The sequence below is a fragment of the Lathyrus oleraceus genome, chromosome 3, assembly GCF_024323335.1.
Source record: "Lathyrus oleraceus cultivar Zhongwan6 chromosome 3, CAAS_Psat_ZW6_1.0, whole genome shotgun sequence".
In the NCBI taxonomy this organism is placed as follows: Eukaryota; Viridiplantae; Streptophyta; class Magnoliopsida; order Fabales; family Fabaceae; genus Lathyrus; species Lathyrus oleraceus.
The window spans coordinates 386,528,222-386,600,310 of record NC_066581.1 but is presented as its reverse complement, the minus strand read 5'-3'; the positions used below and the strand labels follow the sequence as shown (position 1 = coordinate 386,600,310).

The 72,089-nt window shown below is 38.2% G+C and overlaps 1 protein-coding gene and 1 long non-coding RNA gene across 2 annotated transcripts; both read left to right on the top strand.

Annotated features, from left to right (window-relative positions):
- The first annotated feature begins 32,169 nt into the window (after positions 1-32,169).
- LOC127127861 (uncharacterized) lies at positions 32,170-32,888 on the top strand. Its single transcript, XR_007805490.1, has 3 exons — positions 32,170-32,422; positions 32,504-32,555; positions 32,647-32,888. It is a non-coding gene; the product is annotated as an uncharacterized LOC127127861 (long non-coding RNA).
- Positions 32,889-34,354: 1,466 nt separating this feature from the next.
- Positions 34,355-36,830, top strand: LOC127127860 (ribosome biogenesis protein BRX1 homolog 2). Its single transcript, XM_051057136.1, has 7 exons — positions 34,355-34,474; positions 34,951-35,029; positions 35,205-35,329; positions 35,693-35,794; positions 36,000-36,068; positions 36,155-36,253; positions 36,359-36,830. Exons 2-7 carry the CDS (start codon positions 34,981-34,983, stop codon positions 36,488-36,490), a joined length of 576 nt encoding a protein of 191 aa, XP_050913093.1. The 5' UTR covers positions 34,355-34,474; positions 34,951-34,980; the 3' UTR covers positions 36,491-36,830.
- Positions 36,831-72,089: the final 35,259 nt, after the last annotated feature.

The following is a 72,089-nucleotide window of genomic DNA, read 5'->3' as shown; positions in this document are numbered from 1 at the left end:
GAAAAATTGACATGAGTATGGATGAGATTAGGCCACACCTTTTGCATATGATTTTTTTTGTGTGGTATGTTTCATGAGCATAGTCTATTATACTATGTGTCTAACATGCATTAACACCAAAATTCTATTGCCCGACCTCAAATAGTTGTGACTTCTACATAAGTCCAATTACGATTGCTTAAAATAACGCTAAATTTGTGACATAAAAGGCATAAGCATTCTAGTTAGTGAGATTGTAAGTCTCCCCTCTTTCATGGTATTGTGTGGAAACTTGGCCTTCTTTCCTTCCTTTGGAAGATGTTTTGGCTTAAGGATTCATGCTTGTGATAAGTGGGTTGAGTGTTCTCCAAAGAATGTCTTGAAAAGCAAAAGCAAAAGCAAAACAAAACTAACTTCTAACCTATTAACTACTAACTTTTAATTTCAAGCTTTTACTTTAATGAAATTTACTTTTAGCACTTTATTTCATTTGTGATTGTTCATATCATTCTAATTATTTATGTTAATGTAATTTTCACTTTGTTCATTTGGACCATATGGTGTGATATATTTTGTTTGTGTATACTTTGCTTGTTTGTGTGGTCTTTGACCATTAATGTACATAATAATAATAAAAACCCTAAAAAACTTTTGAGTGGACTGTTGGGTTGATCTTGGACAAATGGACTTAGAACTTAGGCAACCTTCCTATGCTAATGGACTTGGTCAATGCCAACTTGTTGAAGAACCAAGTGCTTGCAATTTGAACTTCATCTCATACATCTTTGAAGACCTCTCTAGGATTCATCTGCAACATGATCATTGTGAAGCTGTTATGTTGGACCTGTGACTTGTGGAATTCATTTGTTGCATGGGCTATTTTGAAGAAGATCATGGAAAGGATAAGCTTGGATGAGGCCATATTTATTTGATGCCTTGCTCTTCAGGATAATTTAATTGTGCATTTGTGTATTGCTTGATTCTAAAAGTCCAAGGGAATTCTGGGTTTCTATTGACATTCTTGTCTATTGGATTGCTACCTATTTGGTCAGATCTTTTCAACTCTAAACTTTTAATTTTGTGCATAGGATATTCTCTTCATCTTCTCCCAATTTCTTTAATTTCAAAATCTCTCCCTCCATTTTCAAAATCTTCTTTGTGTGAACTACTTTTGTTCTAAACTTTGACCACTTTTGCAAAAAGATAGAAACTTTGGCCTTATGCCATTGCATTTTCAAACTCCTTTTCTTAAATCAAACTTGTAAATAAACTTAACTATATTTGACTTAAACTTTCAAAAAGCCAAAAAAAACGAACTCATTCAAACCATTTTAGGCCTTTGTGCCTTTCAAACTTAATTTTTGTTAAAAGTAATGCATCCACTTTGAAATTTGTATCACGAACTACGAGGTTTTGATCCCTCATTTTTATGTTGGTACGTAGGTGTAAGACCCCAATTTTGTCCCTAAGATCCCTCATGGCATTATAACATTGCATTTACAAAGCCTCAAGGATCATAAGCATCTTGGTTCCCCTTGCCTTTGGGTGGGACCTCTTGTGAGTGGTTTGAGATCACCAAGTATGCTTGAATTGTATATTATTGCTTTTCTCATCTTTATTGACTAACCAAAAGCACAAAAATACGTCACTAACATCTTTTGTTTGTAGCTTGAGCAATCACAAGGTCTAAAAGCTCCTAGGAGGTCATTGGTGCAAAGATATGGCCAAGAGAAGATAAAGGCAAGCATGGAAATGGTTCCAAAAGCTCTCATCCATCAAATATGCCTCCCAAGTATCTCAATTCATCATTTTGATCAAAGCAAGTCAAAGGGTTTGAGGTTTGTCTCCCAAGGAAACCCTAATTCATCTGTGTATCAAGTGTGCCTTGCCCATGAAGCAATCTCAGCCCATGATCAAATACAATCAATGGAAGTTCTTTAATTCATCATTTCATGCATATTTGAACCTATTTGAGTGTCCTAAATTTTTATGTTTTGGTCAAATGGAGATGATCCCAAAAGAAAAAATATTCTTAAGGACAATATGAACAACTTTAATGTTCATCAAAAATTTATTTGAAGCTTGGAAGGTCATCTCCCATTCCAAGACATTAGAGGTCATTTTGACTGAAACCCTAATTTTGGGCCAACTTCCCAAGAACATAACTCATTAATTTTTTATGATTTTGAGGTGGGATCAAATGAATTGGAAAGCTTATTGTGTCTAATTCAAATGTTATGTTGAACAAAATTTCAAAATCTCAAAATAAATACATGTGATAATGCAAAACATTATAGGTCACTTTGGACCAAATACATTGAAAGGCAAAAAAGTCCAACTTCAAGTGCCCATAAATTCTTCATCAAAAATCCAAATGATGCAAAATTTAAGTCCATCTTGATTGAATTGAAAATATATATAACTTTGATGTTGGAGGTTTTTCCATTTAAGGCTTGCATCATCAAAACAGAAGGACTTGAACATTGGCCAAATTTGGAAACTCCACTTATGCATGTTTTGCACCTTATGCTTCCAACTCAAAATTCACTAATTTCCAAGGCCCAATTGAAATTTTGTTCAACATAACAGTTGTTACTTACGTCAAGACCTTTCCAACCATTACTCACATGATTATGTTTGGATTTTCTAATTGGCATTTTCGAAGAGGTGAAGTTTTAGGTTCATTTATGCATAACATGTTGAAACTCATTACACAAGCCAATTCAATCACATGTACACGTCCATTTCATCTTGCTTGCATCTGAGCACTCATTTGCCATGGCATTTGGGCCTCCCATGCGCCTGTACAGGCCCATGCATGGAGGCCCTCTCACTTCATGCACACGTATTCTACATGCCTTGCATCACTTTGTGCTATAAATAGAGCTACTCAGGTTCATTCTAAACCAACCTAAGGGCGCCTGAAATGCTGCAAGAGTGAATTCCCAACCATACCAAAGGAGCTAAATCCATTTTCTTCAAAAAATTCAGATCTGAAATTCAATTGAATTTGGTTGAATCTTCAGATCTAAAGCTCCTAAACCTTCATCATTTGATCCATAGAAGTTCTGTTTTGCAAAAGGAACCAAGGAAAGGGACTCAAAGCTTCACTATCCAAAGGTTTTGGTCAACTGTTTTTTGCTTCGATTCTCCTATTTCTTTGATCTATTGAACTGGATATTGTGTTGTCTGAAGTCCTCTCTATAGAGGCATCATTGATGTGTGTTTAATTTTTGAAATCGAGCAAGTTCATGATGAACACCATCAAGCTTCCATCTCTGATTTCTCCATTTATAGGAATCTAGAGTGGAAATGAGTGGTACAGGAGTGATGTACATCACTTCCTCTTTCGAACGGTGCCTAGATCGTCCATTTTAATGAGCTTTTGCATCTCTGCATTTTTTGAGTCTCGCCGGAGCTCACCGGAGAAGACGGTGGCACTGGCCACCGTCCCTTTGCCAGATTCAATCTGGATCGTTGGATGCAATTCCCAGATCTAATCTCCACCTTCCAAAGTTATGACTTATTTTAAATCAGTGTGTGGTTGCTTTGACTAAGGCCTACCATGAGCGCGCGCATGTGGAGCGTCTGATCAGCCACGTCAATTAATGAGGCTTGATCAGACGCTTGTGGTTTTTTCTGATTTTCATAATTTCCATTTTATTCCTTTTATTCCATTAAACTTCAAAAAATCATAACTCTTTCATTTTAATTCCAAAAAATATAGGACCAATTGCATTTTTCTCCATTTAAATTCTAGTTTCTAAAAATGATTTTTAATATTTTTTATTTTGTCATTTGATATTTTTTGTGAATTTTCTCTTTTCTGGTTATTTTTAATTCATTTTAAATAGTTTTTGATATTCAAAAAATACAAAAATATTTTCCTTACCTATTTGAATGATGATGAATCTATGAAAAATATTCTCATCAATTTATTAATTGATTTGAGATTTATTTGAGATTTTAGTTCAATTAGGTTATTTGTATTCATTTTTAATTGATTAAAAATAGTTTTTGACTTTTAAAAATGCTGAATTTTTTTGTCAAACTTTGTTTGACCTTGTTGAACTTGGGATAAATCACTTGGACTTTCAAAGGTTGATTTGAAGTGATTTTGAAGTTTGACCTTTCTTTAATATTTTAATTCAAGTTTATTTTGAATATTAAAAAATGCCAAAAATATTTTGTTCATTTCTTGACCTCCAATCTTCATCTCACTTCTGTTTTTGATTGGTTGACCATGATCCTCAATATCATTGGTCAACACTTGTTGATTGGTACATTCTTTTTCATTTAAGGCACTTTATTCTTTCCATTTTCCTTTTCCATTGTTCATCTCCTTCTTCTTCTTCTTTTTCCTTTTTGATCAATGAGTTGAAGGTTGATAAGTTAGCATTGATTAAGGAGGCTTAATCTTCCTTGATTCAAACCTAATTCATCTTGATCAATTGATCAAATGAATGGCTTTGCATTAAGGATAGGTTGCTTCCTAAATCATGCAAAGGACTTAAACCAATACAAGATCAATTCTCTTCTTCTTTTTGGCATGGCAAGTTGTTGGAACTTGGTTCACTAATAAAGACTTCTAACTTGTGTTTGTTGCCTACATTATTATTGACTGGCCTCAGATAGTTGTGACTTCTACATAAGTCCAATTACGATTGCTTAACATAGCGCTAAATTTGCCTTATGGCACACTAACTACTAACACTAATCATTAACCATTAACATTTACTTTTTGCACTTTACATTTATGCAATTTACTATTCTTCTACATATTATTTCATTTGCTTTTTCCTTTTGCTCACTTGAGCACATGTTTATGTTAATGCAATTTGCCTTTTGCTCACTTGAGCACATATAATTGTGTATATATCATTTGTGCTTGTGTTTTGTTTTGATTGTTGTTGACCACAATACAAAGAATTGGACAAATGGACTTAGACTTTAGGACTTTCCCTATGCAAATTTGGAGTCAAAGAGCAACTAGGCATTGGGCCTTTAGAGTGCTATAAAAGTCAAAGAGCAACTAGGCATTGGGCCTTTAGAATGCTTAATATTGAAGATGGCTTTGAAAGGACCAACTTCTAAACTCTTCTTGTCCATTCCTTGTTTGTTTTGTTAGAATCTTTTGATGTGTGTGTTCTTGTGCTAGGGATTCCAACTTGATCCAAATTGAGGAACCATTGCCATGAGCTTCTAAGAGAGAGGGACCCATAATGCATTAAGGAGCTTTCCAAGGGTTCATTTGATTGTTGATTGCTTGAGTTTATGCTTATGTGATTGCTTATTCCAAAGGATGGGAGCTACTTGGATCATCAATATGATCTCAAGAGAGGAACTCCATTGTGGTCTTATTCTTTATCCCTCACCTCTTGTATGTTTAGGACTTTAGACATTCTTCTTCTTCTCTCCACTCTAACCCAAGCCAAAACTTTTGGTGCAAACATTTAACAATTATTTTCAAACATTAGAAACCTAAGCCTTATGCTTTTGATTTTCAAACTTTCTTTTCTTAATACTTATTTTGAATTGAACTCCTAAGTCAACTTTGACCATTTTGTACATACTTTTCATTGGTAAATACAACCCATTCAAATGTCTTTTTGTGGTTTCAATGGCCACTTCCTTAACCAAAAATTTCATAACCTTTAGCTATTAGGTTTGAGTTATCCTTGAGGTAGATGTAATGCTCACCTATATCCTTAGTGATGGACAATGAGTCTTCTATGCTTATTATAGGGTTAACCCCTCACTAGCATGTTGAAGCTATCCTCACATGGTGGATTTGTGGTTTTAGGTTGAGTTTTCTCCCTTGGATAACAAAAGACCTTAAGGCTTTTGGACCAATCAAATCACCAACTCATTTTGAGATTTTTACCCCGAACTACGAGGTTTTGATCCTAATCTTTTTTAAAGATGGTACGTAGGCAATGGGTTTATCCATCCAAACACAAAATGTAAATAACTTGTACATTCTCTTCTCATCTCTTCAATCATGTTTGCACAAATAAATTTTCACAAAAATACCAACCTTACAACAAATGTGAAAAGGGCTCCCTAGGAGTACCTAGGATGTTTTGGGTGCCTAACACCTTCCCATTGCATAACCAACCCCCTTACCCAGATCTCTGATATTTTTACTAGTTTTTTATTCGATAAAACTCTTAGGTTTTTATTCGCTTTCTAACCATTCCTTTGGATAAATAGAAGTGCGGTGGCGACTCGACTTGTATGGTTTACCTTGGATTTAGTCAATATCTCTAATGGTAACGAATACCCCACTACAGAAAAGTGGCGACTCTGCTGGGGAATCGTAGATTGACCTAGTGGGTTTTGCCTACTTTTCATATTGTGTTGTATTGTGTTGTATATTGTTTTGTGACATATTTTTGTGCAATTTGGGATTACTGTATTGTATGTAATGATTGATTTGCTTGAATATTAATTCCTTGTATGCTTGGTGATCTTTGTGAGATGAGTTCTATACCCGAACTCGAGTGCACTTAGGATAGGAGAATGGCATAGTCTTGTTTACTTGTGTGGAGTTATTCCTTAACAAGTTGACTTGCAAGTCCATTCACTTGGTGGAGGTCATGTTGGGATCAATAATGTCACACAAGTAGTTGTGTTTAGATATTACTCTTTCCAATATAGACCTTAGAAGCCAATGACCTTAATTTACCAAGCCCATCTTGGCCTATTTTTAGGATGTAGTGCGAAAGTCGTTCAAGTGTAAGATTTGATACGATTGTTACGCGATACTACACTCATAAGAGTCTCTCTTGAGAATATTTTTGGAATACGAGTAGTCGTTTCTCCGATAATATCCGAAAGATGGGATGATGACTATGGGAACCTCTTGTAGAACATGTTTGGCAGGTTAAACCCTAGTACACTCCTTTTGGGTGGTTCTTAACCAAGACTCCATGCTCGTGACTTGCAACAAACCCTTGATTCATGGTTGATCCGTTCATGTATCCTTAATATCAATGGAACTTGGGTGTTGATAAGGTGTAAACCATAATCCACCAAAATGGATGATTGATGTTAAGGATGATATGATCCATCCCATGACCTTTGTTTGGTGTGCTTTGCTTGATCCTTGAGTGTGTTTGTTGCATTCATGCATTCATGCACACATTTGCATCCATATCATCAACATAATGAAGAAAATTTTCAAGGAACTTAAGAAGTCTATTTGCAAATTTTCAGACATGGAAAGACAAAGAAGGAATACAAAGAAGTACAGCTTCAGACAACCAGATTTGAAAGAACTAAGGAATTTGACATCCTATGTACTAGATCCTTTGGGTTTCAAGGCTCGTTTTGGGAAGCTTCTTCCTCTTCTGACTACTCAGGTGGATGAAGGGTTGATGAGTGTGTTGGTGCAGTTTTATGATCCCTTGTACCATTGCTTCACATTTCTGGATTTTTAGCTTTTGCCCACGCTTGAGGAGTATGCCTACCTTGCGGGTATACCTATTCTAGACCAGTTGCCGTTCAGTGGCTTAGAGAGTATTCCTACTTCTCGAGAGGTAGCTGATATGTTGCATATAGATGAATCTCTGGTTGGTGCTCATATGACTACCAAAGGTGGAATTCAAGGTCTCCCTTCTGAGTTCCTCGTTGCTCAAGCTACTATGTATGGAAAGGTCATGAGTGAGGATACCTTTGAAGCCATATTTGTACTTCTCATCTATGGGCTAGTGTTGTTCCCCAACATCGACAAGTTTGTGGATGTGAACGCTATTAGGATTTTCTCTACTCTTAATCCCGTTCCGACTCTGTTGGGTGACACTTATTTTTCTTTGCATATGAGGAATGCAAAGGGTGGTGGTGCCATTGTGTGCTGTTTGCCTCTGTTGTATAAGTGGTTTATTTCTCACTTACCACAGACGGTCGCCTTCAAGGAGAACAAGGGATGTCTACGGTGGTCCACGAGACTTATGTCTCTCACTAATGATGATATCTCTTGGTACAATCGTGTGTATGATGGTGTGCAGATTATCGACTCTTGTGGTGAATTCTCCAATGTACCTCTTCTTGGTACGTGTGGTGGGATTAACTACAACCCTGTTTTGGCACGTCGTCAGCTTGGGTTCCCCCTAAAGGATAAACCCAATAACATTCTGTTAGAGGGTGTGTTCTTTCAAGAGGGTAAAGATCCCCAAGGCTTGAAGGGCAGGATGATCCGCGCTTGGCGCAAGATTCATAGGAAAGGAAGGAATGAGTTGGGTCCTAAGAACTGTGTCGCTTTGGAGCCTTACACTGCTTGGGTTAGGAAGAGAGCTTTTGAGTACCTCATGCCTTACGAATATCCGAGACCTACACCTTTGGTTATGGCTGGGCCTTCAACCCTCCCTGACCAAGGAGTAGAGGAGTTTAGAGATGAAGACCGTTCACGTGCTTGGATCCGTGAACGAGAAGAGTTGCTTCAACAGATCAAGGAGAAGGATGCTTTAATTGAGTTCCTCGAGCATCAGGTTATTGACGATCCTAATGACGCATGGACTTCTCTACTTCCTCAGTCTTCTAGGTTCTGGAAGAGGAAGTACGATCGACTCGCCAAGGAGAAGGCAGATATGGAGGCAGCCTATAAGGAAGAGGTTAAGAGGCTTCGCGCATCTTATCTTCCTGTGTCCCGAGCTCTAGATGATTGTTTCTAGGGATCCATAGGATGATCGTTTTCCTTTTCCCTTGTATTTGGTTACCAATGTTGTACTTCTTTGGTGTAAAAATATTTCCCAGATATTATTGATGAGATGTTTCCACAAAAGAATGTAATATTTCCCAAAATTTGCAAATAGGACTCTAAAGTTCCTCTGAAATAAAAACAAATCATATGCACAAGCATTGCATGCATCATGTGCATAAGTAGGTTTTACTCCAGGCTTCTTGTCCTATGGTCTAACTCTGTGTTCTTCATTTATTCCAAAGACAAGCTGACTCACCGGTACTACACCAGAGCCAATTCTTCGAGACTGATGGATCATTTGGAACAAGAGAACCGCGAGCTGAAAGAGGAGGTAGCCAGATTGACTGCCCTGATGGAGTCATTCTTAGCCGCTCAGAGCCAGTCTTCTCTGACACCCTCAACTCCTCCCCAGAGGACGGTCATTTCTGAAATCGTAACTTCTACTGTGCCTGCTGCGATAGCTCACTTTGCACAATCTATGCCATCCGGGTTCCCTTGGGGAATGCCCGCCAACTTCATGCCAGAGGGTTTTGCTCCAACTCTGGCTTCTTTGTCGCCATCTAGCCCGGTCATGTCCGTGCCACCTCCTATTGTGCATACTTTACCAAGGGTTGAAGATACCATCTATTATTCTGAGCCATCTGAGGGCCCAGACGTTTATGAGAAGATGGACGACATGAAAGACCAATTCCTTGAGCTTCGCAAGGAACTGAAGACTTTGAGGGGGAAGGACCTCTTTGGTAAGAGTGCTGCTGAGTTGTGCCTTGTGCCCAACGTGAAGATCCCTATTAAATTCAAAGTGCCTGACTTTGAGAAGTATAAAGGAAACACATGCCCTCTCAGTCATCTTGTGATGTATGCTTGCAAGATGTCGACACAAACTGATAATGATCAACTACTCATCCACTATTTCCAGGACAGTTTGTCCGGTGCCGCTCTCCGGTGGTACATGGGTCTGGAAAGTTCGAACATCCGCTCTTTCAATGATCTTGGGGAGGCCTTCGTCAAGCAATATAAATATAATATGGATATGGCTCCGGATAGGGATCAGTTGAGGGCGATGTTCCAGAAAGAGAAAGAGACCTTCAAAGAATACGCCCAGAGATGGCGCGAATTGGCAGCTCAGATAGTGCCACCCCTTGAGGAGAAAGAGATGACCAAGATCTTCTTGAAGACCTTGAGCTCGTTTTATTATGAAAGGATGATAGCCAGTGCTCCCTCAGACTTCACCGAGATGGTGAATATGGGGATGAGATTGGAAGAAGGGGTTCGTGAAGGACATTTAACTCGAGAGGAAGGCTCTTCAGCAAAGAGATATGGAAGTTTTGCAAAGAAGAAAGAGGGAGAGGCACATGCTGTGTCTTCCCATGTCAAGAGAAGACCCTCTGTGAAGAGGAAGATTTCTCGCCCAGTCAATAATCAGCATCAGGTGGCTCATATAGCACCTGCTTTCAGGGAAGCTCAACATTATCAACAACCGCAAACTCAACAATATCAGCAACAACAACAGCGTCCACAACAGCAGGCCTACCAGCCTCGAAATAACAACAACAATGCCAGCACCAACTATGAGAGGAAGAGGGTCACCTTTGATCCAATTCCGATGACTTATGCTGAACTCTATCCATCTCTGATCGATAGAAAGTTAATCACTCCGCGAGACCCTCCCGCCGTACCTGCTAACCCCCAGTGGTGGTACAAGCCTGAGCTTCATTGTGTGTATCATTCCGGTGCTCCCGGACACGATATGGAGAATTGTTATCCCTTGAAGACCAAGGTGCAAGACCTTGTGAGAAACGGGATTTTGTTTTTCGAGGACGTAAGCCCGAATGTGAAGAAGAACCCATTGCCCGAGCATGGGAAATCTATCAATATGGTCCAGGGCTGCCCTGGCAAATACAAAGTTAAATACGTCAGCCATATCCGGCAATCGCTGGTCGAGTTGCATCGCTTGCTGTGTGATTATAGCCATTATGAGCATGACCATGATAGATGCCGAGTATGCTCTGTTAATCAGAGAGGGTGTCGTCAGGTGCACAAAGATGTTCAAGAGATGTTGGACGAATGAGTCATTGAAATCCTTCAAAATAGAAATGTTGATGAAGATGAGTTCGAATTCAACGTAATTTCTCCGGTATTCCGGATACCTGAGCCTGTTGTCATCAAGTATGATGGTAGCAAACAGAAGGTTTCTCCAGCTCTGACTATCAAGCCAGCCGGCCCTGTACCGTACTCCTCCGAGAAGGCGGTTCCTTATCGCTACAATGTTGTAGCAGTGGAAAGTGGGAAAGAGGTGCCCTTGCCCTCTTCGTCTGTTGTAAACATTGTTGACGTCAGTGGTTTGACCCGCAACGGTCGTGTATTTTCAGCTCCATTGAAGCCCCAGGCTGATGCTCGAGGAAGTGTTGACGCTGATTTTGTCGAATGCCCGATGGGGAATGCTGTGAGCACTCTGAATCCGGCACTTGTTGCTAAGCCCGTCTCCATGTTGAAAACTTCTTCTTCTGTTGGCCCGAGTGGCAATACGAAAGAAGATTGTGATGAGATGCTGAGGCTCATCAAAAGGAGCGAGTACAATGTTGTAGACCAGCTTCTACAAATGCCATCCAAAATATCTGTGTTATCACTACTTTTGAATTCATAACCATACTGAGAGGCTCTGCAGAAGGTGTTGGATGTGGCATACGTAGATCACGATGTCACACTAGAACAATTTGATAGCATTGTTGCAAACATCACCGCTTGTAACAATTTGAGCTTTTGTGACTCTGATCTCCCCGAGGAGGGAAGAGACCATAACTTGGCATTACATATATCTATGAGCTGCAAGGACGACGCCATGTCCAATGTGTTGGTAGACACTGGGTCATCATTGAATGTATTGCCAAAGACCACTCTCGTGAAGTTGTCATATCAGGGGCCTCCCATGAGGCATAATGGGGTAGTTGTGAAGGCTTTCGATGGGTCTCGCAAAACTGTGATCGGTGAGGTTGATCTCCCGGTCAAAATCGGACCAAGTAATTTCCAGATTACCTTCCAGGTCATGGGCATTCACCCATCGTATAGCTGTCTCCTAGGCAGACCATGGATTCACGAGGCAGGTGCCGTGACATCCACCCTACACCAGAAATTGAAATTTGTAAAGAATAAGAAGCTGGTGGTGGTAGGGGGAGAAAAGGCTCTCCTGGTTAGTCATTTATCTTCCTTCTCATACATAGATGCTGAGGATGAAGTTGGAACTCCGTTCCAAGCTTTAACTATTGCTGAGCTTGTTGAGAAGAGAACTCCCTCATTTGCTTCCTACAAAGATGCAAAGTTGGCCATTGAGCATGGTGCAACTGCTGGATTGGGGCAAATGATTGAGTTAGAAGACAACAAGTCCCGGGCTGGCATAAACTATTCTTCTGGGGTCTTCAACAAGCAAGGTTTGTTCAAGAGTGGAGGTTTCATCCACACTGGTCAGGATGAAGAGGCTGATGCCATTTTGGAAGAAGACGAAGAGGATGCTGGCAACTTCATCATCCCTGGAGGGATCTGCAATAATTGGGTCGCTGTGAATATTCCAACAGTTATCCATAAGTCAAAGTAATGTTCATTATGTTTGAAAACCCTTCTCCCATGCCAAAAGGAGAAGTGATGACATTGTTGGCGCATAAATACAATGATATTTTCATTCAATAAATTCATGTTAAATGTTTGTTTTTCCAATTATTTTCCCTTTTTGCTTTTTGCATGAACTTGGTGATCACATAAAACCCTAAAAATAGAATAAAATCAATCTTTTCATCTGCATAATGATTTGCTTTGTTTGAATTCTAAAAGCTTTTATATCCAAAATCATTATGCAGGTTGATCAAACCCATTGAACATAATGATCCAACACCATCTCCCAACTTTGAATTCCCTGTATTTGAGGTGGAAGAAGATGATGTTGAAGAGATTCCTGACGAGATTACCCGTCTACTTGAGCATGAAGAGAAGATCATTCAGCCGCATCTTGAGAATCTGGAAATAGTCAACTTGGGGTCTGAAGATTGTGTGCGAGTAGTGAAGATTAGGGCACTCCTGGAAGAATCTGTTAAGAAGGGGTTGATTGAGTTGCTACAAGAACATGTTGACGTCTTCGCTTGGTCATATGAAGACATGCCTGGTCTAGATACCGATATCGTGCAACATTTCCTACCTTTGAAGCCTGAGTGTGTGCCTGTGAAGCAAAAGCTCAGAAGAACTCATCCCGATATGGCAGTAAAGATCAAAGAAGAAGTTCAGAAGCAAATTGATGCGGGGTTTCTGGTGACTTCTACGTATCCTCAGTGGGTGGCCAATATTGTGCCCGTGCCTAAGAAAGATGGAAAAGTCCGAATGTGTGTGGACTATAGAGACTTGAATAAAGCTAGTCCGAAAGATGATTTTCTACTACCACATATTGATATGTTGGTAGATAATACAACTAAATTCAATGTCTTCTCATTTATGGACGGATTTTCCGGATATAATCAGATCAAAATGGCACCCGAGGGTATGGAGAAGACAACATTCATCACACCTTGGGGAACATTCTGTTATCGAGTGATGCCCTTCGGTTTGAAGAACGCTGGAGCCACGTATCAACGAGCTATGACTACCTTGTTTCATGATATGATGCATAAGGAAATTGAGGTATATGTTGATGATATGATCGCTAAGTCAAGGACGGAAGTTGAGCATGTAGAACACCTGTTGAAGCTTTTTCAGCATTTGAGGAAGTACAAGCTTCGTCTGAATCCCAACAAGTGTACATTTGGAGTCCGTTCCGACAAGCTATTGGGCTTCGTCCTTAGTGAAAGAGGTATTGAGGTTGATCCTGCCAAGGTCAAAGCAATACAAGAGATGCCTGCGCCCAAAACTGAGAAGCAAGTCCGAGGTTTTCTTGGCCGCTTGAATTACATTTCCAGATTCATATCCCACATGACTGCCACATGTGTGCCGATATTCGAGCTCCTCCGGAAAGATCAATCCCATGAATGGACCGAGGATTGCTAGAAAGCTTTTGACAGTATTAAAGAGTATTTGTCTGAACCTCCGATCCTGTCTCCGCCGGTGGAAGGGAGACCATTGATTATGTATTTGACAGTTCTTGAAGACTCAATGGGTTGTGTCCTGGGTCAGCAGGACGAATCAGGAAAGAAAGAGTACGCCATCTATTATTTGAGTAAGAAGTTTACTGATTGTGAGTCTCGATACTCAATGCTTGAGAAAACATGATGTGCTTTGACTTGGGCTGCTAAGCGCTTACGTCAGTATATGTTGAATCATACGACTTGGTTGATATCCAGAATGGATCCAATCAAGTATATCTTCGAGAAGCCTGCTTTAACTGGGAGGATTTCCCGTTGGCAGATGTTGTTATCTGAGTATGATATTTAGTATCGAGCTCAGAAGGCTATTAAGGGTAGTATCTTGGCAGACCACCTGGCACATCAGCCGATTGAGGATTATCAGTCAGTTCAGTATGACTTCCCAGACGAGGAGATTCTGTATTTGAAAATGAAAGATTGCGATGAGCCTACGCTCGATGAAGGGCCAGAGCCTGGTTCCAGATGGAGTATGGTATTTGATGGCGCTGTAAATCAATATGGATATGGTATTGGGGAAGTGATTATTACTCCTCAGGGCACACATCTTCCTTTTACAGCAAGGCTAACTTTCAAATGCACGAATAATATGGCTGAGTATGAAGCTTGTATTATGGGATTGGAGGAGTGCATTGATCTTAGGATCAAACACCTCGATGTTTATGGTGATTCGGCCCTCGTTGTTAATCAGATTAAGGGTGAATGGGAAACGAATCAGCCTGGCCTCATACCATATAGGGATTATGCGAGGAGGATTTCAAAATTCTTTACTGAGGTTGACTTCCATCATATTCCTCGAGATGAGAATCGGATGGCAGATGCTCTTGCTACACTTGCTTCAATGGTTGTGGTAAGACTTTGGAATGAAGTTCCCAATATCACTGTGATGCGCTTGGATAGACCAGCTCATGTATTTGCAGTAGAAGAAGTAAAAGATGATAAGCCATGGTACTATGACATCAAGTGTTTCCTTCAAAGCCAGATTTACCCACCTGGGGCATCTGTGAAAGATAAGAAGACTCTGAGGAGATTATCAGGAAGTTTCTACCTCAATGGCGACGTGCTTTATAAGAGAATTTTTGACATGGTGCTGCTCAAATGCGTGGATAGACACGAAACAAACCTGTTGATGACTGAGGTCCATGAGGGTTCATTTGGTGCTCATTCCAATGGACATGCCATGGCTAGAAAGATGTTGAGAGCAGGCTACTATTGGCTGACAATGGAGTCTGACTGCTGTAAATACGTGAAGAGATGCCATAAGTGTCAGATTTATGCGGATAAGATTCATATTCCTCCGACACTTTTGAATGTGATTTCATCACCATGGCCTTTCTCTATGTGGGGAATCGACATGATTGGCATGATAGAGCCGAAAGCGTCCAATGGACACAAATTCATTCTCGTAGTAATTGATTACTTCACTAAATGGGTTGAAGCGGCATCATACGCAAATGTGACCAGGCAGGTGGTTGTGAAGTTTATCAAGAATCAACTCATATGCCGATATGCTGTGCCAGATAAGATCATTACTGATAATGGATCTAACTTGAACAACAAAATGATGAAAGAGCTGTGTAGTGAGTTCAAGATTGCACATCATAATTCCTCTCCTTACAGACCTAAGATGAATGGGGTTGTTGAAGCTGCTAATAAGAATATCAAGAAAATTATCCAGAAGATGGTTGTCACGTATAAAGATTGGCATGAGATGCTGCCATTTGCTTTACATGGATATCGTACATCTGTCCGCACTTCAACAGGGGCAACCCCTTTCTCTCTCATTTATGGCATGGAGGTTGTGCTCCCAGTAGAGGTGGAGATCCCATCAATGAGAGTCTTGATGGAAGCCAAGTTGACTAATGCTGAATGGGTTCAGAGTCGTTATGACCAGTTAAATTTGATTGAAGAGAAGAGATTGACTGCCATGTGCCACGGTCAGTTATATCAGCAAAGGATGAAGAAAGCCTTTGATAAGAAGGTCAAGCCTCGTGTGTTCCGAGAAGGCGACCTTGTGCTCAAGAAAGTCTTGTCTTTCGCGCCTGATTCCAGGGGCAAGTAGACTCCAAACTATGAAGGTCCATATGTTGTTAAGAGAGCCTTTTCAGGCGGTGCTTTGATACTTACAACTATGGATGGGGAGGCTTTCACTCGTCCTGTGAATTCAGATGCAGTCAAGAAATACTTCGCCTAAAAATAAAAACAGAATAGATTGCTAAGTTGAAAACCCGAAAGGGCGACTTAGGCAAAAATGAGCGTCTCGGTGGATTGAAAACCTGAAAGGGCGATCCAGGCAAAAGTTAGAGACATAAAAAATGAATGTATATATCCCGCTAGATTGAGTACCTCACCCTGGGGAAATTTAGGCAAAAATAATAGGGATTTGGCAAGTAACTGCATCCTGACAAGACTTTGTTCTACAACTGCCATCCGTCAAAGATTCTCACTCATTCATCTTCAACCAAAGCTTCAAATACATCGGATTCAGAATTGGTGGAGAAATGGTCATTATGTTCAATGTAGCCCTTTTCCAATATATATCACCAATCTCAAATTTGTAAAGATCTATGGAGTCTTGCCATCTGCAAACTACCATTCCATCAAATAAATTTGAGCCTTTATCCGATTATTTGCATTCTTATTTGTTTCTATTTCAACAAATGTTTTGCATGTTTTAATTGAAAAAAATATCATTGTTTTAATCAAATCGTTCATAATTTGTTTTTAAACAAGGTGAATATTCACAATGACATAGGGATACTGGAAATGCCTGCAGTGCTCTCCCAAGGATGGTAAGATTCTCGACAGGGTAGGGCGTTCGTTCATATTCCTGGCATGCTCATGTCCTCTTCCTCCAGAAGCCTTTTGTGGTTTTTCTCCCAAGCAGAATGTTGGGTAAGATTATTCATCCCTCTTTCCTTCAGTAGAGCAACATTCCTTCCTCCTCAGCAGATGTGATCTCATTATTTGGGACAGTATTTCATGACCCTTGAAAACTTCTGATGTTGGCGGATGTTCCCCACAGCATTCCATCCTCCTCTTGGATAACTTCCCAAGTGGAGCTGCTTCTATATCGGACCTCATCTGTGTAACGACTTTGCCCCAGTTGGAATGATGGATGCTCATTCCCCTGCAGAGATCTCTGTGGTCCTGGCTTTCTCTCTCGAGATGTAGTACCGGATGTTTGTGTAATTATTCCTTGGACCTGCTTGTGTTAGAAATGTCTGTTTGTCAACATTCATCATACATAAAACATGCATATATGCATAATGATAACATTCAGATATTCATGATTGCATTCTTTGCCATATATCTTTGTTTGTTATCCCCTGCTAGTTGGTAATACATTTCCCCAAGCAGATGTCGGTGTCTGATCTCCCCATATAGAGTCAGCCCCTTAAGCAGAAAGTGTTTATCTTTCCTTCCATATTCCCCACCGAGTTATATCCTCGTGGATAATGGTTGTTTCTGTTGCCTCCCAACACATATATTGGGATGGGCTTCCCCATTGAGTTATATCCTCATAGGGACAAGCTTTGTTTCATCGTGCCTATCTAGTTTGATCCTAGATTGGCCTCTTTTGACTGTTCCCTGTACTCCCCTGTGGTATAGATGAATAGTTGCTCAGTAACCAGTAATTATCCATCTTTTCCCCAGTGGAGTCTGTGGTCTTCTACCCTTATACCGGTAGTTGTAAACCCTATTTCATCCCCTTGCAGAGTTAACCTTTTGTTCATCCAAATCGATGACGGTTACTTGTCCGTGGTTTTCTACCCAGTATTCGGTAGACGTAATCCCCTCCTTGACGGTTATCATTATCCAATATTCGGTATTGATAAGTCATTCACCCCCGGTGATATATCTCTTGGATAATTGCTCTGATAAAGCAATTTATCCCCAGCAAGTCATTTCTCATTTACCCTTGTTGATAATGATTGTTTCTCCCCTGGATTGGTCATCATTATATACTTGGTTCTTGGTATCCTGATGACCTCTCGGTTCGGTCGATTTATCCTTTATTAACCCAATAACAGGTTGCGGATAATCTTCCATGCGAGTATGTTATCTACGTTCTGACGGTAATAGATAATATATCTCATGCACTCATTGGACGAAGCCTTTTGTTCTTCCCCAGTCGAATAAGATTCGTATCCCTTTTTATTGGAATCGAATGTCCATCCTATAATCGAGTTTTGCTTTTAGCCCTCTTTTGGATGATGAATGTCTTAGGAATATTCTCCAATTTACGCTTTGGTTGGTCACCTATAATATGCCCAGTAACCGGTATCCCTGGTGTTCCTTCCTCCCTGCTCCCTATTATGACTTTTTGTCCCCTGCGGAGTCAGATTTTCCTGAGCTGAAGTATACCTTTTTAGGTCTTCCTCAGATGATTTCGGATGTTTGATATCTCTCACCCTTATACCGGTCTTAGATATTCATTCTTCCCGAGCATGTTGTATCTCTCACCCTTATACCGGTGTTCAGATCATATGTCTCTTTGAGCTTACTACCCAGTAACCGGTAATACCTCATCCTGTTGCTTCCTCAGAGGAGTTCTTGTTTGGGTTTTTCCCAGTGAGGTCCCTTAGTGGATTCTCCCAGCCTGAGTCCGAATTTTCATCCGGAGTATTCGTTATGGATAATTTTTGATGTATTGGCATATTCCCCAATACATGCATCTTCGAGTCAGCTCGGGTCTTTCCATGGATTTACTCCTTTTTGAATTCTGCTCCCCAAGCTTTGAGTCGTGCCCTGCTCACGCAATGTATCCCCTCTTCTATCCCCCATGAGAGTCCCAGAGTCTCTGTCCCATGGAGTAAACTACTCATATGGATTATCAACTTCTCCTGATTTCTTTTTCTTTCTTTGTGGACACATATCTCAACAGAGTATTACCTTTTGCATACATACATTTGCATCATGAGGTCTCTTAGGGACCAAAATTCGTCTCTCTGTTATTATTTAAGCCCATTCTACCCCGTCGAGACGAAGATTTTAACCTTCACTTCTCCGGCTAGAATGACCTTAAATAGGGGCATCTTTAAGACCCCAATTTTGTCCCTAATATCCCTCATGGCATCATAACATTACATTTGCAAAGCCTCAAGGATCATAAGCATCTTGGTTCCCCTTGCCTTTGGGTGGGACCTCTTGTGAGTGGTTTGAGATCACCAAGCATGCTTGAATTGTATATTATTGCTTTTCTCATCTTTATTCACTAACCAAAAGCACAAAAATACGTCACTAACATCTTTTGTTTGTAGCTTGAGCAATCACAAGGTCTAAAAGCTCATAGGAGGTCATTGGTGCAAAGATATGGCCAAGAGAAGATAAAGGCAAGCATGGAAATGGTTCCCAAAGCTTTCATCCATCAAATATGCCTCCCAAGTATCTCAATTCATCATTTTGATCAAAGCAAGTCAAAGGGTTTGAGGTTTGTCTCCCAAGGAAACCCTAATTCATCTGTGTATCAAGTGTGTCTTGCCCATGAAGCAATCTCAGCCCATGATCAAATACAATCAAGGGAAGTTCTTTAATTCATCATTTCATGCATATTTAAACCTATTTGAGTGTCCTCAATCATCAATTCATCAAGATATGAGTTGTGGACTTGAGAAGTTGATCAGTCAATTCATCTGACTATTTTGAAATGCACTGAGACCTAACTTTTTATGTGTTGGTCAAATGGAGATGATCCCAAAATAAAAAATGTTCTTAAGGACAATATGAACAACTTTCATGTTCATCAAAAATTTATTGGAAGCTTGGAAGGTCATCTCCCATTCCAAGACATTAGAGGTCATTTTGACTGAAACCCTAATTTTGGGTCAACTCCCCAAGAACATAAATCATTCATTTTTTATGATTTTGAGGTGGGATCAAATGAATTGGAAAGCTTATTGTGTCTACTTCAAATGTTATGTTGAACAAAATTTCAAAATCTCAAACGAAATACATGTGATAATGCAAAACATTATAGGTCACTTTGGACCAAATACCTTGAAAGGCAAAAAAGTCCAACTTCAAGTGCCCATAACTTCTTCATCAAAAATCCAAATTATGCACAATTTAAGTCCATCTTGATTGTCTTGAAATTATATACAACTTTGATGTTGGAGGTTTTTCCATTTGAGGCTTGCATCATCAAAACAGAAGGGCTTGAACATTGGCCAAATTTGGAAACTTCACTTATGCATGTTTTGCACCTTATGCTTCCAACTCAAAATTCACTAATTTCCAAGGCCCAATTGAAATGTTGTTCAACATAATAATTGTTCCTTACATCAAGATCTTTCCAACCATTACTCACATGATTATGTTTGGATTTTCTAAGTGGCATTTTCGAAGAGGTGGAGTTTTAGGTTCATTTATGCATAACATGTTGAAACTCATTACACAAGCCAATTCAATCACATGTACACGTCCATTTCATCTTGATTGCATCTGAACACTCATTTGCCATGGCATTTGGGCCTCCCATGCGCCTGTACAGGCCCATGCATGGAGGCCCTCTCACTTCATGCACACGAATTCTACATGCCTTGCATCACTTTGTGCTATAAATAGTGCTACTCAGATTCATTCTAAACCAACCTAAGGGCGCCTGAAATGTTGCAAGAGTGAATTCCCAACCATACCAAAGGAGCTAAATCCATTTTCTTCAAAAAATTCAGATCTGAAATTCAATTGAATTTGGTTGAATCTTCAGATCTAAAGCTCCTAAACCTTCATCATTTGATCCATAGAAGTTCTGTTTTGCAAAAGGAACCAAGGAAAGGGACTCAAAGCTTCACTATCCAAAGGTTTTGGTCAACTGTTTTTTTGCTTTGATTCTCCTATTTCTTTGATCTATTGAACTGGATATTGTGTTGTCTGAAGTCCTCTCTATAGAGGCATCATTGCTGTGTGTTTAATTTTTGAAATCGAGCAAGTTCATGATGAATACCATCAGGCTTCCATCTCTGATTTCTCCATTTATAGGAATCTAGAGTGGAAATGAGTGGTACAGGAGTGATGTACATCACTTCCTCTTTCGAACGGTGCCTAGATCGTCCATTTTAATGAGCATTTGCATCTCTGCATTTTTTGAGTCTCGCCGGAGCTCACCGGAGAAGACGGTGGCGCTGGCCACCGTCCCTTTGCCAGATTCAATCTGGATCGTTGGATGCAATTCCCAGATCTAATCTCCACCTTCCAAAGTTATGACTTATTTTAAATCAGTGTGTGGTTGCTTTGACTAAGGCCTACCATGAGCGCGCGCACGTGGAGCGTCTGATCAGCCATGTCAATTAATGAGGCTTGATCAGACGCTTGTGGTTTTTTCTGATTTTCATAATTTCCATTTTATTCCTTTTATTCCATTAAACTTCAAAAAATCATAACTCTTTCATTTTAATTCAAAAAATATGGGACCAATTGCATTTTCTCCATTTAAATTCTAGTTTCTAAAAATGATTTTTAATATTTTTATTTTGTCATTTGATATTTTTGTGAATTTTCTCTTTTCTGGTTATTTTTAATTCATTTTAAATAGTTTTTGATATTCAAAAAATACAAAAATATTTTCCTAACCTATTTGAATGATGATGAATCTATGAAAAATATTCTCATCAATTTATTAATTGATTTGAGATTTATTTGAGATTTTAGTTCAATTAGGTTATTTTTATTCATTTTTAATTGATTAAAAATAGTTTTGACTTTTAAAAATGCTGAATTTTTTGTCAAACTTTGTTTGACCTTGTTGAACTTGGGATAAATCACTTGGACTTTCAAAGGTTGATTTGAAGTGATTTTGAAGTTTGACCTTTCTTTAATATTTTAATTCAAGTTTATTTGGAATATTAAAAAATGCCAAAAATATTTTGTTCATTTCTTGACCTCCAATCTTCATCTCACTTCTGTTTTTGATTGGTTGACCATGATCCTCAATATCATTGGTCAACACTTGTTGATTGGTACATTCTTTTTCATTTAAGGCACTTTATTCTTTCCATTTTCCTTTTCCATTGTTCATCTCCTTCTTCTTCTTCTTTTCCTTTTTGATCAATGAGTTGAAGGTTGATAAGTTAGCATTGATTAAGGAGGCTTAATCTTCCTTGATTCAAACCTAATTCATCTTGATCAATTGATCAAATGAATGGCTTTGCATTAAGGATAGGTTGCTTCCTAAATCATGCAAAGGACTTAAACCAATACAAGATCAATTCTCTTCTTCTTTTGGCATGGCAAGTTGTTGGAACTTGGTTCACTAATAAAGACTTCTAACTTGTGTTTGTTGCCTACATTATTATTGACTGGCCTCAGATAGTTGTGACTTCTACATAAGTCCAATTACGATTGCTTAACATAGCGCTAAATTTGCCTTATGGCACACTAACTACTAACACTAATCATTAACCATTAACATTTACTTTTTGCACTTTACATTTATGCAATTTACTATTCTTCTACATATTATTTCATTTGCTTTTTCCTTTTGCTCACTTGAGCACATGTTTATGTTAATGCAATTTGCCTTTTGCTCACTTGAGCACATATAATTGTGTATATATCATTTGTGCTTGTGTTTTGTTTTGATTGTTGTTGACCACAATACAAAGAATTGGACAAATGGACTTAGACTTTAGGACTTTCCCTATGCAAATTTGGAGTCAAAGAGCAACTAGGCATTGGGCCTTTAGAGTGCTATAAAAGTCAAAGAGCAACTAGGCATTGGGCCTTTAGAATGCTTAATATTGAAGATGGCTTTGAAAGGACCAACTTCTAAACTCTTCTTGTCCATTCCTTGTTTGTTTTGTTAGAATCTTTTGATGTGTGTGTTCTTGTGCTAGGGATTCCAACTTGATCCAAATTGAGGAACCATTGCCATGAGCTTCTAAGAGAGAGGGACCCATAATGCATTAAGGAGCTTTCCAAGGGTTCATTTGATTGTTGATTGCTTGAGTTTATGCTTATGTGATTGCTTATTCCAAAGGATGGGAGCTACTTGGATCATCAATATGATCTCAAGAGAGGAACTCCATTGTGGTCTTATTCTTTATCCCTCACCTCTTGTATGTTTAGGACTTTAGACATTCTTCTTCTTCTCTCCACTCTAACCCAAGCCAAAACTTTTGGTGCAAACATTTAACAATTATTTTCAAACATTAGAAACCTAAGCCTTATGCTTTTGATTTTCAAACTTTCTTTTCTTAATACTTATTTTGAATTGAACTCCTAAGTCAACTTTGACCATTTTGTACATACTTTTCATTGGTAAATACAACCCATTCAAATGTCTTTTTGTGGTTTCAATGGCCACTTCCTTAACCAAAAATTTCATAACCTTTAGCTATTAGGTTTGAGTTATCCTTGAGGTAGATGTAATGCTCACCTATATCCTTAGTGATGGACAATGAGTCTTCTATGCTTATTATAGGGTTAACCCCTCACTAGCATGTTGAAGCTATCCTCACATGGTGGATTTGTGGTTTTAGGTTGAGTTTTCTCCCTTGGATAACAAAAGACCTTAAGGCTTTTGGACCAATCAAATCACCAACTCATTTTGAGATTTTTACCCCGAACTACGAGGTTTTGATCCTAATCTTTTTTAAAGATGGTACGTAGGCAATGGGTTTATCCATCCAAACACAAAATGTAAATAACTTGTACATTCTCTTCTCATCTCTTCAATCATGTTTGCACAAATAAATTTTCACAAAAATACCAACCTTACAACAAATGTGAAAAGGGCTCCCTAGGAGTACCTAGGATGTTTTGGGTGCCTAACACCTTCCCATTACATAACCAACCCCGTTACCCAGATCTCTGACATTTTTACTAGTTTTTGATTCGATAAAACTCTTAGGTTTTTGTTCGCTTTATAACCATTTGGATAAATAGAAGTGCGGTGGCGACTCGACTTGTATGGTTTACCTTGGATTTAGTCAATATCTCTAATGGTAACGAATACCCCGCTACAGTAGGCACAAGTTCGGAGGTCTTCTCAAACCCAAAAATATAATTAATGAATTCTTTTCTCATACCCCCATTCTACTTGTTTGTGAACATCACTTTGTACAAAAATACATATGCATACAAAAAGGGCTCCCTAAGAGTATTTAGGACACTTTGGGTGCTAACACCTTCCCTCTGTGTAACCAACCCCCTTATCTGTGATCTCTGACTTTTATTAGTTTTTATTTGAAAACTTCTTACTTTTTGGGTTTTGTTCATACTTTTCCCCTTTTCCCTTGGAAATAATAAAAGCGTGGTGGCGACTCTTGTTAATTGATCTCTAGCTTGTCAATAGCTTAATGATCATGAATTTCCCGCTACAGTGTTCTCCAAAGAATGTCTTGAAAAACAAAAAGCAAAACAACACTAACTTCTAACCTACTAAGTACTAACTTTTAATTTCAAGCCTTTACTTTAATGCAATTTACTTTTAGCATTCTATTTCATTTGCCATTGTTCACATCATTCTAATTGTTTATGTTATAGAAATTTTTACTTTGTCCATTTGGACCATATTGTGTGATATATTTTGTTTGTGTATACTTTGCTTGTTTGTATGGTCTTTGACCATTAATGTACATAATAATAACAAAAACCCTAAAAACTTTTGAGTGGACTGTTGGCTTGATCTTGGACAAATGGACTTAGACTCTAGGCAACCTTCCCATGCTACTGGACTTGGCCAATGCCAATTTGTTGAAGAACCAAGTACTTGCAATTTCACATTCATCTGATACATCTTTGAAGACCTCTCTGAGTTCATCTGCAATATGATCATTTTGAAGCTGTTATTTTGAACCTGTGACCTATGGAATTCATCTGTTACATGGGTTATTTTGGAAGAAGATCATGGAATGGATAAGCTTGGATGTGGCCATCTTTATTTGATGCCTTGCTCTTCAGGATAATTTAATTGTGCATTTGTGTATTGCTTGATTCTAAAAGTCCAAGGGAATTCTGGGTTTCTATTGACATTCTTGTCTATTGGATTGCTACCTATTTGGTCAGATCTTTTCAACTCTAAACTTTTAATTTTGTGCATAGGATATTCTCTTCATCTTCTCCCAATTTCTTTAATTTCAAAATCTCTCCCTCCATTTTCAAAATCTTCTTTGTGTGAACTACTTTTGTTCTAAACTTTGACCACTTTTGCAAAAAGATAGAAACTTTGGCCTTATGCCATTGCATTTTCAAACTCCTTTTCTTAAATCAAACTTGTAAATAAACTTAACTATATTTGACTTAAACTTTCAAAAAGCCAAAAAAAATGAACTCATTCAAACCATTTTAGGCCTTTGTGCCTTTCAAACTTAATTTTTGTTAAAAGTAATGCATCCACTTTGAAATTTGTATCACGAACTACGAGGTTTTGATCCCTCATTTTTATGTTGGTACGTAGGCATAAGACCGGAGGTCTTGTCAAACACAAAAATATAATTAATAAATTCTTTTCTCATCCCTCCGTTCTATTTGTTTGTAAACATCACTTTGTACAAAATACATAGGCACGCAAAAAGGGCTCCCTAGGAGTACCTAGGACACTTTGGGTGCTAACACCTTCCCTCTGTGTAACCAACCCCCTTACCTGTGATCTCTGACTTTTATTAGTTTTTATTTGAAAACTTCTTACTTTTTGGGTTTTGTTCGTACTTTTCCCTTTTCCCTTGGAAATAATAAAAATGAGGTGGAGACTCTTGTTATTTGATCTCTAGCTTGTCAATAGCTTGATGATCATGAATTTCCCGCTACAGAAATTAAGTGGCGACTTTGCTGGGGAGTAGTCTCCAGTGGGTTTAGCCTACTTTTTGTGTGAATATATTTGTATATTTGTGATGTTTATATATATATATATATATATAATATATATATATGTGTGTGTGTGTGTGTGTGTGTGTGTGTGTGTGTGTGGTGTGTGTGTGGTGTGTGTGTGTGTGTGTGTGTGTGTGTGTGTGTGATATAATCTGCTTGTTGTGCTTGGTGATCTCTGAGTGGTGAGATAAGTTCTAACCCGAACTTGTGTGCAATTAAGATAGGAGGATGGTATAGTCATGTTCGACTTGTGTGGAGTAGTCCTTAACAAGTTGGCTTGAGATACATCTGCTCAGTGGAGACTCCTTTAGATTTAGAAATATCACACAAGTATTTATGGTTAGGCATTACTATCTCTAATTGGGTCAGAGAAGCCGAGGATCTTAGAACATTTAACCCATCTTGGCCTATTTAGGACGTAGTGCGGAAACTGTTCAAGTGTAGACTTGATCACAGTTGTTATGCGATACTGCACTCAGATGAGTTTCTCTTGAGAATATCATGGGTCGATGAGTCAGTCATCTTAACCTGTGATATCCGATAGATGGAATTAAGACTCTGGGAACTTTTTAGAACATGATCTACAGGTTTTATCCTTAGTTCACTCCTTTGGGATGGTTCTTACCCAGACTCCATGCTCGTGACTTGCAACAAACCCTTGATTCTTGGTTGATCCAATCAAGTCTTGTCAATATCAATGGAACTTCGGTGTTGATAAGGTGTAAACCATAATCCACCAAAATGGATGATTGATCTTGACAATGACTTGATTCATCCCTTGACCTTTGTTTGCCTTGTGTGTGATCCCTTATTTGTGATTGTTGCATTCATGCGCATCATAACATTCATCACATGAAAAATTTCAAGGAACTAAGGTATCATTTGCAAATATTTCCAGACCATGGATTGTGGACGAAGGAACACTAAGAAGTACAGTTTCAGATGTCCCGACTTGAAAGAGTTAAGGAAGTTAGCATCTTTTGTATTAGATCCCTTGGATTTCAAACAACGTCAGGGGAAGCTTCTGTCCATCGTGTCTGCTGATGTGGTTGAAGGACTTTTGAGTGTGCTAGTGCAGTTCTATGATCCTCTCTACCATTGTTTCACTTTCCCAAATTCTCAGCTTGTGCCTACCTTGGAGGAGTATTCTCATCTTTTGGGGATACCTATTTCTAGTAGAGTTCCTTTTAGTGGATTGGAGGAGATTCCCCGATCTAGTATTATTGCTGAAGCTCTTCACTTAAAGAAATCTGAGATAGAGGCTCATTGGGTGAAGAAAGGAGGGTTATTTGGATTTCCATCTGTTTTCCTCATCAAGGAAGCTACTACTTTTGCTCAAGCTGGTAGTGTGGATGCTTTTGAAGCTATCTTTGTATTGCTCATCTATGGGTTAGATTTGTTCCCTAACATTGACAGTTTTGTTGATGTTAACGCCATTAGACTTTTATTGATTGGGAATCCTGTGCCTACTTTGTTGGGTGATATGTATTTCTCTTTGCATCTAAGGAATTCTAAGGGTGGTGGAATGATTGTCTGTTGCATTCCTCTTCTGTACAAGTGGTTTATTTCGCACTTGCCGCAGACGCCTGCTTTTGTGGAGAACAAACAATGTCTAAGGTGGTCTTAGAGACTTATGTCTCTCACTAATGATGATATAGTTTGGTATGATTCGTCCTTAAGTAGTTTGGAGATTATTGATAGTTGTGGTGAATTCTCTAATGTGCCTCTCATTGGTACACAAGGAGGAATTAACAACAACCATGCTTTGGCTCGTCATCAACTTGGGTTTCCCTTGAGAGACAAACCTAATAACACTTTCTTAGAAGGTCTTTTCTATTAAGAGGGTAAAGATCCCCAACATTTGAAGCAGAAGATTGTGCATGCTTGGCATAATGTGCATAGGAAAGGAAGATATGAGCTTGGTTCGCGCAATTGTGTAGCTTTGGAAGCTTACACTCTTTGGGTGAAGAAGAGACCTATGGAGTTGAAGATGCCTTATCCTTGCGAAAGACATATGTCTATGGTTGTGGTTGAGCTATTAACTCTCCCTAACCAAGATGTAGAGCAGTTGGAAGACGCGCTCGTCAAGATGAAGCAAGAGAAGGATATGTGGGAAGAGCATTTCCATGCTTTGAGTAAGAAGCATAAAGAGTTGCAGTTGGAATCTAAGGACAAAGATGAACTTATTGAGCTACTTGAAGACCGAGTGACGAAGAGACAGAGAGAGCCAGAGGTTTCACCTTCTAGCATGCCTCAGCCTTCCGTTGCTTGGAAAAATATTGTTGACCAACTTGTCCTCGAGAAGACTCAGATGAAGGCTTCTTTTGAGACCGAGATTCGTCGCATTCGAAGGAAGTCCGTGCCTTCAGCCAGATCTTCTGACATTGTTGTTAGGGATCCTTAGGATGACTAGTCTCCTTTTCTCTTATATCTTTTTATTTTGGTTTCTGAAATTATACTCAGTGTAATCCTTCCAATTTACATAAATAAAAAGATATTTTTGCAAATGATATTATATATTTGCAAATGATATAGTAAGTTCTTTGAAAATAAAAATAATCAAGCATTGCATTTCATGCATCATTTGCATAAGCAGCTTTTTTCCAGGTGTCTGATTGGTGTTTCTTCTGTACTTTAGCCAAGCTGACTCACCGGTACAATACCCGATCCAATCATTTGAAAATTATGGAGCATTTGGAGCAAGAGAACAGAGAGCTAAAGGACGAGATCGCCCGCCTGACTGCCATTATGGAGTCAGTTCTTGCTGCTCAAAGTCAATCTTCTCCAACACCTGTAACTCCTCACGCGAGGACTATTACTTCAGAGGTGACTACCTCTACCATGCCTGCTGCTACCGCCCACTTCGCGCCGAATATTCCTACTGGATTCCCGTGGGGAATGCCGCCCAACTTTGTGCCCGAAGGCTTTGTGCCTACATTTGCTTTCATGCCGGCATCTAGCCCGGTCATGTCCGTGTCACCTCCCATTGTGCACACTTTGCCTCGTGTAGAGGATACCATCTATCATTCCAAGCCGTCTGAGGGTCCGGATATTTATGAGAAGATGGACGAAATGAAAGATCAGTTTCTTGAGTTGCGCAAGGAATTGAAGACGTTGAGAGGTAAAGATCTATTTGGGAAGAGTGCTGCCGAGTTGTGTTTGGTGCCCAATGTCAAAATCCCGGTGAAGTTCAAAGTGCATGACTTTGAAAAATATAAGGGGAATTCTTGTCCGCTCAGTCATCTTGTGATGTATGGCCGCAAGATGTCAACTCAGACATATAATGATTAATTGCTTATTCACTACTTCCAAGATAGCCTGACTGGTGCTGCACTCCGTTGGTATATGAGGTTGGATAGTGCAAGCATTCACACTTTCAATGACTTGGGAGAGGCTTTTGTGAAGCAATACAAGTATAATGTGGACATGGCGCCGAATAGAGACAAGTTGAGGTCTATGTCTCAGAAAGATAAATAGACATTCAAAGAGTACGCGCAAAGATAAAGGGAGTTGGCTGCCCAGATTACTCCTCCTTTGGAGGAGAAAGAGATGACAAAGATCTTCTTGAAAACCCTGAGTTCATTTTATTATGAACGCTTGATCGCTAGTGACCCCAATGATTTTACCGAAATGGTAAATATGGGGATGAGACTTGAGGAAGGAGTCCGTGAAGGACGTTTGTCAAGAGATGAGGTGTCAACGAGTAAGTGATATGGTAGCAACTTCGGTAAGAAGAAGGATAGTGAAACCAATGCAGTAATCAGTGGGAGGCAGAGAAGGCCTCAGATCAGAAGAAATCCACCACCCCGTCAACATCATCATCATCAAGTGTCATCAGTAATTCCAGTATTTTCTAATCAACAAGCAACACCAAGTCAACAACAACAAAAACAACCGCAATAAAGAACGAGCACCTACAATAACAATAATACCAACAACAATCATCATCAGCAGAACTTTGAGAGGAAGAAGGTCTCTTTTGACCCGATTCCTATGTCATATGCAGAGTTGTATCCCTCGCTAGTTCTAAAGAACTTAATTCAACCGAGGAACCCACCGCAGATCCCAAAACCACTTCCCTGGTGGTATAAACCTGAGCTTCGTTGTGCTTTTCATCAAGGAGCACCCGAACACGATATTGAAAATTGCTATCCATTGAAGTATGAGGTTCAAAAGCTTATGAAGAGTGGTATGGTGTCCTTTGAAGACTGCGCGCCAAATGTAAAAGCAAACCCTTTGCCCGCTCATGGGAACTCTTCAGTAAATATGATGGACGGTTGTCCTGGAGAATTCAAAGTTTTTGACGTCCGGTTTATCCGAAGATATTTGGTGCAGATGCACAAAGATATCTGTTTAGTGAGTGACTGTGAACATGACCATGATGGTTGTGTTGTTTGTAGTGTGAACCCAAGAGGGTGTGATGTGGTGAAAAGAGACATCTAACGTCTGATGGATGAAGGCATGATCCAAATTGTTCAATCTCGTCATGTAGATGACAACGTCAATGTCATAATGCCCGTTTTCAAGCAACAAGAACGGTTGGTAATTCAATATGATAGCAGCAACAATAAGAACTTCAGTCAAAGATCAGTATCGCCGTTGGTAATACGGTTAGCGGGCCCAGTCCCGTATTCATCTGATAAGGCTGTACCGTACCAATACAATGCTACAATGATAGAGAATGGTCAAGAGGTCCCATTACCTACGACTAGTTCAGTAGTGAGCATTGCCGATGTAACGAAGGTGACCCGTAGTGGTCGAGTGTTTGGGCCGGTGGTCCCCGAAAACAAAGAGGAAACGGTTGTTGGTAAGAAGGTAGAGGTACCTAATGTAGAACCAGTTGGCTGTTCAAAGGATAAGTCTGGTGAATCCAGCAACTTGAAAGCCAATGATGATGATGAGGTACTCCGATTGATTAAAAGAAGCGAGTTTAATGTGGTTGAGCAGCTGCTCTAAACTCCCTCAAAAATCTCAGTGTTGTCTCTGCTGATGAATTCCGAAGCCTACAGAGAAGCACTATAGAGAGTTCTTGAACAAGCATATGTAGAGCATGATGTTAATGTAGATCAGTTTGATCACATCGTGGCTAACATCACTTCATGCAATAATTTTAGCTTTTGTGGCGAAGAACTCCCTGAGGAGGGAAGAAATCATAACCTGGCTTTGCATATTTCAATGAACTGTAAGGAAGACGCTTTGTCAAATGTGCTTGTTCACACCGGTTCGTCACTCAATGTGCTTCCGAAGTCAACTTTGTCAAAGCTATCTTACCAAGGAGCACCCATGAGGTACAGTGGTGTAATTGTCAAAGCCTTTGATGGCTCGCGCAAAACGGTAATTGGTGAAGTGGACCTTCCAGTCAAGATAGGTCCGAGTGATTTTCAGGTTACTTTTCAAGTAATGGATATACACCCGACCTACAGTTGCTTATTGGGAAGGCCATGGATACATGAGGCATGGGCTGTTACCTCCACTCTGCACCAGAAGCTCAAATTTGTCAAGAATGGCAAGCTTGTGATTGTTGGAGGAGAGAAAGCGTTGTTGGTCAGCCATTTGTCATCTTTCTCGTATGTTGAATTTGAGGATGAGGTTGGAAATCCGTTCCAAGTCTTATCTATTGTTGCTGAGAAGAGAGTTGGGGCACCTATGTCCTCGTTGAAAGATGCTCAGAAGATTGTTGAAGAAGGTACTGTTGATCAGTGATGGCGCATGGTAGAGGTCTCCGACAAGAAAGGCAAAACTGGTTTGGGGTTCCAGAAAGGCTCATTAACTGTTAGGTATGAAGATATGCAACTCAGCTTCCGTAGCGGAGGGTTAATTCATGGCAATGAACAACACTTAGCTGCTGTGCTAGAGGATAGCGAAGAGGAAGACTGCACCAACTTTGTAACGCATGGAAAGACATGCAACAATTGGACTGCTGTTGATATTCCTGTTATTTTGTATCGATCTAAGTAATTGCTTTTATATTTTAAAATCCTTCTCCTATGCCTAAGGGAGAAGTGAACATTGTTTGGGCATTTTAAATTGATCATCAATAAAATTAATTCTATTCATCCACATCTTTGATGTTTATTTTTACTTTTTGCTTTATTCTGAAAATGGTAATCACAAAAACATAAATAAACAATATAATTGTCCATCTCCATAATATTTGGTCACAAATTCACTTCTCTAAAATCAAAATATCAAATCATTACACTACTAGAATAAGTCATTTTAGCCTCCTAGTTTAGAGTCGGCCACCGACACGGACACTATTAGTGTCGGCTAAGCCTACACTAACGGACTCTATCTACGTACATCATTTAAGACAAGTTATTTTTTTTATTAGTGTCGGCAAAACCGACACTACTTGTTATGTTACCTTTGAAGAATGTTTGATTAATTTATTTAGAGTCGGTGTGACCGACTCTATCTAGTAGCATTATTTTTTAATTAGTATTTATTTACTTAGAGTCCGCGTAGCTGACGCTATTATTATAACATATAATTTTTCCATTTATTTATCTATAATATGTATATATATTTAAGGTTTAAGTATTTTATTTATTAAGTAGAGTCCGCTTGGCGGACGCTAAGGAATTTTCTATTTCTGACCAAAAATTGCGCGACAGCTTATTTCCCTCTTTCCTTTTCCCTCGTCATTTTTCACTCTCCCTCCATTTCATTTCACAACACGAAAACCCTAATTCCATGCTAAATCGTGAATCCGTTTTTTCCCAATTTCGTGAACCGATTCGTGAATCCCTAATCCGTGAATCCATTGAAGAATCCCTAATTCAAAATCCCTCGTTAAAGGGTTTCTGAATCATCAAAGGTAATGCATATTCATCTCAAGTGATTTCCATGGAGTTTTGGTTTAATGAGTATGAGAATGTTTTATGTTTTCTGAATGTAGGTTTTCCAGAACTATCGGCTTTGTGGATGCTGGAATCAACTTTTCTTTGCAAGTTTAGTATTGTTTCCCAATATGTTTGAAGTCTCCTTTAAGTCTGAAACTACAAAAATCAAATTATTTGCTAATTGGTTTTCTGAATGTAGGTTTTCAAGAATGCTCATCTTACTTAGTGGAGGCAGTAAGCAGTTGTTGAATGCAAGTTAATTTGGAACCGAAGCACTATATCATCCGGGATTTTGCAAAGACAACTCTTTCTCAAGGTTAGTCATCCCTATGTTAATTTGGAACCAGACTGAACTGTTAGTGTTTGCAATAGTTAGTGTTTGCATCAGTTAGTATTTCTCAAGGTTGAGAATTATTTATGAATTGATTTTGTGGTTATGAGGAGGCTATGGAATTTCCTAAGTTCTGCTTAATTATTTCTTATGGGGTCAAACTAAAAGAGCTGAAAAAGTTTGTGCTGGTTTAGATTTGTTTTTGTGGAACCAAGGTTTCTGGTATGTTGATGATATTGATGCATGTTTTCATCCTTCCTCTTATCTTGAATGTCCTTCATGTGGTTCTCTTGATGGTGTTGCCTCCGAGTAATTTCCAGTTGTTGCATTGTGTATTGATGATGCGGCTGCTTGAGTGCTTTATAGATGAACTCATATCTGTAGTTTAGTTTCCTTTTGTTGCTTGATGTATGTCCTCTAATGCTCTAGATTGTCCTGTTCTTGATGAGATATTTGCTGTTGAGCCTTCCTTGCTTCAGGCTGAAGGTGATGTTTTCATTGTGCCACCTGATTTGGCTGTTGTGCTTCTTGAATTATCTGCTGTGCCTGCATTCCATAACTGATTTCTGATGTGAGTTGCAGTGCCAGTATCAGCCATTTGTAACAATCTGTGTGTCTGCTATATATTTGTGACCTGATTATTAGTGCTTGTTTTCTAACTGTTGTTGATGTGTCTTAGTTAGTGCTTTGCTTGCTTCTAGTGACTGCAATTGAGAAGTGTTCCTTTGTTCTGTCTTGTGTTGTTGTCCTGTTGTGCATTCCACGAATTCGCGATATAGGGTTCGAAGAGGTTAGAATGGTGATTTATGTTAGAACGTTCGAAGAAGCCGCAAAGTTATGAGAGAGTGAGGTTATAGTCATTTTTCAATTCTGTTTGCAGGTGATTTGCTTGAGAAGTTTGTTAGGAAAAGTTGTTAGGTAACGGTTTAGAATTTGTTGTGAAATTCGGTTAGTTGATTTTGGTCATGAGAGAATGATGGTTCTGTTAGTTGGTTCCGTTAGTTGTGAAGAGTGAAGGTTCAGTTCTGTTATAGGTTAGGAAGAGGAGTTTTGAAGTTTGTTATTTTCGGAGTGGTTGTTGAAGAAACCTGGAAGTTAGAAGTTGGTTAGTGAGGTTCAGTTTCTATTAACAAAGTTAGTTATTAGTGAAAGTGGAATTCTGTTATGAACTTCTTAGCTAATTAAGTGTTAGGAAATTAATTAGTTGAATGTGTTATTACTTATTAGTAATGTCAGCTGTGAACTATTGTTGAAAGTCTAATAGTTTGCTTCTGTTAATGTTAATGTTGAGTTGTTATGACTTAAATGAAACCATGATATGCTTTTATTGTGGACTGCTATTAGCGAACTGTTTGGTGATTACTGAATTTCTGTTAGGATGGAGTTAAGTTTCTGTTAGATTTCTTACTTGAGTTAAGTCTGCTATCAGTTAGTAGGTTGTTTTGAATTCTGTTATGACTGTTAATGTTTGTTAAATTTCGGTTAAGTGAAAATTGTGAGAGTTAATTAGTTAGGAAAACAGAATTGAAAAATGACTATAACCTCACTCTCTCATAACTTTGCGGCTTCTTTGAACATTGTATCGCTTCTGCCTCATTGCAAGAAGGATAACAAAGTTGAATCAAAAGAAACTAAAGGGGCCACATTGAACGAGCTCGTTGAGCTCAAAAATTGTTCGTCTTGTTTATTTTTCGAGGTATTCTTTTTAACTTTTTTAGGCTATTAGGTTTTTCAGTGCCAACTTTGGATTATTTATGAGCTATGCTACTGTTGTTGAGTTAGAAAATTTACTGCATATGCGAGGTGTAAGCAACTATTCTATTTGTTGCAAATGTTGTGATTTAGTTAGATTAGATGCAATGCTTCGTTGATGGGTAGTTTCAAACCCATAGCATCTCTCTCTCTCGCTTGTATATTTTATGGATTTTTGTTTTATCAATATTAACTTTTATTGTATAGCATACTGCATACCTGTACTCCTTGAATTTCCCTCCCAAATTGACTTTTCTATTGTATTTAAGCTGTTTGTTTAATTTGAAATAGGATGGTTGGGACACTATTTTGCACTTAATCTTGAGTTTGAGCTCCAGTTCTTAATCTTGACCAAGTCTAATCAACTTGTGACATTTGGATAACTGTCTTACTATTCCATTCTGTATATATGAATTTCAGTGCAGGAAGGCAAAAGATCTTTATCTCTGGATGTCAAAATGCCCGAATGGCCCATCTGTTAAATTTTTAGTTAGTGCCGGTAATATTCTCGTCTGAATGTTATCTTCATGTTACTATAGAAACTAATTTAGTTGTTAATTATATAGTTTTCTTGGATCAGTATTTAGTTCTTCATTCTTCTTTTTGAATTATGCTTAACTCGCTTTTTCTGAGGCTATTTTACGAGTTTCTCTTTTACCCTCGCTACTTTCCAGTGCACACAATGGAGGAATTGAAGCTAACTGGGAATCATCTAAAAGGTTCCCGCCCACTTTTGACATTTTCATCAAATTTTGAAAAAGATGCACACTGGAAACTGTTGAAAGAGATGCTATTACAGGTATTAGTTTGGTGCTTTGTGCTGGTATGAATTGCCGGTGTGATTAAAAATTGTTTGATCTGCACTTTTCTGTTGTTTATCTGATTTTGCAGTGTAGTTGTTACTTGTTATATATCTTAGGGATTTCCTAAGCTGTCAACTGTTTACATGAGAAATTCTATCATTGTTATGTTCGACTCTTGTCATAGTTTAAACAGAGTAGGATGTAGACCCATTCAAATGTTCCTGTACACAATTTTCTCTAAATTTGGTTCTTTTACCTGAGATATATATGAGTAGGGTCAGTGGTTGGTTGGTTATTAAAATAATAGAAGTATATACAATTTTGATATTGCTGACATACTCTTTCTTTGCTCCATTCAGATATTTGAAACACCAAAGGACCATAGAAAGGCTAAGCCTTTTCATGACCATGTTTTTGTATTCTCAATAGTTGACGACCACATTTGGTTCCGAAATTATCAGGTTTGTGTTTGCATCTGCACAAGATTTAAATATAAATAATTGGTGTACTGTTTAGAGGCGTCTTAATAAACTAAATAAGATAGAAGTATCATTTTCTGCTAGTACACTTGCATTTTGCGAACATAGCTTTGGAATGCTTGTCTCATTCCGCTTCATGATGTTTATTTGGCTATTTTAAATAATAAACCACTTTATTCCCATGCAGATCTCTGTTCCTCATAATGAGTCAGACAAATTACCTCGAGGAGGCCTTGATAAAATGACATTAATTGAGGTCTGTAAACTTGTTTATCGATTTATATTTTGATTTGTCAATTCCTAAAATTTCCCTTACCTATTTGTGCAAATACGTGTGCTTAGGTTGGTCCACGGTTCTGCTTGAACCCAATTAAAATATTTGGTGGCAGTTTTGGAGGTCCAACTCTATATGAGAATCCATTCTATGTGTCGCCAAACCAGGTACCAACCAACATGCTCTCAATTCACACTCTTAGTTTCTCTAGTTTTGAACTGAATAACTACATCTTGTTTGTGTTTTTAACCCTTTTATGTCGGTTGTTGTAGATTCGAGCTTTGCAGAAGAAGAAAAAGGCTGGAACGTTTGCAAAGAAGGTCAAAGCAAAGACAAGGAGGAAAAGGCATGAGATGGCAAATCCGCTGGAGCCTGATGAGTTTGCAGATATGTGGAAAGATTAAACTTAAATTCACCTGCTTCTTTTCACCAAGTTTACGAATGGGCTATTCACGTTAGAGTGGTATTGGTTGGCATTCCATTCTTTAAAGTGGTTTTGATTTTGAGAATTAATTGGAGATTTACGATGTACTTCTATGTTACCATCTAACTATGATCTGTATCATAGAAGATAGACAAGCATGATTCTGTAATGTTTTCTTTAATTATTCATGTGGGGACTATTTCAGGATTTGTTCTACTCTTCCTTATGCTCTAACTATATTCTTAAAATGCTTGGATGTTAGTATAAATAAACAATTGACTTCCTTTAATGAGTTAGTAGCTTGTTTAACAAAATAAGAAGAGATTGAATGTGTTCCTTAGGGTCTATTTGGCTTAAGGAAGTCATGTTGCAACCCGTTATTGTCCTTTTTTGTTGACTTTAGAGTCGGTGTATGCAAGGCTAAATATTAGTATAGACTTTTCTATGTTGACTTTAGTGTCGGTGACACGGACGCTATCTGTTGACTTTTTTTGTTGACTTTAGTGTCGGACCGGCCAACGCTAAACATAATATTGACTTTTCATGGTTTTGAAACAACATAGCGTCGGTTCCATTAGTGTCCGCTTTAGCCTCCGTCTCCCCGAGGCTACGTAGCGTCGGTGTATCTTTAGCCGACGTTACACAGTAGCTTCGCAACTTTTATTCAAGGCCCGACACCGACGCTAATCCGACGCTAACCACATATTAGTGTCTGTTTTTCCACCGTTAGCGTCTGTAAATGGCCGACGCTAAAAACAGTTTTTCTAGTAGTGTTATGCAGGTTGGTTCCTAACCCCATTGAATACAATGATCCTTCTCCTTCTCCAAATTTTGAATTCCTTGTGTTTGAGGCCGAGGAGGAAAGTGATGTGGAAGTAAGTGATGAATTGTCTCATCTTATTGAGCAAGATGAAAAGATTATTCAGCCGTTTGAAGAGCAGATTGAGCTACTCAACTTGGGTTCTGAAGATGATGTGAAGGAAGTCAAGATTGGGTATCGATTGAGTCCAGATGCTAAGAAGGGGTTGATTGATCTTCTTCAAGAATATTCAGATGTGTTTGCTTGGTCCTATCAAGACATGCCTGGTTTAGATTATGAGATTATGGAGCATAGATTTCCGTTGAAGCCAGAATGCTCGCCAGTCAAGCAGAAGTTGAGAAGAACGCATCCCGATATGGCTGTGAAAATCAAAGAGGAAGTGCAGAAGTAGATTGACGCCGGTTTCCTTGTAACCGATGAATATCCGTAATGGGTGGCCAATATTGTGCCTGTGCCGAAGAAAGATGGAAAAGTCCGCATGTGTGTCGACTATAGAGATTTGAATAAAGCCAGTCCGAAAGATGATTTCCCTCTGCCACACATTGATATGTTGGTAGACAATACTGCTAAATTCAAAGTCTTTTCGTTCATGGATGGATTTTCCGGATATAATCAGATCAAAATGGCACCCAAAGATATGGAGAAGACCACATTCATTACACCTTGGGGAACATTCTGTTATAGAGTGATGCCTTTCGGTCTAAAGAATGCTGGTGCGACTTACCAGAGAGTAATGACTACTCTTTTTCATGATATGATGCATAAAGAGATTGAAGTATATGTCGATGACATGATTGCTAAATCAATTGATAAAGAGGAACATGTTGAGCATTTGTTGAAGCTATTCCAGCATTTGAGAAAGTATAAACTCCGCTTGAATCCCAATAAGTGTACTTTTGGTGTTCGTTCTGGTAAGTTGTTGGGCTTTATTGTCAGGGAGAAGGGTATTGAAGTTGATCCTGCCAAGGTCAAAGCAATACAAGAGATGCTTGCGCCCAAAACTGAAAAGCAAGTCAGAGGTTTTTTCGGCCGCTTGAATTATATTTCCAGATTCATTTCCCACATGACTGCCACATGTGAGCCTATATTCAAGCTTCTTCGGAAAGATCAGTCTTGTGATTGGACCGAAGACTGCCAAAAAGCATTTGACAGTATCAAGGAATATCTGCTTGAGCCTCCGATTTTGTCTCCACCTGTTGAAGGAAGACCTTTGATCATGTATCTGACCGTGCTAGAAGATAGTATGGATTATGTTCTTGGTCAACAATATGAGACTGGGAAGAAAGAATTTTCAATCTACTACCTCAGTAAGAAGTTCACCGACTGTGAGACTCGGTATTCTATGCTTGAGAAGACTTGTTGCGCATTGGCTTGGGCTACTAAGCGCCTGCGTCAGTATATGTTGAATCATACCACTTGGTTGATATACAAAATGGATCCAATCAAGTATATATTTGAAAAGCCTGCTTTAACTGGGAGAATTACCCATTGGCAGATGTTGTTATTAGAGTATGATATCGAATACCGATCTCAGAAAGCGATCAAAGGTAGTATCTTGGCTGACCATTTGGCTCACCAACCAATTGAAGATTATCAGTCAGTGCAGTATGATTTTCCTGATGAAGAGATTTTGTACTTGAAAATGAAAGATTGTGATGAACCATTGCTTGAAGAAGGGCCAGAACCTGGTTCCCGTTGGGGCATGGTATTTGATGGAGTTGTTAATCAATATAGAAATGGCATTGGGGCAGTAATTATTACTCCTCAAGGCACGTATCTACCATTTACAGCTAGACTGACTTTCAAGTGTACAAACAACATGGCAGAATATGAAGCTTGCATTATGGGGCTTGAAGAGGCCATGAATCTCAGAATCAAGTATTTGGATGTCTTCGGTGATTCGACTTTGGTGGTGAATCAGATAAAAGGAGATTGGGAGACAAACCAACCCGGTTTAATACCATATAGAGATTATGCGAGGAGGATTTCAACTTTCTTTACAAAGGTTGAATTTCATCATATCCCTCGAGACGAAAACTGGATGGCAGATGCTCTTGCAACATTGGCATCAATGATTGTAGTGAAGTATTGGAATGAAGTTCCCAATTTATCTATGATACGTCTTGATAGGCCAGCTCATGTGTTTGCTGTTGAAGAGATTAAAGACGAGAAGCCGTGGTATTACGACATCAAATGTTTCCTCCAAAGTCAGATTTACCCGCCTGGGGCATCTTTGAAAGATAAGAAGACTTTGAGAAGGTTAGGCGGCAACTTCTACTTGAATGGTGATATATTGTACAAGAGAAACTTTGACATGGTTTTGCTCAGATGCGTAGATAGACACGAAGCAGACTTGTTGATGACCTAAGTGCATGAAGGTTCCTTTGGTACTCATTCCAATGGACATGCAATGTCGAAGAAGATGTTACGAGCAGGTTACTATTGGCTGACAATGGAATCTGACTGTTGCAGATTTGTGAAGAAATTCCACAAGTGTCAAATTTATGCTGATAAGATTCAAGTTCCTCCGACACTATTGAATGTTATATCTTCCCCATGGCCCTTCTCCATGTGGGGAGTTGATATGATTGAGATGATTGAGCCCAAAGCTTCGAATGGACATCGTTTCATTTTGGTGGCAATTGACTACTTCACATGTTAGTGGCAATGGACATCGTTTCATCGTATGCAAATGTAACCAAGTAAGTTGTTGTAAGGTTTATCAAGAATTAGATCATATGTTGTTATGGTGTGCCAAGTAAGATCATTACTGACAATGGATCAAACTTGAATAATAATATGGTGGAAGCTCTTTGTAAAGACTTCAAGATTGCACATCATAATTCTTCTCCCTACAGACCCAAGATGAATGGGGCTGTTGAAGCTGCAAATAAGAACATCAAGAAGATTATCCAGAAGATGGTTGTCACGTACAAGGATTGGCATGAGATGCTCCCGCTTACTTTGCATGGTTATCGTACATCCTTTCACACTTCAACAGGGGCAACCCCTTTCTCTCTTGTATATGGTATGGAAGCAGTGCTCCCTGTAGAGGTTGAGATTCCTTCATTGCGTGTGCTCATGGAAGCCAAGTTGACTGAAGCTGAATGGTGTCAGACTAGGTTTGACTAGTTGAATTTAATAGAAGAGAAGAGATTGACTGCCATGTATCATGGCCAGTTGTATCAGCAAAGGATGAAGAAAGCTTTTGATAAGAAGGTCAGACCTCGAGTATTCAGAGAAGGTGACCTTGTGCTCAAGAAGATTTTATCGTTCAATCCAGATTCCAAAGGAAAATGGACTCCTAATTATGAAGGCCCATATGTTGTTAAGAGAGCCTTTTCAGGTGGTGCTTTGATTCTTATAACTCTGGATGGTGAAGAGTTCACTCGTCCTGTGAACGCAGATGCAGTTAAGAAATACTTCGCCTAAAAAAGAAAAAGAACAACTCGCTAAGTTGAAAACCCTAAAGGGCGGCTTAGGCAAAAATGAGCGTCTCGGTGGATTGAAAACCCGAAAGGGCGATCCAGGTAAAAGTTAGAGACATAAAATAGAAAATAATTATCCCGATAAATTGAGTACCCCACCTTGGGTCAATTTATGCAAAAGTTAGGGATTATGGTAAGTAACTGCACTATGCTAGTCTTCGGTGATTTTGAAGAGTTGTTTGAGCACAAGGGTTGACATCAGTTCATCTCCAACAGCGGTTAAGAGCGCAGTGGATATCAAGAGTTGGTAGAAGGATTAAGGATCATTTGTATTCAATGTAACCCTTTTCCATGTAAATTACCATTTTCAACTTTGTAAAATCTATGGAGTCTTGTCATTTACAAACTACCATTCTATTAAATAAAGTTGAGCCTTTATCCAAATTGTTTCTACTCTTATTTACTTCAGCCAATAGCTTTAAATTTTATTATGATCATTTTGAAATTAAATTTCTAAATCAAAATCAAGTTTTCTTTAATATAAAAGCAAGAATTTCTCCAAAACAAGTAAAAGGAATATCAATAGCATTTCAATAAATAGCAAGTCCTTAAGTGTGAAGCATCAGAGGTTCCCCAAGCAGCTAACCCTTCGGGTATCCATAGACATTAGTGTTGATTCAATTCCTCGGTGGAGTGTTTGATCCTCAATGGAATTTCTTTGTCCCCAACTGATTAGGTTGTTTTCCCCGACAGAGTTTCTGCTGTCCCCAGCGGAGTTTCTGCCTTCTCCAGCGAAGTTCGTATTTCCTCAACAGATCTTCCCCTTCCCGAGTTAGGTTTGAACCTTTGGGATGTTTATCTCTCTGTTTTCCGGCATTTGTCTCCATATTTTGCGGATTGACCGAGAATTGTACCAGTGATTCAATTCTCTTTGCGACACCTCTGTATCCTTTGCGATCGTTTTGTCAGCATAATCATCATATATACATATACATATACATTCATATAATTTCATAATTTGCATATCCTGCATCTTCATATTTGATTTGTTGTGGCGATATTTTATCCCCATACCAAATCTGGTGTCTGTCCTCTTTCAATTGTAAAGTGTCAGCCCCTTAAGCAGAAAGACTTTAACTTTTCTCTGTTTCCCCACTGAGTTTGTTTCCTCGTGGATGGTTGTTATTTCAGTTTCCTCTCCAGTAGATTTTCTGGATGGAATTACTCCCCTTGAGTTATGTCCTCATTGGGTTGAGTTTTGATTGACCGTTTTCTTTCTAGCTCTTACCTAGATAGATATTTTGGTCCCCTAAGAGTCTATTACCCAGTAACTGGTGATATTCTTCTTAGTTTGCAGTTTGCTACTTCTTGCCCAATACCCGACAAAAGTATCCTTTTTCTCCTCAGAAGAGTCCCTAGGAAGTATATCCTTGATATGTTCATCCTAATCGATGACGAATATCTTTCTTTTCCATGTCTGAGTTTACCCTTGATATGTTCACTTTAACCAGTGACTGATATTCTCATCTTTGGTATTCTACCTAGTAAAAAGGTAGTTGTAATCCCTATTTTGTTCCCCAGAGAATTAATCCTTGATATGTTCATCTTAACCGATGACGGGTTTTCTTCTCCTTGCGGTCTTCTACCCAGTAACCGGTAGTTGTAAATCCCACTTTATCCCCTTTTCAGAGTCTATCCTTGATATGTTCACCTTAACCGGTGACAGATTTTCTCTTTGATCGGTCTTCTACCCAGTAATCGGTAGTTGTAAATCCTGCCTTTTTTATCCCCTTCCCAGGCAAGTTTATCCTTGATATGTTCATCTTAGCAGGTGACGGATTTTCTTCCCTGTCGAGTTTATCCTTGATATGTTCATCCTAACCGATGACAGATGCTCTCACCCTTGGTCTTCTGCCCAGTAACCGGTAGTTGTAAATCCTATTTTCTGCAGTTTTCCCCAGCAAGGTTATTCTTACCCAGTAACCGGTAATGAATACTCCCTCATGGCGGTTCCCAACGAGTCATCCTTGATATGTTCATCTTAGCCGATGACGGATGTTCTCTCTGTCAGATCTTTATTATCTCCTTACCCAGTAACAGGTAGTAGATAATAGATTTCTACTCCTCCTATGTTGAAGTTTATTTCTTCCCCAGTCGAGTTGAGTGCGTATTTCCTTAGTGAAATCATTTTTCCCCTGCATGAGTCGAGTACTTCAGTTTTATCCTGACTTACTCATATCCCCTGCAGATGTCGTGATTTCCTTGGCTGAGTCTTTCCATTTTGTATGGAATCCCTCGAGTTCCCCCCAGTAGTTTTGAGTCGTAGCCTGGCCTACGTATAACTCCTTTTTATCCCCCAGAGTCTCTGTCTCCCCAGTGAGTTTTCCTTACGGAATGCATTATACTCCTGCGGACTTTCGGTCTCTCTAGTTTCTTTTCCTTTGTGGCAATATTTCCCCACAAAGAATTTACCTTTGCATTCATGTCATATGCATCATGAGGTCTCTTAGGGACCAAAATTTGTTTCTATATGTTGTTATTTAAGCCCATTCTACTGAGTCGAGCCAAGGATTTTAACCTTCACCTCCTCAGTTAGAATGTCCTTAAATAGGGGCAGCTGTAAGACCCCAATTTTGACCTTAAGATCCCTCATGCAATTCTATCATAAGCCTTAGCATTGGGATCATGTCTTGGCATCCTCCTTACCCCTCTTTCATTGGGTTTGTTTTGGGAGAGATCACCAAGCACTTTGTGATTATATCATACTTGTATTTCATCATTTCACTAACCAAAATACCAAAAATATGTCTTTGCATTTTTCTAACTTTTTTGTAGGAAGGGCATGATTTCATTGATTCATCAAGTTCACATCTAGGGTTTGAGACCCTCATGAACAAAGAGCACAATCAAGAATTGATTCAAGAATGGTTATTAGCATCATATATGAGTCCCAATGTTCTCTACATATTATATTGGTCAAGTTTTCTTCAAAAGTTTGAAGGCGATTTGCCTTGGAAACCCTAGTTTGACTGGGTATCTTGAGTAACTTCTCCAACAAGCTATCTCACTAATTAATCAAATTTCTCAAGGGACAATTCAAAATTCATCATATTATGCATATATGATCTATCATGAGCCAAGAGATTCAAGAGAATTGGAAGTTAGCAAGTTGGTCTATGGTGGTTGGTCAAATGGATTCATCTGATCAAAACTGGGTCTCCCTAGACCCTATCTCCTACAATTTTCACCATATGAAAATGATTCCAAGAGAAACCTTACTCTCAATGACATTCTAAATAACTTTCATGTTGAGACCTAGAGCTAGTTTTGCTTGGAAAATCATTTTCTATGTTGAAACGTTATAGGTCATTTTGTATAAACCCTAATTTGAAAGTCAACTTCCCAAGGCCATAACTTGCTCAATTTTTATGAGATGAAAGATTTCCTAGTTTCAAAATGCAATTGAATGTGTCTACTTCAACTTTGATGTTTGGAGTGGGAGCTAATTCAACTTTTTTGAGCATGTGATATGAGGTTACATTATAGGTCACTTTTGACCTATACCATTGATCAAGTGATTTTTCCAAACTTCGAAAATGCATAACTCTATCATTTCAAATCGAAATGACATGAAATTGGTGACTATTTTAAACGTCTTTGAGATAGCTACAACTTTGATGAAGACACGTTTCTCATTTGAAGCTCATATAAAAAGTTAAGCAAGGTGGAATATTGAGACATATGGCTTGACACATAGAAAAATTTTGATATGTCAAAAATTTCCAAACTTCCACCTCAAATTTCTCCAAGTTCCAAGCTCCAAATGAAAAAGTGTTGAACATGAAAGTTGTTCCTATTGATCTCACCTTTCCAAAGAGCTCAATGTCATACATTTTGGACAAGGAATGCATATGATGCGCATGACATGAACATGGTGATATCACTTGGCAATGATCAAACTTCAAACATCAATGCACACTTGCCTTGCAATCCAAGCTTAATTCAGACAATCCAACATTCATTTGTGGACCTCAAGCAATGATTTCATGGGCCTGTGCACGCCCATGCACCCTTGCATCACCATTTGCCAAAATTGGAAAGTGATTTGAAGTGTGCAATTATCAACTGTTTTGGCTATAAATAGAGCTTCAATTGCTCAGAAATAAACACACATTTGTGCCGGCTTTGATCCCCCATCTCAAACCCTCACTTTGCAAAGGATAAGCCTGAGAAATTCTTTTGAATTTGAGGTTGAAAAAATTTCCACTATTTTGAAATTCAAATCTCCAGGAATCCATAGCCTTTCAAGCATCTAATCCTTCTTCTGCAAGCAAGTGGAGTGAGATCAAGCACAAGCAAGATCAAGACCAGTTGAATCCAGACCTACATTGAAGGTATTTTCCAGAAATTTTGAACTCTTCGATTCTCTCAAATTCTTGCTCAATTCTATTAATTCTTTGGTTGTCTGAAGTCCTACCAATGTAGGCAAGAAGTTTGAGTTACTTTGAGGCCAAATCGAAGCAACTCAGTTCATGTACCTCAAATTTCAACTCAATGTATCTCTTAATATACTTTGAGTTAGAGTGAATTGAGGCCAGATTCGAGCTTAGTGCCATTTTTTCTTTAAGATCATGTACTTGTTTTTAATTTTGGTGATGGTTGATGGTGGACCAGTCCGGTGAGGTCCACCAGAGAAGATGACCGGAGCTCTGGCTCCGGCGATGCGTTGGCAAGACTCTGAACCACATGATCCATTCATTTTGTTTTAATCCTAGGCGTTGGTTCTGATTACTACAGTTGCCACGCGCTGACTAAGGACTATGATGGATAACACGCTCCTGGCCACTTGATCTGCCACCTCAATTAATGAGGGAGATCAAGTGGTCCACGTATTTTTGATTTTCTGAATTTTCATTTTATTTGCTTTATTTTCAATAATTCATATTAAATTCAATATTGATCCAAAAAATATGAGACTTTCACCAAAAAAATTCAAATATTTTTCTCTTTCATATTTTGAATTAAAATTATTTTTTGGATCATTATTAATATTTTTCATGAATTAATTGATTTTTCATTTGTTTTTAATTGTTTAAAAATATTTTTAAATGTCCAAAGATGATGAATTTTTTTCTCCAAGGTCCTTTGACCTTGTATGACCTATGATAAATCTAATGGCCATTTCTTTGGTGTTTTGATGAGATTTTAGGAATTGGACAAACCATATTTAATTTAAATGCACTATTTAATCATTTTTAATTGAATAAATGCCAAATAAATTTGTTGACCAACTGTGATGACTTTGCTTAAGTTTGACTCTTGTTGTTGGGCCTTGGTCAAGGTTGATTTGACTTGGTCAAATTAATATCATTGGATTTAGGGGATTGGTGGAGTGTACATTCCATCTCCCAAAATGAATTAATGATATTAATTTGGTAAAAGTCCTCCTTTGACCAATTTGTGATTTCATTCCTTCCCCTCCCACTTCATCTCATTCCTCTTCTTCATTCATTCATTCCATTTGGCCTATGACATCTCAAAGTCCTAATGCTAGTTGGTTGAAAAATTGACATGAGTATGGATGAGATGAGGCCACACCTTTTGCATATTCTTTTTGTGTGTGGTATCTTTCATGAGCATAGTCCATTATACTATATATCTAACATGCATTAACACCAAAATTCTATTGCCCGGCCTCAAATAGTTGCGACTTCTACATAAGTCCAATTACGATTGCTTAACATAGCGCTAAATTTGTGACATAAAAGGCATAAGCATTCTAGTTAGTGAGATTGTAAGTCTCCCCTCTTTCATGGTATTGTGTGGAAACTTGACCTTCTTTCCTTCCTTTGGAAGATGTTTTGGTCCAAGGATCCATGCTTGTGATAAGTGGGTTGAGTGTTCTCCAAAGAATGTCTTGAAAAGCAAAAAGCAAAACAACACTAACTTCTAACCTACTAACTACTAACTTTTAATTTCAAGCCTTTACTTTAATGCTATTTACTTTTAGCATTCTATTTCATTTGCCATTGTTCACATCATTCTAATTGTTTATGTTACTGCAATTTTCACTTTGTCCATTTGGACCATATTGTGTGATATATTTTGTTTGTGTATACTTTGCTTGTTTGTGTGGTCTTTGACCATTAATGTACATAATAATAACAAAAACCCTAAAACAATTTGAGTGGACTGTTGGCTTGATCTTGGACAAATGGACTTAGAATCTAGCCAACCTTCCCATGCTAGTGGACTTTGCCAATGCCAATTTGTTGAAGAACCAAGTGCTTGCAATTTGACATTCATCTGATACATCTTTGAAGACATCTCTGAGTTCATCTGCAATATGATCATTATGAAGCTGTTATTTTGAACCTATGACCTGTGGAATTCATCTGTTACATGGGTTATTTTGGAAGAAGGTCATGGAATGGATAAGCTTGGATGTGGCCATCTTTATTTGATGCCTTGCTCTTAAGGATAATATAATTGTGCATTTGTGTATTGCTTGATTCTAAAAGTCCAAGGGAATTCTGGGTTTCTATAGACATTCTTGTATATTGGATTGCTAACCATTTGGTCAGATCTTTTCAACTCTAAACTTTTAATTTTGTGCATAGGATAGCCTCTTCATCTTCTCCCCATTTCTTTAATTTCAAAATCTCTCCCTCCATTTCTCAAAATCTTCTTTGTGTGAACTACTTTTGTTCTAAAATTTGACCACTTTTGCAAAAAGATAGAAACTTTGGCCTTATGCCATTGCATTTTCAAACTCCTTTTCTTAAATCAAACTTGTAAATAAACTTAACTATATTTGACTTAAACTTTCAAAAAGCCAAAAAGAACTAACTCATTCAAACCATTTTAGGCCTTTGTGCCTTTCAAACTTAAATTTTGTTAAAATCAATACATCCATTTTGAAATTTGTATCACGAACTACGAGGTTTTGATCCCTCATTTTTATGTTGGTAGGCACAAGACCGAAGGTCTTCTCAAACCCAAAAAATATAATTAATAAATTCTTTTCTCATCCCCTCATTCTATTTGTTTGTGTACATCACTATGTACAAAATACATATGCATACAAAAAGGGCTCCCTAGGAGTACCTAGGACACTTTGGGTGCTAACACCTTCCCTCTGTGTAACCAACCCCCTTACCTGTGATCTCTGACTTTTATTAGTTTTAATTTGAAAACTTCTTACTTTTTGGGTTTTGTTCGTACTTTTTCCCTTTTCCCTTGGAAATAATAAAAGCGGTGGCGACTCTTGTTATTTGATCTCTAGCTTGTCAATAGCTTGATGATCATGAATTTCCCGCTACACCTCCTTAGTGGCATAACAGAATGCTGGCTCGTCCAGCCTCATAATTATGATAGAAAGAGCCTCATTTGCCATTTAACTTTGAACATTGATGATAAAATGGCCAGAGCATCTGCCAAATGATTTTCTTCTCTTGGGATATGCTTAAAAGTGATTTGATCAAAATAAGGAATCAGTTTCAAGACGTGCTCCTTGTAAGGGATCAAATTCTCATTCTGAGTTTCCCAATTGCCATTAACTTGGTTAATGACCAAAGGTGAGTCCCCATACACCTCAAGGATCTTGATTCTCATGTCAATCGTAGCTTCAATACCATAAATGCAAGCTTCATACTCAGCCATATTATTGGTATAGTCAAAAAAAATTCTGGCTGTGAAAGGAACATGGAAGCCTGGTGGAGAAGTAATGACACATCCCACACCATTCCCAAGAGCATTAGAGGCACCATCGAACACGAGCGTCCATCGCGATCCTGGCTCGGATCCTTCCTCTAGTCTAGAAATCACATGATCTTGGATAAACAAAATATCATCATCAAGGAAATCAAACTTCATCAATTGATAATCATCTTCCATGGGTTGGTGGGCCAGATAGTCAGCAACAACACTACCTTTAATTGCCTTTTGCGTAGTGTACTGAATGTCATACTCAGTTAAAATTATTTGCAACCTGACAATCCTTCCAGTAAGAGCAGGTTTTTCAAAGATATACTTGATTGGGTCCATTTTTTAGATCAATAAGGTTGTATGGGTCAACATATACTGCCTCAGCCGGCGAGCAGCCCACGCTAAAGCACAACAAGTTTTCTCAAGAAGTGAATATTTGATTTCACAACTGGTAAACTTTTTTCTTAGGTAATATATATCATGCTCTTTTCGGCCAGACTCGTCATGTTGGCCTAATACGCACCCCATCGACTCATCGAGGATGGTAAGATACATGATAAGTGATCTTCCCTCAACAGGGGGCATAGGAACAGGAGGCTCTTGCAAATACTCTTTTATTTTGTCGAAGGCCTATTGACAATCATCATTCCAAATAATTGCCCGATTCTTTCACAATAGTTTAAAAATGGGTTCACAAGTAGCTGTGAGGTGAGAAATGAATCGTGCAATGTAATTCAGTCTCCCCAAGAACCCTCAAACTTCTTTCTTAGTTCTTGGCTCAGGCATCTCTTGAATTGCTTTAACCTTCGCATGGTCAACCTCAATTCCCTTTTCACTAACAATGAAGCCTAGTAACTTTCCAGATCTTACCCCGAAAGTACACTTGTTGGGATTCAACCTCAGTTTGAACTTGCGCAATCTTTCAAACAATTTCTGTAGATGGATCAGATGTTCTTCCTTAGTCTGGGATTTAACAATCATATCGTCAACATAAACCTCAATCTCTTTATGCATCATGTCATGAAAGAGAGTGACCATCGCACGTTGATATGTTGCCCCTGCATTTTTCAACCCAAAGGCATCACCTTATAATAGAAAGTCCCCCACGGTGTGATGAAGGTAGTCTTGGCCATATCTTCAGGTGCCATATTTATTTGATTGTACCGAGAAAACCCATCCATAAAAGAGAAAACTTTTGCATGAGCGGTATTGTCAACTAGAACATCAATATGGGGTAGTGGAAAATCGTCCTTAGGGCTTTCCCTATTCAGATTCCTATAATCCACGCATATCCACACTTTCCCATATTTCTTCAGAACTCGCATGATGTTGGCAACCCATGATGGATACATGATAACTGACAGAAAACCAGCTTCGAACTGTTTCTTTACTTCTTCTCTGATCTTCTTTGACATGTCAGGATGTGTCCGTCTGAGTTTTTGTTTAACAGGAGGACACTCTTTTTTGAGCGGCAAGTGGTGTACAAAAATGTTTGTATCGAGCCCAGACATGTCCTCATAGGACCAAGCGAAAATGTCAACATACTCTTGCAACATATCAATCAACCTTGCTTTCACACCTTCTTCCAAGGCAACCCTTATCTTGATCTCCTTCGGTTCAGTTTCAGTACCCAGATTCACAGTTTCCAGAGATTTCTCATGTGGTTGGATGACCCTTTCTTCTTGTCTCAGTAGTCTGGCTAATTCCTCAGGGAGTTCACAATTTTCCTCGCCTTCATCTTCGGATTGGTAAATTTGATGATCAAAATCACAGAAAGCCATAGCGGAATCATCTTCCAATGGATCCAGTATAAAAGTAGGGTTGAATCTGCAATAGTGACGGGTTTTATTTTCGAGAAAAGAAAGCACAAAACAAAAAGAAAAACAAACACATTGCCAAAAGATTTTTTTGTTATTTTTATCTTTGTAAACATAAAATAAAGGGAAAGTCAGGGATCACAATATTTGAATGCAAAAAATGTCCTTTTATGCATGATGAAATTTGCAAATGCAAACATGGTAGCCCGAAAAACATTTCACTATGTCTTGGGCAGAACATAGGAATTATGACATGATAAAAAAACAAATGAAAATTACTCCTCCATGCGGGTGACCGTGACAAGTTCTTCAAAAGTCCAATTATATAGCTCTTGACCGGGGACTGTTGGGTGAATCCAAGTTTCTAGATCATAATCAATATCCACTCCGTCTTCAACAGGACAAGCATCCTCTTCTTTGCTCTTCCCAGCACTGATAAACTTGATAGGGCCAGTGGCCTGCTGAGTCTCGGGGGTACTATTCTTCTTCTGGTTCCTCAATTCTTGATCAAACTTGAATCCCAACCCACACTTGTCCTTTTGAGTTGGCAGTTCCAACACTCTACCCCAACCTTCGGGGTGTGCAGATTCCACAACAGCTTGGGCTTGTTTGAATGATGACATAGAGATTTCTGGCTTCTTCTCCTTGACATGAGGAATCTTAATAGCATGTACGACATCAAATGCTTGAAAAGGGGTCTCATGGATCTCCCCCTCCACTTCAACATATTATAAAGAGTTAAGAAGGCTTATCACATAATCCTCCTCACCATAGACTGTGACGATCTTGCTACCAATAGGATATTTTAACTTCTGATGCAGCATGGAAGTAACAGCGCATGCCTCATGTATCTATGGGCGTCCCAACAAACAACAATAGGTCGGTTGTATATCCATAACAAAGAAGTTAGCAGTAAACACTTGAGGCCCTATCTTTATTGGTAAGTCAACTTGACCAAAGACAACCCTCCTAGACCCATCAAAGGCTCTCACCATCAAGTCACTTGGTCGAATCTCCACCCCTTGATAGTTCAATTTCAACAGCGTCGCTTTTGGGAGTACATTCAAAAACGAACCCGTGTCAACCAGCACACGGGACAAAGTCACACTTGTACATTCCAAAGAAATATGAAGAGCTTTGTTGTGCTTTCTCCCCTCAGGAGGCAAATCAAAATCAGTGAAACCTAAACCATTGCTTGCAGTAATGCTCGCATACATGTTCAAACTGATTTACTGATATCTCTTGTGCCATAAAGGAAGTGTTCAACAGCTTTATCAAGGCATTTCTATGAGCTTCCAATCTCGCAGCAAGGACAGAATAGAGATTTTTGACGGTGTCTTGCTTAACTAATCAATCACTCTATAATCACTTTTTCAGATGTATCCCATAAGCTCTTCAACTTCTTCATTAGATGGCATCCTCGAATTCAAACTGGAAGGTTGAGTATTCTGCACAGGAGGTTCGGGAACAGAAAGTTCTGGCTCAGCATCAGTTCCTTCAACTACAACTCTCTTCTCTTTGGCCTTAGCCAAAGCCTCAGCATTTACCTCGGGAGTCTTTTGAGCAGGAGAGAACATACGACCACTCCTAGTAATTCGACCAGTTCCACCAACATCATTAACATCGAAATTAGGAGTCTTAATATCAACCTTCTACCCTTGGTAATATACTTTTGCCCCATAGTTCCATGGAACACCTTTATCACTGCTAAAAGGAACAAGGCCCGATAAAGTAATACGAACATTGGGTTTCTTTGGAGGCACATGAATAGTGATAACATCAACTTTCTCTACAACTTTATTTTTCAGATGGTCAAACTGTAGAGATCCCTCGTTAATTAGATTCTGAATTTTAGACTTCAGACAATCACAACCATTACACTGATATAAACAATCTTTACAATCAACAACACAACCAGGAAAGACCCCCATCTTTAAAAGATATTCTTTGACAAAAGGCAGTGGGATAGTTACCAGACTAGCATCCATGATCAGATTTAACTCTTCATCTACTTCAATAGCACTCATAGCAGCACCTCCATGAGGTAGCATGGGATTTTGCACCACATTTGGTCCATTAGGAGGCTCAAACTCAATAGTCTCATTATCAATAAGGTCTTTCACTTTGTGTTTGAACGCCCAACAGTTCTCAATGTCGTGCCCAACACCTCCAGAGTGAAACACACATCTGGCATTTGGATCATGACTAGTAGGGAGAGGGTCTGGCACTGTCCAATTTCTCAATTCAATCAAGTTGGTCTGGCGAAGATGATTAAACAACTGAGCATAGGTCATAGGCAGAGGAGTGAATTGCCTAGGAGGACCCCTAGTCCTTTTTTGAGCATTTCTCTGGCGAGGAGCAGTCTGTTGTTGTCTAGGTTGCTGAGTTTGCTGACGAGGTGCAACAGTAGGAATTGTGACAGCAACTACTTGTTCGGAATAGGCTGTCCCTTTACCTTTACCCACATAAGCCGCACTAGAATCTTCTTTCTTCTTCGAAAATCCCATGAAAGGCTTCTTACCCTTATCAGATAAACCTCCAGAACTAGGAACTTGAATCTTACCAAGCTTGATACCCACTTCAGCATGCTCACCAGCCGTGACCAAATCTGGGAAACCAGCAGTGGTGCAACCAACCAAACGATCATAGTGAACTCCTTAAAGAGTTCCCATAAATAGATCAAAAATCTCACGCTCCATCAGTGCAGGTTGAACTCGAGCAACCAACTCGCTCCATCTCTATGCGTATTTTTTAAAGGATTCACTGTTCCCCTGTGTCAAATTATGCAATGCGATTGGGAGCCATATCAGAGTTGTAGTGGTAATGTGTTACAAAGGCATTCACCAACTCTCTCCAGCTTCGCACATTAGCCCTCTCCAAAGACATCTACCAATCAAGAGATCCTCCTGACAGACATTCTTGGAAGAAATGCATCAACATCTTCTCATCATTGGAATATGAAGACATCTTTCTGAAATAAGAACGCACATGAGTCTTTGGGCAAGAATTCCCTTTGTACTTGATGAACTCGGGTACCTTGAATTTGTTTGGAATTCTAAGCCCAGGAACAAGACCCATGTCATTGAAATCCATCCCCATGACATCTTAGTTCTCCATAGCACGCAACCTTTCTTCCAGCATACGAAATTTCTCATCAGCAACATTCTCTTTAACATTGGAATAGTAATCCTCATATTGGTCATCTTCTTGCACAAGAATCTGTATGGTCCTCCTAGGATGAGCCAACACTTGCTCAGTTGTATTTCTGATACGGACATTCCCAACATGCGGAGGTGTCGGAGGAGGAGGAGGCGGCGGGGGAGGTGGAGGATTCCCATCATGTCGAGGTGTAGGCGGATGAGAAGGAGGAGGAGGTGGAGGATTCCCGTCATGTCGAGGTGTGGGCGGATGAGAAGGAGGAGGAGGAGGGGGAGGAGGATTCCCATTGTTGTCATTATTGTCTTCACCAAATGGATTCCCTTCAATGGGCCTAAGGACAATCACACTCCATTCTTCTTGCCTGATTGCGATATTCTGCATTAGTTCCATGAACTGACTCATTTGTGCAGTAACTCGCTCTTGCATTGCTGCCATGTCTGCTTGTATCCGTTCCATCTTTCGTTGCTCGTTGGCACGAGTTGAGTAGCGGTGAAAACTGGAATTTGCAATCTCTCTATAAAAGAAAACCAAACAGAGATAAGAAGACCAGCCACAAAGACCTTGTTATGCATAAAATGTGTATGCTATGTATATGCTATGTTTTATCACTTCCAAGAACTCAAAGGTTTGTCTTTCATTAAGATGATAACAACAAAATACCATAGGCGGTAAAAGGAAACACTGCTGAAAATAAACTGCTTATCTCATTAAAATTATCAGAACAAAAACACAATTGAGTTCAAACATAGAGTAAATACGGCAATGCTAAAAGATAGGTGCCCCATCCAATAAGTCTGGAGGTGGTCACAAAGTACAAAACATCAAAATACAACCAAAAGTAAACTAATCAGACATCTCTACATAATCTAGAGGTCCAACCTTCAAATGCTTCTGGCTCCAAGCTTTGGACTCCTCGAACAACTTCTTTGTGTCTTTACGTCCAGGTTGTTCAATAAAACTTTTGATGAGAAGGTCCTTGCGATGCATCATAACCTCCATGTACTGGAACTCTCTGCATAACTAGTCGCACCTATCACAGTCTTCACTAGGATCTCCTTTTCTTCTTTCAGCTTCTTCTTCAAGCTTCTTCTTCTGTTCAAGAGCTTTGTCAAGGTGATTATGGCGTTCCTTGAGATTGAACTCAAGTCTCTTCTTTTCACCTTTGACTCTACCAACTTCCTTTTATTCATCTTGTAAATTCTTTTCCAGGATCTTCAACTCTTTCTTGTGCCCATCTTTTGACTTTGCTTTGGACGCTTCCATTTTGAGATTCCTCTGTTGCACTTTGAATAATTCTCTCTTTAGCTCTTTTATTTCTTCGTTTCTGCATTCAGCTGCTCTTGAATTTTCTGGCCTTTGCCTCTTTGTAGGAACACTTATTTTTGCCTCCTTAAGCTTGTGCATCAGTTATCTCCTCTCTTGATCAACCTGGTAGAGTTGCATCCCCATCTCATCTTTCTTAGCTTGAGTTTTATAATTTTCTGCTTGCAACTGTCGATAATGCTCAATGGGTATCATTACAGGCTCATCAGAATCTAACTGAGAAAGTTGTTTGTAGAATGGTTCCTCTCTCTCAAAAGGTAACTTGAGCGCCTCAACCCTCTTCTTGATCCATGCCACATATGGATGCAAGGCCACATTCTCTTTTGGTCTAAAGAACACCTTACCCTTATTATGGATTTTCCGCCAAGATGTCTTCACTCTTTCCAACAACTCAGGATTCTTCTTTTTAGCAAAGCAAACTGAAGCTTCTATCTCTCGAGCTTTGGAATCATCTCTCAAAGAAAATCCCAACTGACGGATAGCCAATATAGGATTATAGTTGATACACCCTTTCGTCCTCATGAGAGGAACATTGGAGAACTTCTCACAGCTAATGATCATCTCAGTAACATGCATAACATTAGCCCATGTTATGTCAAAAGAAGTCAAAGCCATCACCCTTTTGGACCATTTCAAAGTACCCCATGTTTATACGAACGCTCCTTTTACAGGAAGATGAATCAAGAACCATTTGTAAAGCAAAGGTAGACAAAAAACCACCACTCCTCTCTTTCCATATTAGGAGTGAATAGCATAATAAGTATCAGCGAGAATAGTGGGAACAAGGTTCCTTCCTATAAAGATGCAAATAGCGACTAGACCAATCAAATTCTCCATATTGGGAAATAATATAGCTCCATACACCATAACAGCTAGCCGTCTATTAAATATCACCCAACTTCCATTATCAGCATAGTAATCAACTCTGTCTGCCAAGAACTTCAAAGGGAGACCACAAGCACCACTCTTCTTCACTCTTCAATGCTCCTTAACTTCTCTTATGCCCAAATAAAGGGTATTTTCAATCAACTGAAAATCTGGCTCTTCAGGAACACTCATAAACAGAACCTCCTCTTTGACAGGAATTCTGAGAAGAGAAGAGTACTCCTCCAACATTGGAGCCAACTGGTAATCTTGGAAGGTGAAGCACCATAGCTCAGGGTCATAGAATTGTAGCAATGTGTTAACAACTTGGTCACCAATCCCAGAATGCAGAAAAAACAGGATGTTCCCATACTCACTTGTGAATGCCTCAACATTTTTACCAACCACTCTCTTACTTAATCCTTGCAGCTTAGATAAGTCAAATGGATAGAAGGTGTAGGTGGTCTTGTTTCTGAGAAGTCTCGTTCCTGTATCTTTGTTGTTTGACATCTTAAGGAGTAACAAGAACTTTGACTTTCCTGGAAATGATATGCGTATGCAGGATTAGCTTATTTTTTATACAAAAATAAAATGAATGATATGTATGCGTAGGTCACACAAGCAAGTGGGATCAAGGTTGATGAACAATGAAGTTCTGTTGTCTGTCTCTTGAAATAACCGGATATCATAGGACCAAAAGTTCTACGTCAACCAAGTAATAAAATTTTGCAGCATGTAGCTGTTCAAGAATTCCCACCCCACTCACGGGTAAAAACTGGTCAGGGTAAGGTCGAAAGGTCCACAAATTCATCGGTTTGTGTGAAAGTATTATCATAGTAGCAGCATAGTGTGCATAACGATATCATCCCACATCGAAAACCTCATATGTGCGTGGCTCACATGACCGCACTAAACAAATCTGCACCTGAATAGCCGCCATGTTTCCACTCTATTCCTAAGTTTTCCTAAGTGACATCTCTGGCCTGGGTACTGGGCCTTTTACCTCATAGTATCAACCCACACACCAAGAAAACAGCAGCAAAACAATAGTGTATGTAACCAAGTATCCCAGATGCAGATGAATGCAAACATATATACAACAGTGATAGCAAATAAATCAATAAATAGATAGACACCGAAAGAAACAAAACAAACAACTTCTAGGATTGACTCGCTTAGGGCAATTGCCTCAGTCCTCAGCAGAGTCGCCAGCTGTCGCGGCGGGAAAATTCTGAGTGTAAGCCATTGATTAACTTAACTTGATTGAAACAGACTCGCCATCGAATTTTTATTTATTCCAAAAGGAAAAGGGAGAAATATTGAGAAAACCCTAAAGAAAACTAGGTACGGAATTCAGTTACGCAAGGGGAAGGTATTAACACCCCTCACGTCCGTAGTACTCTACGGTATCCACACAAGTCTGTTTGTTCTAAGGGTGTCTAAGTCTAAAGCTTAAAAGCTAAGGGGGAATGCAATGCATGATAGAAGGTTGATTTATTTACAAAGAAAACAAGAAAAGGTTTTTATTAATGTGCTCGGCATGGTTATGAACCTTTGTGTCTACGTACCCCCTTAGTGAGGGATCAGGGCATTCGTAGTTCACCTCAAAACATTGGTTTGTTTGTGTTTTTTAGGCGGATAATGTTACATTCACACTCTAGATTTTTGACGACTTACCGCCCGACCTTTAGGGACTTACACGCCGCATTGCGCAGAATGGAAATAACACATCCTTTGTTAAGAAGAAGGTTTGCAAAAGAAAAAGGGCCAAGAGGCTAAAAAAGAGTTTGATTTGGTTTGTATTTTTTTTGTAGATAGTGATGAGTGAATCCCAATGTAGGGACACTCTTCCTTCTCCACTTTTATGAAAAAGATTTGAGAATTGGTCCACAATAAAAGACTATGAATAAGAGAAATAATGGTAAACGAAATGTACCGCCTCATTACCCTCATATTACTTAAGTCTCGTAACATGTGGACCAACTCGTTATGGCTTAGTGTTTTGAATTTGATTAAGAAAAAGAAGTTATAATGCAAAATAAATAAATAAAGGCTAAGGGGAGACTACACAAAGCCCTAACGTTGTCATGCAATAGCGACCCTAAAGTTAAGGATAGGGGAGACTAAGCAAAACCCTAATGTTAGCATGCATGAATAGAATCCTAAGGTCTAATGAATTATCTTGCACAAGATGAATTCAAATCCTAAGGGAGCATGGAAAACAAAGAACAAAAAAGTAAGCAAGGATAAACAACATTCATACTAAGATTAAGCAACAAAACAAACTCACGGAGAGGATGCATAAGATTGCCACAAGATATAATGCACACGGAGCAATACTCAATAATCTATGCAAAATGAAACAAACTAATGTATGATCAAATATCCATGTGACAAGGCAATGACAATCCCAAAGTCAACAACATATCACAAAGTATGCCAAATGATTAAAGCACTAAGGCTAAAGCACAAAACAAACACAATTCACACAAGTGAGAGATATCATCGCACAAAGGAAACATATATCAAAGGTCAAACAAGGAAGGTAGGACCACTAAAGGATCAAAACAAACAAGAGAAGGCGGTATCTAAGACATACCAATAAGTATCAATCATTGAACATTATTCAACAAATGAAATAGTCCTCAAGATACAAAACTAGTTAGTGAAAACATCAAACAAAGCTCAAAGGAAGCAAACTTGTAATGCAAGCAAGAAGGAAGGACAAAGATGAAAGTAATGCAATATTCACATACACATGAAAATATACTTCAAATATCAATTCAAATATAGATCCTCAACCCTAAAGGTCTCACCATCAAAGAGGAAAGAAAACAAAGTGGGAGGAGGAGAAATGTTGCTTCCCAAAAGTCATCAAAGTGGACTTGTAATTGAATGCAAGCCATAGAATCATAGAAGCTATACCTTAAAGGTAAAATGACTTTAGAAGTAAGTAGCAAACACACAAGATTCAGTTCAATATGGATCAAAGGTAATTGGCAAAGGAACACATCAAAATAATCTCATAACCTTGATCACATATGTGAAAATAAAGAAACAAAGACAATCATAGCAAACATAAGTTAGGGAGCTTAAATGGATCAACCAAATTGATCTTAAGTCCCTAAAGATGTCATGAGAATAAGATAAATAAATGAGAATCATCTCCTTAATGGTTTGCATTAATGCATTCCATGTACCTCACAAAAACCACAAATAAGCGTAAGAAAGAAACACAATCAAAGAGAGAGATCAAGGTGATCAAATGAAGTCAAATGCCTCTCAAGTCTTTTAGAAGACTATCCTTGAGATTATCATTCTTCTAAGCATCAATGGAGTCAAGGTCAAAGCAAATGTTGGCTCAAAAGATCAAAAGGATAGGAAACTATGGTTTACAAACCACACAAACTTATATGCTTAAGGTAAAAGCCAAATGAACAACTTAAAATTTCCAACAGTTGAAAATAAGTTGACATACCAATTAAGCATCCAAATGATCATAACATACCCAAAAATAAGCCTTAAATTATGTCCACAAGCTTCAAAATGAAGTTGGGTTCAACTACACTAGGCAAAAAGGATGCTCATGATAAACAAAAACCAAAGAAAATAGAAAAATAGGATATAAAATCCAAACAAAATATTTACAAGAGCTCAAACCTCTAACAAGTCATAGGAATATCCTTGCTCAAGCCAAAAGATCAAGGAAGCACCAAAACAAAAAGAAAAGTTGAAACTACCTCATAAACTAGTCTAAAAAAAACCTTTGAAAAAAATAAATTTAAACAAGGCACAAAAACAGAAGAAAAAAATCTACAAAAATAAAAAATATCAACTTAACATCTTATAAAAGCTAGAAAATATTTTTTTGAATTTTTATGACCAATGTAAGTGAAAGAATTACATTGAAACTTCATGTAGAAGCCATAAAACCTCAAAAACCCATTTAAAGCTTGTTCGATTTTTAAAACAAAGCAAAACTAAAAATAAATTTGGTCCAAGACCACCAAAAATCCCAAAAAACTCAGAGGAATATGAAAATATTTTTTTGGGATTTTTAGGGTTCATAAATTGGCCATAAATAATTAAATTCATAAGCTATATAAAAGAAATAACAAAATAAACACATTTTAGCAATTAAAATACCAAAAATAGTAAACTAAATGGAAAAATAAAATAAAAATCGTAAATTAAAAATAGACACAAATAACTTTCAACACATATTTTTTTAATATTTTTTTTATAGTTAAAAATATTTTTAATAAAATAAACAAGTAAAAGAAAATAGAAGAAAATAAATGATTAAAAACAAAGTTGGTCAAACATGTCCACATGGTATTCCGTGTCAAGCCAATCAAAACAAATCCAATCATTAGGTGCTAGAGGATAAAAATAAGGTGAGCCAGTCAAACCGTGCTACATGGCCATGCAACATGGAAATAAACTTCAAAATCCTCACCAAAATCATGTTTCACGATTTTCAAACTGGCTACTTCCAATCCATTTTTCTCCTTCATTTCTTAACGAAATAAAAAGTTGTAAACATCAAAGTTGTAGATCTCAGAGAGATCTAAAACTTTGGTTTAGAAATGTGTTCAATAGGATGAAAGATGAGAGAGAAATATGGGCGAGAAGTTGGCTAAAAATTACTTTTTCACTTGAAATCATGTTTCACGAATTTCACCCAGGTAACTTCACTTCCATTTTTCTCCTTCTTTTCTAAAAAGTTGTAAACACCAAAGTTATAGATCTCAGAGAGATCTATAACTTTGGTTTAGAATTTTTTTCAAAAGGATGAATGATAAGAGAGAAATCTAGGAGAGAAGTTGGCTAAAAATCACTTTTCATCAAATAACTTCCAATCCAAAAATCAGAAAATCAAGCAAGAATAAATGGAAAGTTTCAACATGAAAAATATTCTAAACAACATCAAGAACACATACAATAATTTCCAGATCTTGAAATGCCATGGTTAAGGTTTTGCAAGCTTACCAAGTGGAGAAAGAGTCCATTGCCCTCATGTGCTTCCAAAATCAAAAGAAATCCATAAACTCTTGTAAATTCTTCTTCCTTCAACTCAAATAAAGAGTTTTGATATTGAGAAATTCTGGAGAAAAAACTTAATTCAAGAGGGAGAAAGATAAGACTAATTTGGTGGTTTTTTGTGAAAGGGGGAGAGAGAGCTTGTGTGTATTGAAATGGACGACTTGGCTTGCTTATATAGGCCCCCAAAGTGAGGGTAGAAGAGTCATTGCAAGCAAAGAGATGTTGGAGGGCATAAATGGAAGATAAGACCAAAAATCAACTTGTTAAGCAAGGTTGCGTTTTGTTCACATTTGGCTAGGGGATTTGTGCGTTTTGGACACCTCATAAGTGCAGTAGTACATGGGAAAAAGATGGTACAAGTTAGTGGAGTGTAGAGAGAGAAACATTAAAGTTGGCAATTTTGACAAAAATGAGGTTTTAAGTGCAAAATTGGCCAAAATGGTTGCATGGATGCAAATAGAAGACAAGATACTCTCATTCACGACCCAAATAGGTTATGGGCTAGAGTTGAGTCAAAAAAAATGGCTACATTTTGATAAAATGGAGTATATGCAAAACTAGGTTTTAGTAAATTCACAAAAACTACCCCTTGGTCTCATGGCCATAACTTTCTCAATTTTGAAAGTTAGCTCAATTTCTTGTACTTTTTGGAAATTTATTGAGACTCCCTACAACTTTCATGTTGGTAGGAATTTGGTTTGAAACATTTAAAGTTCCCAAAAGAGGCCTCGAAAATGGCTGAACGGTGAAAATGACCCATAATTCTCAAAAGTGACCTATAATGTCTTGCTCCATAACTCTCAAAATAAGATTTTTTTGGACATGGGACCATATTGAAAAACTTGTAGGTCTTCTTCCCAGATTTCCAGGCATATAAAGTTTACAAATTTTCAATAAACAATGAGGAAGTTATGAATTTTACAAAATCAGCACTATGAAGTAACTTTTACACGGAAAAATTCCCACTTCACCAAGTTACTTCATGAACAAGTTAGCTTCCAAAACCACATTTCCCTTTAGCTTTTTTCACCAAAAACCATATGATGTTGAAACATGATTTTTGACTTCAACTTTGACCAAAAGTCCACTTGGTCAACAATTGAGTTTTGTTGACTTTTGACAAATAATCAAATAATCAAGAATAAGCCACTGGACATCAAATAATACCCACCAAAGGTCCGTGATCCAAATGAAGATGCCCTATTACACATACAAGCCATTAAGAACCAAGTTGCTCAAGAAATTTGTCAGAAATAACCTTTGACCAACAATTGACTTTTTCACTGATCAGGTCAAAATTCAACAATCATCCAATGCAATGCTTTGAGAAGTCTTGTGATGAATCCAATGGTCATACTTGATACCTTGGCCATCAATTGATCAAAGAAACCAATTCTTGACGAAAATTCAACTCAACTCTTGAAAGGGGCCAAAACCCTAATTCCTGATCAAAAGATTTAAGGACAAAGTAACTGAAGCCACACCCTGATTTCTCAAAGATTCTTGGGGAATTTCAAAAAGCCAATGATCTTGAATCAATAAGATACTCATGATTATGATGTCCCACACAAATTTCCTTAAAAACTTTCATCTTCAACTGATGATCACAAGCTCTAGAAATCATTGATCCCACACACAAGTACCATTGTAAATGCAACGTATGAGAAGCAATAAGCATATGATGGTTGAAAACCAAGTGAGAAAATTTTGGGGTGAAACAATATTATTTGTACAATCAAAACATATTCTTGTAGTAAAAGGAATATGAGAACCTCAAGGAGTGATTGTAATAGCTCTAACTCCATGGCCATATGCATTAGAAGCTCCATCAAATACCAAACCCCATCAGGATCCAGGCTATGGTCCTTCCTCGGGACCTGGCTCATTACAATCTTTAGATCTAATGGCCATAATATCTTCATTCGAAAAGTCAAACTAGATAGGTTGATAGTCTTCAATCGTTTGCGATCCAAAATGCAGCGGAAATTAAAATTTTTCCTTTAGTGATACTTACAAATGGTCATGATCAATGATAGAAAATGTTACCTCTTGTGGCGATTGAAACCTTTGATGTTAATCTAAGGAGTAATCACTAGCATTGAATAGAGACAACGTCTCTACTCAGTCCACACGAACAGATTCCTTCAGTCTCAGTGCTATCTACTACGAATGAAGGCTTTGAGTGAGTGAGAGAGAGAGAGAGAGAGAGAGTGTGAGTGTGAGAGTGAGAGAGAGAAATGAAATTTCATCTAGTGAAATGATTCTGCATAAGGGTTCTATTTATAGAACCACTTGTGTAGGCTGCAAGCTAAAAAGTCCACTTAAGTGTATGTGGCCCATATCTTATGGTATACCGAAAACCACTTAAGTGTGTGGTACCTTACCGCATTTTGTATTCTACTTAAGTGCACCGTACCTTACGATGTTCTACAATTCGCTTAAGTGAGTTGTACCTTACGGTGTTCCTTATTTACTATATCTCTCATCAATTCGTCCTTTTGTGTGTGATCCTGTAGGTTTTCGTAACCTTGGCAATTATATTAACTCACGTATTTAACATAATAAACAGTGAGCAGTATCTAGCAACACATCACTACTATCTAAGACACAAAAATGTCATGTGATATGACAAATCCTTTTTGTGATAATACTTGTGTGTACAACTACCCTTTTTGCCCTTATGTCTATATTGAACACAAGACATAGACAGTATCATCCTTGTCCAGTTTAATATTGAGCCCTTGGACATTTATCCCGTTACACAGGATGGGCAAATTCCATCTAGGTCACTCATGTCCCTCACCATGCTTCGTGGAGTACCAATCAACTGTCTTTATGGTCATCCAGTTACGGACAATGTTTGATCAACAATAAAGCACTCGACTCTACATGTAGGATCCATAGTGGTTTCAGGTCGAATGGTATTATACACCACTATCACCATGAGAATAACTTATGAGACTTTGCATAACATTCTATGTGGTATTCTCATAGCGGGTCAATCCAGTATATATATTACTCTTAATATTTATACCTATGTTTAAGATTGATAACTCATTATCCATGATCCATGAGATGTGATCATCAGTCTATATACATAATAGTCTTAATGCTTTAATGTTATCCCACTTCACAATAAAGCTTGACTTCTAATACTTTAAGAATAATGTCATTATGTTTAATGGGATCTCATGATTAAGTCACACTTGATACATTAAACGGACTAGCTATTCTAGGGGCTTTATTAAACAAACATAATAAAGAAAAAACCTTTTATTATTAATAAATAATTTTATACAAGTACTAAAAGTATTGGCCTCTAGGGCTTACACCAGCAATCTTCCACTAGCACTAGAGCCAATCAGACATACCCCTAATACCCATAGATCTAGTATGGCCATCATGCTTCTGTTGTGCAAGAGGCTTTTTCACATCTCATCTATCTACTATCTCTCGAATGAGGTGATAACGCCTAAGTATGTGTTTGGATCGTTGGTGAGATCTAGGCTCCTTAGCTTGTGCGATAGCACCATTGTCATCACAATAGAGATCAATGGGATCCACAATGCTAAGAACTATGCCAAGTTCACTAATGAATTTTTTGATCCAAACAACTTCCTTTGTTGCACTTGAGGCGGCAATATACTCGGCCTCGGTTGTAGAATCAACAACTGTATCTTGCTTTGAACTTTTCCAGCTCACAACGCCATCATTTAAACAGAACACATAACCAGATTGCGATCTAAAGTCATCCTTATTTATCTGGAAGCTAGCATCGGTGTATCCAATTACATCAAGCTCTTCCTGACCTCCATATATCAAGAATGAGTCCTTAGTCCTTCTCAAATACTTAAGGATATTCTTGACAGCTACCTAATGAGCATCCCCAGGATCAGATTGGTACCTACTCGTTGCACTTAAAGCATACGAGACATCTGGTCGAGTACATAACATGGCATACATGATAGATCCTATTGCAGATGCATATGGAATCTTATTCATATGATCCCTTTCTTCCTTAGTTGAAGGGGATTGTGTTTTTGATAGACACAGGCCATGTTGCATAGGTATGAATCCTTTCTTAGAATCATGCATATTAAAGCGTCTCAGCATTTTGTCTATGTATGTACTCTATCATAGGCCAAGCAATTTTTATGATCTATCTATATAGATCCTGATTCCTAATATATAGGATGATTCACCTAGGTCCTTCATATAAAATCATTTTCTCAACCAAGTATTTACTTGTTGCAGGGTAGGGACATCGTTTCAAATGAGTAATATGTCATCTACATATAATACCAGGAAGATGATCATACTCCCACTAACCTTCTTGTAGACACAAGGCTCATCTTCATTCTTGATGAATCCATATTGTTTTACCGTTTCATCAAAACAAATATTGCAGCTTCTGGAAGCTTGCTTCAATCCATAGATTGATCTTTATGACTTGCATATCTTTTGGGTTTTTTTTGGTATGTCGAATCCTTCAGGCTATATCATGTACACATCCTCAAGATGATTCTCATTAAGGAAAGAAATTTTGACATCCATCTTCCATATTTCATAATCATGATATGCAGCGATAGAAAGTAAAATCTGAACAGATTTAAGCATTACAACTGGTGAAAAGGTTTCATCATAGTCAACCCCATGAATTTATTTATATCCTTTTGCAATCAGTCTTGCCTTATAGTTATGTACCTTACCATCCATGACAGTCTTCTTCTTGAAGACCCACTTGCATCCTATAGGGTTAACTCTTACAAGAGGCTCTACAAGGTCCAAACCTGGTTTGTGTACATGGAACCCATTTCAGATTTCATGGCTTCTAGCCACTTCTCAGACTCAGGACCAGTTATGGCCTCTTAGTAGGTCACATGCTCATCTTGATCCATGAGTAATACATCACTTTGATCAGTTATGAGATATCCATATCTCTCACGTAAGGGACGTATCCTGCTTGACCTACGATGGTCTTGTTCTATTTGAGCAGGTTTCTCTTCCACAACTACTTGTGTTTCCTGCTCTACTTTCCTCCCACTAACTCCTTTGGAAATAAAATTCGTTTCTAGGAAGACTCCAGTTCTAGCGACAAACACTTTACGCTCAGAAGGATTGTAGAAGTAATACTCTCTTATTTATTTAGGATATCCCACAAATAAACATTTTTTAGATTTAGGCTCAAGCTTAGTTGAAATTTTCCATTTCACTTAAACTTCGCAACCCCAAATCTTCATGTAAGACATATGTGGTTTCTTACCACTCCATATCTTATATGGTGTCTTCTCAACCTTTTTGGATGGAGCACGGTTAAGTGTGTAAGCTGTTGTCAATAGTGCATGTCCCCAAAAGGAGTTTGGATGATCGTCGTGACTCATCATGGATCAGACCATGTCTAACAAGGTTCGATTTCTTCTTTCAAATACATCATTCCATTGGGGTGTTCAAGGAGGAGTAAGTTGGGATAGAATTGTTGGTGTAAGCCCAAGAGGCCAATACTTTTGGTACTTGTATAAAATTATTTATTAATAATAAAAGGCTTTTTCTTTATTATGTTTGTCTAATAAAGTCCCTAGAATAGATAGTCCGTTTAATGTATCAAGTGTGACTTAATCATGAGATCCCATTAAACATAACGACATTATTCTTAAAGTATTAGAAGTCGAGCTTTATTGTGAAGTGGGATAACATTAAAGCATTAGGACTATTATGTATATAGACTGATGATCACATCTCATGGATCATGGATAAGGAGTTATCAATCTTAAACATAGGTATGAATATTATGAGTAATATTTATACTGGATTGACCCGCTATGATAATACTACATAGAATGTTATGAAAAGTCTCATAAGTTATTCTCATGGTGATAGTGGTGTATAATACCATTCGACCTGAAACCACTATGGATCCTACATGTAGAGTCGAGTGCTTTATTGTTGATCAAACATTGTCCGTAACTGGATGACCATAAAGACAGTTGATGGATACTCCATGAAGCATGCTAAGGGACATGAGTGACCTAGATGGAATTTGCCCATCCTACGTAACAGGATAAATGTCTATGGGCCCAATATTGAACTAGACAAGGATGACACAGTTTATGCCTTGTGTTCAATATAGACATAAGGGGAAAAGGGTAATTATACACATAATTATTATCACAAAAAGGATTTGTCAGATCACATGACATTTTCGTGTCTTGGGTAGCAGTGATGTGTTGTTAGATATCGCTCACTGTTTATCATGTTAAATACGTGATTTAATATAATTGTCAATGCCGCGAAAACCTATAGGGTCACACACAAAAGGACGGATTGATGAGAGATAGAGTAACTAAGGAATACCGTAATGTATGGTGCACTTAAGTGAATTGTAGAACATCGTAAGGTACGATGTACTTAAGTAGAATACGAAATATGGTAAGGTACCACACGCTTAAGTAATTTTGGAATATTATAAGATATGGGCCACATACACTTGAGTGGGCTTTTTAGCTTGCAACCCACACAAGTGGTTCTATAAATAGAACCCTTGTGTAGAAGCATTTGTGCAGTTGCAATTTCGTTTCTCTCTCTCTCTCTCTCTCTCTCACTCAAAGCCTTCATTCGTAGCAGCTAGCACTGAGATTGAAGGAATCCGTTCGTGTGGACTGAGTAGAGGCGTTGTCATCGTTTAACGTTTGTGATCGCTCCGTAGATCTGCATCAAAGGTTACAATCGCCACAAGAGGTAACGATTCTATCACTGATCATGCCAATTTGTAAGGATCACTAAAGGAGAAATTTTAAATTCCGCTGCGTTATGGATCGCTCTTCTCCTTCAAGAATCCCACACTCTTTCAGATGGTCATCAAACTTTAGGCTCAAATATTCACCATCTCGATATGATCGAAGAGTTTTAATATTCTTACCTAGTTGGTTTTGTACTTCATTCTTGAATTCCTTGAATTTTTCAAAGGAGTCTGATTTATGTTTCATTAAATAGACATAACTATATCTGCTGAAATCATCAATAAATGTGATGAAGCACTAAAAACCTCCTCTGGCTAGTATGTTTAGTGGTCCACATACATCAGTATGTATGAGGGCCAAAATATCATTAGCTCTTTTAACTTTTCCTGTAAATGGAGACTTTATCATTTTCCAATTAGACAAGATCTGCATGTCTCATATGATTCATAATCAAAAGAGTCCAAGCGTCCATCTTTATGGAGTTTGGAATTGCGTTTCTCATTTATGTGGCCTGATCGACAATGCCAAAGGTAAGTTGGATTTAACTCATTAGGTTTCATCCTTTTAGTATTAATGTTATAAATAGGCATTTCAAGATCAAGGACATATAGTCCATTGTTCATTTGTACAGTAGCATATAATATATCATTGAAATAAATAGAGCAACAATTGTTCTTTATTATGAATGAAAAACCAAACTTGTCCAAACAACAAATGGAAATAATATTCCTGCTAATTGCAGATACATAATAACAGTTCTCTAACTGAATTATTAAACCACTAGGTAAAGTCAATACATAAGTTCCTACGACTAAAGCAACAACCTTTTCTTCGTTTCCAATGCGTAGGTCAACTTCACCTTTTGCCAAATCTCTACTCCTTTTTAGCCCCTGCACATTGGTACAAATGTGAGAACCACATCCAATATCTAATACCCATGATGCAAAAGTAGATAGATTAGCTTCAATAACAAAAACACCTGAAATTGAAGTCTCTACTCCATTCTTCTTATCTTCCAGGTACTTTGGGCAGTTTCTCTACCAGTGTCCAGTCTAACCGTAGTGGAAGCAGGTGCCATCCTTTGCTATGCCTCCACTAGGCTTCAAAGCAGGAGCAATGGGTTTGGGTTTGGCAACTTCCTTGCCTTTCCCTTTACCACCCTGTTTGGTGGGCCTTTTGTTATGTTTCTTTCCATTTCCGATCATCAAAATGAACTTCCCTTTCGACTTCAGATTCTACTCAGCAGTTCTTAACATGCCTAGCAGTTCAGGAAGAGTTTTGTCCATATCATTCATGTTGAAATTAAGGACAAATTGACTGAAGCTCTCTGGCAACGATTGCAAGATCAAATCAGTCGCAAGTTCCTTTCCGAGGGGAAAACCCAACCTCTCAAGATTCTCCATATACCCAATCATCTTGAGCACATGGGGACCTATAGGGGCTCCCTCAGCTAACTTTCCTTGAAAAAGGGTTTTTGAAACTTCAAACCTTACATGCATTGTCTGCTCTTGATAGAGCATCTTCAGGCGTCTGGTCATATCGAACATTGTCATGTTCTCGTGTTGCTTTTGCAACTCCGAGTTCATGGTATCTAGCATGAGGCAAGCAACTTCATTGGTATCATCGACATGCTTCTTATAAGCATCTCTTTCTTCCTTAGGTGCAGAACTAGGAGGTTCATCTTTAGGAACATGTTCCTCCAAGACATACAGCTTTTTATCATGCTTGAGGACAATCCTCAAATTTCGGTGCCAATCCAGAAAATTTGTCCCAGATAATTTTTCTTTATCAAGGATTGATCGTAAAATGTTGTTAGAGGTATTTGTTGTCATGGTAATCTACATGAAAAATATGAAAATATAAGTATCATTAAAATAACATATTTAATTAGGCCTTTAATTAAATATGTTTCCATTATTTTACTCAAAACAAATGACCCTCACCATTTGATTCGGAAAATCCTGTTAGAAGATTTTCTAGTGGGTCGAGATCCACATTTCACTTTGTTTTAAGTCCGTATAGGAGGATTACACAAAACTAGGTTATTTAGGTAGGAACTCCTTCCAATTGTATCTAATACAACCCTCGAATATTTTAGTTGGGTGAATAACTCCTTATTCTAATCCATCATATGGATCATTTCCAACTCTTGCTTCTAAACGTATATAATCTTATTATAATTTGTTTAGTTAAGTTTGACCTATTCTTTAGCAATTGGATATTACAATTATCCCATCGCACCTTACTAATATAGAACATGCACCTCGCGTAGGCGAAACCTACATTATTCGAAACTAGTCTTGATGAGTGCTAAAACTTGGAAAGCGTAAACTTAATATTTAATTTGAGGGAACTTGCAATTATTTTGATCTCACTGGCTTATTTATCATATAAATCGACATTCACATGCATCAACATACATACAAAATTAAACAGTTATGACCCCTAGCGCAATTGTTCTTCCAAGCCAATGAGAGAATCTAAGCTAACCTAATAGCGATCTAAGCTTCTCCAAGTAAGATCTTCAAGGTTGTCCTCCTTTGATATTGTATTCTTCTCTTTATTCATAACATTATATTACATAAGAAACTCGTTTTACATACGAGGGAGTGAGATGAGAAAATAAGTTACATTAAGAGATTAAAAGAGAGGTACGACACGCAGGCCGTATTTTAAAATCCTAAAAACAAAATAAAGGAAAACTAAGGCCATAACTGATCACCACAAGACAATAATAATAAACACATTATTATTATTAATTTAAATTTTGTTAATTAAATAAACCAAATTAAATTTCGGTGATTGATCACACTATGAAGAGTTAGTCGGGGGATCCGCATAACTTTTGTGCAGTCACAACCCTAATGGCATAACTCTTTGACAACATAACCTTTGTACCGTCATGAACCTTAATGCATGAATTGCATAGCGTCAAACACACCTCGATTGATAATTCAGTATGATTGATCAACATGTCATTGCTTCACCATACTAATGTCGGATTCCGAAGCAAATGACTATTGATCGCTCAAAGGAATAACAATCAGTAAGTGTTTGAATGAATGAAATAGAAACAATATATCATATATACCATATTTTGCATCATAATTACTTATATCATATATATAAATTGATCGATCTCATTTATGTAACCTATGGATGATCGATGTATCGCTGCTTCACCATACTAACGTCGGATTTCGAAGCATAGTCAACATCAATCATCCAAATCATACACACATGATGCCAAATTTAATTACTCGTTTATAATTTTATTCATTATGGCTTTTAATCATATTAATACAGAAAATACAGAAAATAACCAGTTATCAGATGCATGGTTTCGTAAGTGGCTCCGATACCACTGGAGGAAAATAGCGATCCAAAATGCAACAGAAATTAAAAAATTTCCTTTAGTGATCCTTACGAATGGACATGATAAGTGATAGAAACTGTTACCTCTTGTGGAAATTGAAACCTTTGATGCAGATCTAAGGAGTGATCATAAGTGTTGAACAAACACAACGCCTCTACTCAGTCCATACGAACGAATTCCTTTAGTCTCAGTGCTAGCTTCTATGAATGAAGGCTTTGAATGACTGAGTGAGTGAGTGAGAGAGAGAGAGAGAGAGAGAGAGAGAGAGATAAACGAAATTTCATCCAGTGTAATGCTTATGCACAAGGGTTCTATTTATAGAACCACTTGTGCGGGCTGCAAGCTAAAAAGCCCATTTAAGTGTATGTGGCCCATATCTTATGGTATATCGAAAATCACTTAAGCGCGTGGTACCTTACCATATTTCGTATTCTACTTAAGTGCACCGTACCTTACGATATTCTACAATTCACTTAAGTGCATCGTACCTTACGGTGTTCCTTATTTACTCTATCTCTCATCAATCTGTCCTTTTGTGTGTGACCCTGTAGGTTTTTACGACATTGGTAATTATATTAAATCACGTATTTAACATAATAAACAGTGAGCGGTATCTAGCAACACATCACTGCTACCCAAGACACGAAAATGTCATGTGATCTGACAAATCCTTTTTGTGATAATTCTTGTGTGTTCGATTACCCTTTTTGTCCTTATGTCTATATTGAACACAAGGCATAGACTGTGTCATCCTTGTCCAGTTCAATATTGAGCCCTTAAACATTTATCCTATTACGCAGGATGGGAAAATTCCCTCTAGGTCACTCATGTCCCTCAACATGCTTCATGGAGTACCCATCAACTGTCTTTATGGTCATCCAATTACGGAAAATATTTGATCAGCAATAAAGTTGACGACTCTACATCTAGGGTCCATAGTTGTTTCAGGTCGAAGGGTGGTATACACCACTATCACCATGAGAATAACTTATGAGACTTTGCATAATATTCTATGTAGTATTCTTATAGTAGGTCAATCCAGTATAAATATTACTCCTAATATTCATACATATGTTTAAGACTTGATAACTCTTTATCCATGATCCATGAGATGTGATCATTAGTCTATATACATAATAGTCTTAATACTTTAATGTTATCCCACTTCATAACAAAGCTTGACTACGGATACTTTAAGAATAGTATCCTTATGTTTAATGGGATCTCATGATTAAGTCACACTTGATACATTAAACGGGCTAGCTATTCTTGGGACTTTATTAAACAAACATAATAAAGAAA

Bases quoted from the DNA above. Each gene is read 5' to 3' on its own strand.
- LOC127127860 (XM_051057136.1), top strand. From the start codon at position 34,981: ATGTCAAAATGCCCGAATGGCCCATCTGTTAAATTTTTAGTTAGTGCC. The intron at 35,030-35,204 runs GTAATATTCTCG...GCTACTTTCCAG, and splicing joins TAAATTTTTAGTTAGTGCCG to TGCACACAATGGAGGAATTG. The intron at 36,069-36,154 runs GTCTGTAAACTT...ACGTGTGCTTAG, and splicing joins ATAAAATGACATTAATTGAG to GTTGGTCCACGGTTCTGCTT.